Source organism: Zea mays, chromosome 6 (genome assembly GCF_902167145.1).
Source record: "Zea mays cultivar B73 chromosome 6, Zm-B73-REFERENCE-NAM-5.0, whole genome shotgun sequence".
NCBI classification, from domain to species: Eukaryota; Viridiplantae; Streptophyta; class Magnoliopsida; order Poales; family Poaceae; genus Zea; species Zea mays.
Window position 1 is genome coordinate 106,542,354 of NC_050101.1, and position 70,158 is coordinate 106,612,511.

General features: G+C 49.4%; 4 protein-coding genes across 5 annotated transcripts; 3 read left to right on the forward strand and 1 right to left on the reverse strand.

Annotated features, from left to right (window-relative positions):
• The first annotated feature begins 16,507 nt into the window (after positions 1-16,507).
• Positions 16,508-20,205, forward strand: LOC100193465 (S-adenosyl-L-methionine-dependent methyltransferase superfamily protein). The gene is made up of 7 exons (NM_001138581.1): positions 16,508-16,793; positions 17,528-17,628; positions 17,722-17,944; positions 18,155-18,348; positions 19,017-19,128; positions 19,626-19,739; positions 19,827-20,205. The coding sequence occupies exons 1-7, from the start codon at positions 16,608-16,610 to the stop codon at positions 19,965-19,967; spliced, it is 1,071 nt and encodes a 356-aa protein (NP_001132053.1). The 5' UTR covers positions 16,508-16,607; the 3' UTR covers positions 19,968-20,205.
• Positions 20,206-21,650: 1,445 nt separating this feature from the next.
• LOC103629704 (uncharacterized) lies at positions 21,651-24,860 on the forward strand. The gene is made up of 9 exons (XM_023300363.1): positions 21,651-22,156; positions 22,252-22,373; positions 22,516-22,706; positions 22,851-23,135; positions 23,245-23,303; positions 23,437-23,473; positions 23,558-23,629; positions 23,728-24,067; positions 24,187-24,860. Exons 1-9 carry the CDS (start codon positions 22,078-22,080, stop codon positions 24,607-24,609), a joined length of 1,608 nt encoding a protein of 535 aa, XP_023156131.1. The 5' UTR covers positions 21,651-22,077; the 3' UTR covers positions 24,610-24,860.
• A 1,161-nt stretch (positions 24,861-26,021) lies between these two features.
• On the forward strand, positions 26,022-27,139 carry LOC100273200 (Sterile alpha motif (SAM) domain-containing protein). Its single transcript, XM_008650816.4, has one exon. The coding sequence runs from the start codon at positions 26,277-26,279 to the stop codon at positions 26,880-26,882; it is 606 nt and encodes a 201-aa protein (XP_008649038.1). The 5' UTR covers positions 26,022-26,276; the 3' UTR covers positions 26,883-27,139.
• Positions 27,140-27,453: 314 nt separating this feature from the next.
• Positions 27,454-46,959, reverse strand: LOC100384866 (isoleucine--tRNA ligase, cytoplasmic). 2 transcript variants are annotated; one of them, XM_008649996.4, is made up of 27 exons: positions 46,238-46,959; positions 44,968-45,033; positions 44,744-44,887; positions 44,400-44,596; positions 43,660-43,822; positions 43,058-43,171; positions 42,750-42,847; positions 42,169-42,247; positions 36,781-36,939; positions 36,545-36,634; positions 35,449-35,582; positions 33,681-33,840; positions 33,488-33,571; positions 33,135-33,347; positions 32,922-33,047; positions 32,468-32,605; positions 32,267-32,370; positions 31,139-31,202; positions 30,883-30,971; positions 30,672-30,813; positions 30,261-30,324; positions 30,113-30,180; positions 29,838-29,960; positions 29,698-29,763; positions 28,096-28,201; positions 27,876-27,967; positions 27,454-27,788 (listed from the first exon to the last, which is right to left on the reverse strand). In XM_008649996.4, exons 1-27 carry the CDS (start codon positions 46,769-46,771, stop codon positions 27,687-27,689), a joined length of 3,519 nt encoding a protein of 1,172 aa, XP_008648218.1. In that variant the 5' UTR covers positions 46,772-46,959; the 3' UTR covers positions 27,454-27,686. The 2 variants fall into 2 exon arrangements, with proteins under 2 accessions (XP_008648218.1, XP_020394727.1); XM_020539138.3 differs by lacking the exons at positions 27,454-27,788; positions 27,876-27,967; positions 28,096-28,201; ... (2 more) ...; positions 30,113-30,180; positions 30,261-30,324 and adding an exon at positions 30,384-30,480.
• Positions 46,960-70,158: the final 23,199 nt, after the last annotated feature.

Consider the following 70,158-nt stretch of genomic DNA (forward strand, 5'->3'; position numbering starts at 1 on the left):
ATATAAATTTTTTTATGGTGACATTCATGTGAAAACAGTAGTACTAAATGATAAACAATAATATTATAGAATTATAGAAATTGGAATGGACTCATTTGAACTTAATATGAATTTTCTATGGATTATACAAGTTTTATAATTATTTATATACTCAAAATCAATCTCTAAATCCTTTTTTTCTCATTTTCTTTAATTCCTGGACTGGGCACACTATTACATAAAACAGCAGGGACCTCGGGGCAATAATCCTAAGACTCAGTGAACAACAACTGGATGGCGGGTTTATTTCCTAATACACGAAGGGCTCTTTTGCAAATCTTGCGGCCGAAGGGGTATGATGTGATCTGAGCCGTCAGATCACTGATCCACGACCCACAACAGAACGCGAACCGGTATTCTATTTCCGCCCTTGGATCTGCGATACACGACCAGGATTTTAAGTCGCGCGGATCGCACGGCATCTGCCCGATCACTGATCGACGGCCAGCGTGCAGCATCGGCCGAATCGTTACTGCAGAACTAATCCCAGGCGTAGAATCACGATCCAAGGACCCAGGGCCGTCTTCTCCACCTCACCAGGCCTGCGACCGAGCAGGGCCCCCCCGCACGGCGGCGCGCAGCGATTCCGGGTTCCAGTGCCCCACAACGAAATCCTATGGTGCTATTCGAATAGGAGTAGCCTGACGAACGTGGTCACGGGCTTCTTACCGGCAGACGGATCGAGCAGTGACGGTGTTCCGCGGCGCCGCGGCAGCGAAGCAACCACGGCGAGCGACGGTGTTGTGGCGGAGATCCCCCTCCCAATCTCGGTGGCGATTTCTTCTAGTGAATTTGATGCCGATGGAGGAGGGGGCATTGCATAGGTTTTATACCTCCAGCGAGCCGAGTCCGCACATGAGAGGAGCCCGATCGATCCCAACAACCCCAACGGAAACGGCGGCATCGCACGGTGTTTTCGGCTTCAGTAGAGAGGGAGAAGAATGCGCTGACAAGATGGGCCTCCCCCCAGGGCAGTGAGATCGGGCGCATAGTTTGGTTAGGATCCGCCCCCAGAGCAGGAGAACGACGCCGAGACCAGTCGGCCGCCCGGACGGATCGGTCACCAGTTGAAGATGAAGCTGACCCGTCGGGTCCCACCTGCCAGTAGCGTGGACTCGGGAGGGAGCACACGGTGAAGAAGGGAAAAAGAAAATGGGCCGGCCGCAAGGGGATAAGTGGAGATGGGCCGAAATCAATATCAGGGCCCAATCATGCTTCCTATTCGTTTTTCTTTTTATTTTTCTTTTATAATTTCACTTTCCTTTCTTTTGCTTTCAAATTTAAATTCCAATTTCGAATCCAAACTTTTTGGTACATTTATTTTTTTTTCATAAAATGTACATCTTATACATGGTATGAAGGAGTTTACTTATTTATTTATTTCGATATCTATTTTGTGGTACTAGTGCTCTTCTCCCTCTATTTTAGATTCCAAATTTCAATTTGGGGTCTAATTCAAATCTCAATCATTATTATATTTTTTTTTATTGGTACTAATGTTATTATTTAATGCACATTCCAATAAACTCCAACATGATGCATTAAGTATATGTTTATTCTAATTACCTTGTTCTATAAATGTTTGAAATATGAAGCTCTCTCATATGGTTTTCTTTCTATTTAGAGGATTAGTATTTTGAATGTGGAGTGAGAAGTAAAAATTACTTCAAAATTAGATATTCATGTAAATGATGGCTTATGATGCATCATTTGATATTATGCATAATCTTTTAGTTGAATAGAAAACTTTATATTACTTCTTTTCTAAAATATTTCTTGGTTTTCAAAATTAAATTCTCAATTGCTATCACTCAAGGATAATTAGAGATATTTGAATTCAATATTTTATTTCTTCATGTATTTATTTTATTATTAATAATAATTTTTTTTCTTATACAGATTTTGGGCCTTACACACGGCCGCCTCCGTGACCTCGGGAATGCGATTTCTCATGGTCTGGAACCTTTTGAGGTACGACCGGAGAGTCTCATCCCCCCGGCGCTTGATGGATTTGAGGTCCCACGGTTGTGCCGGCTTGTCGGAGAGGGACTGGAAGTTGGCGGTGAAGCGTCGACTGAAGTCCCCCCAGTCGTCGATGCAGTGTCGGGGTAGATGTCGCAGCCACTGCAGCGCGTCTTGCCCAAGGACGATGGGCAAATACGCGGTCATCACGTCTTCGGATGCCCCGACAGCTCGAGCGGCGGTGGTGTAGACGGCTAGCCAACCCCCTGGATCCTGCTTAGGTTCATATTTGTCGACATTGGATACCTTGAAGTTGGGAGGCCATTGGATGGCCCTAAGGCGCGGAGTAAGAGCGGACACTACGCACGTGTCCTCCTGTCGTCGGGGACGATGTCTGTCCCGGGGAGGGGAGTTGTGATTGTGGTTCCTCGACCGTCCCCGGGTGGTACCGCCAGTTGAGGCTGTTGCCGACTCAGTCCTGGTGGCCTGGCTCTGAGTCGGGATGCCATGATCCTTGTCGTACTCCTCCCGGCGGCGAATCTCGTTCTCATGCCGCCGTTCGCGCGAAGCATTGATGGAGCTTCGCGCGTCTCGGCGACTGTTGATGGCGTGTCGTAGATCGTTCGGCGGGTGAGCAAGCGGTAGAAGATGGTTGGCCGCCTGGGTGAACAGTCGTCGGTAGCCCTCAGCGTCAGGAGTCCGAGGGAGTCCATCAGCTATCCGAGCCAATACCCCTCCGACTTCGCTCGGCGTGTTCATAGCTCGGGCGAAGTCGGGATTCAGGTTGCGCCCGAAGAATGGATTCTCCCGGTGTTGCCTTGCATCTTGCTCGGCTTGTTCCTGAGCCCGTCGACGATCACGTCGTCGGGAGTTCCTTCGTTCTCTGAAGACGCGTTCTTCCGGAGTTTCTCCTATCTCCGAGACCTCGTCTCACGAGACAGGCTGCTCCGGATCCCGTTCTCCGGCCGCGTGATGTCGTCGAACGTTCCTGCGCCGATTCCTCCGTCGGCGGGATTCTCGTTGAGGCGGTTCTTCTCCGGGTGCGGTCGGCTCGTCGTCGGAGACGGTAGGCGACTCCACTCTCCCGATGAAGAGGACGTCGAGGTAGAATGGTGCTGCTGTCGTGGCGACCTTCTTTCCGTTCTCCTTTGAGGCCGGAGGAACGGAAAGAACAACTTGCTTCTCCCTGGTCTCCTTCTTCCTCGCGATCCGTGTCCATTCTTTTGTCGGGGAAGTAGACAGTGGAGTTCTCCGGGTCAGCGAGCCCTCGGCCCCCGACTTTCCGGAGACGATCTTTTTCCGGAGAACTGGAGGTTGCGCTTCTCCGGCATTTTCGGAGTTCGTTGGAGGAGACTTCTTTTCCGGCGGATCCGCGATACGGTGTAGAGTTCCCTCTTCATCCGCTACAGATGAGATTGTTCCGAAGCAGAATACGGATCCGGGGCGCAGGGTGATCTTGCTGTAGAAGGTGACGGCCATTGAGCTAGCTTGGATCGTCGACACACCCCCTACCTGGCGCGCCAGCTGTCGGTGTTTTGGGTCCGACCGCACACCCGGGGTTGCCCCTCAAGGTGCTTTTAGGAGTAGGACGGTGTCGACAACTGTAGCAAAATGGTTCGTGCCGATTGCACGAGGAACAGTAGACAAGTTTTACATGTTCGGGCCGCTTAGAGATGCGTAACACCCTACGTCCTGGTGAGTATGCTTGATGAATGTGGTTACAGGAGAGCTCTCTGGATTGAGAATACAGAGAGTTGACGTAGGTGGCTAAGTAATAGGGTCGATCATTCTGAAGGGGTGCCCTCTAGGCCTTATATACTCGACCGTGGGGCAATACACGTGGATATGATAACAACAAGTAGCTAAAAGATAGTGAACCTCTTGAGTTTATCCCTACGTAACCCTCGCCGACTTATCCTCGCATGGCTCCGTTGCATGGGGGCTCCAGCGCGGGAAAGTCGGATCTCTGTTGTGGTCACTCGCTCGACGTTGTGGGCCGTCCGGGTTTGCACCAATCCGGCCTTGTGTCGCTCTGCTTTGCTTGGTTGTTTCTCCCCAGGCCCACGAAAGAATGACCTTACGATTCATTGGGCCCTTGGGCCTTTCGTGAGGTCTTTTACTCTTTTAGTGGACCCGGGGGATATCTATCCCCCACACCCTCTCTCCACCGATCACTCAAGACCAGCGAGCTCTTCTTCTTCTCAAGGATCACTTAAGACCCGGCAAGGACCACCACACCTTTTGGTGTCTCTTGCTAGCTTTTACAAGCCTCCAAAACTTTGGAGGAAGTTCAATGGGAGTCAAAACTCCACGCGCAAATGAACACAAAGATGTAGCACACACTATCTCTCAATTAATCTCACAAGGCACTAGTGCTAAACTCAAATGAGTAGCTCTCTCTTGCTTGCTTTCTCTTTTGTGGCACTTGTGTTGGTTGTAGTGGTCTAAATCTTGTGTATAGGATGGACCAATGAATATATGTGGTTGGGAGGGCTAGAGTATGTCAACTAGATGACTTGGAATGTTGCTTAGGCTCCCACACCTTGAAGTGGCCGGTTAGGGTGGTATTTATAGCCACCAACCAAAAACTAGCCGTTGGTGAAGTCTGCTGGCGAAGGGCGCACCGGACAGTTCGGTGCGCCACCGGACACTGTCCAGTGCACCGCCATGTCATCCTGCCGTTAGGGCTTGGAGCTGGTCGACCGTTGGAGGCTCTGTCCTCTTGTGGCACCGGACAGTCCGGTGCCCCTCTGACTTCTGCTCTGACATTCTAAATTGCACTGTTCACTTTGCAGAGTCGACCGTTGCGCGCAGATAGCCGTTGCTCCGCTGGCACACCGGACAGTCCGGTGCGCCACCGGACACTGTCCGGTGTTACACCGGACAGTCCGGTGAATTATAGCGGAGGTGCGCCTGGGAAACCCGAAGGTGAAGAGTTTGAGCTGGTTCACCCTGGTGCACCGGACACTGTCCGGTGGCACACCGGACTGTCCGGTGCGCCAGACCAGGGCAGCCTTCGGTTTCCTTTTTGCTCCTTTCTTTTGAACCCCAACTTGTTCTTTTGATTGGTTTGTGTTGAACCTTTGGCACCTTTAGAATGTATGATCTATAACAAATTAGTTAGTCCAATTATTTGTGTTGGTCAATTCAACCACCAAAATCATTTAGGAAAAGGTTTGACCCTATTTCCCTTTCAATCTCCCCCTTTTTGGTGATTGATGCCAACACAAACCAAAGCAAATATATAAGTGTATAATTGAACTAGTTTGCATAATATATGTGCAAAGATTGCTTGGAATTAAACCAATCTATATTTCATAAGATATGCATGGATGCTTTCTTCATATTTAATGTTTTGGACCATGCTTGCACCATTTGTTTTGTTATTGCAAATTCTTTTGAAAATTCTTTTCAAAAGTCTTTTGCAAAAATAGTCAAAGGTATATGAATAAGATTTTGAGAAGCATTTTCAAGATTTGAAATTTTCTCACCTTGTTTCAAATGCTTTTCCTTTGACTAAACAAAACTCCCACTTAATCAAATCCTCCTCTTAGTGTTCAAGAGGGTTTTAGATATTATTTTTGAAGAGGTTGTACCAATTTGAAATTCTATCAAGAATAAGATGCCAATTGAAACATTCATCATTTCAAAAATCTTTTCTTAACTCAAATTTTGAAAATTGGTGGTGGTGCGGTCCTTTTGCTTTGGGTGAATACTTTCTCCCCCTTTGGCATGAATCGCCAAAAACGGATACTTGAGTGAAATATAGGCCCTTTTTACTTTCTCTCCCTTTGGCAAACAATATATGGGTGAAGATTATACCAAATTGGAGGGCTGGCGGAATACCGGTAAGGAAGGATGATACCGAAGATGTAGAGTAGAAGCGATGTCTTTGCCGAATACTCCATTTCCCTTTCAATCTAAGACTTAATACATGAGATGCTCATGAAAACATATTAGTCTTAGCCTTGGCACAATAGAAATAGGAAATACGCAATTGTACCAAAGGAAAGAGATATGATTAAAAGGATATGTAAATTAAGCTTAAACAATTCTATATAATATAGATTGTTCCCCCTAAATATGTGCTTTGAGAGGAATACAAATTTTTTGGTCTTAAATGCCAAGTGCACATACTTAGGTTAATGAGATCATGTCTATATCATAGAGAATGTGAAGTGCATTGTGTCATAGTATAAGTGTGATGCTCATGACAGTTTATGCACTTATGAAAGCATGGTATAAACATCTCAAGCATTTACCCTTAAGGATTTCAAAGAGGCTTAAGGACCATCCACCTTTGAAACAAAGGCAGCTTATCCTCGTTACAAGGTTAAGCTTTAAGCTCTTTGACAATAAAATTACCTCACCCAGTTTTAACAAAGATGCAAGAATGAATTTTTGAAAAGTTAAACTAGGTATGAAGCAGGGCTCATGCATGAACATGCTTTCTCTTCCTTTTATACAAGATATGCAAAGAAAGTATGAAAAAGGAAGATTTAGGTACAAGTTAAAAAGAGAGGAAGTTGTTTTACCCTTTTGTACCTTCACATAGAGATGCTCTCTTCATCGTGCTTTGTCCTTAGTCTTAGTCCCCTAAGACCTATACTCAAGACAATATATGGAAATATTTTGCACAAGAGAGAGTTCTACAACTAATGATCCTTTCATTGTTATTATATATCAAGTGGATCACAAGGTGCATAATTGTATCATGAATTCTCCTTTTAACTTAGTGCATATCAGGAGATATTGATTGATAGAATATGCGGCACTGAGAAACATAAGTGTTTATTCAATGATCAAACAAATAACAAATGTGATCAAAAGAACAACATATGCATTAGTTTATCGAATAAGCTTAACATAGGAGAATCCAGTAAATATGCTACTTTAGCAGTGAAAGCAACAATCCTTGATAAGAGCGATATTATTTTACCAAGTTGGATTGATGTGTAGTAGCATACATCATGAGAAACTTATTCTCATGCAAGAGATAGTCTCGATATGATCAAGATATAGAAATAGGCCCCCTAGACATATGCATCAAAGAATTTGGAATGAAAAGAATAGATGCATTCAACTTTAGAGATGAATAGGGAGAAGCATCATTTATCTTGATCAAGGCTTATAACATTTGCAATAAACAATTTATGCCTAGTATTCTCAATGAAAAATATTTAGAGTGCTTACAATTACACCATTAATTGTTTTGAAGATCTCATTATCCAAGTAGGTGTTGTTGCTCTTGATGTCTTTCTCTTTCATGTGAGTGTCCTCCCTTTGTAGTTGTTTCTTTTTCCTTCCAAACTTATTGAAAATACTCAAGAAAGATGTCAGTAGCACAAGGGAGTATATGATGAACGATGATTTCTTTAGATAGAAAATAAAGACAATTCATCATCCATAAGTCACATAGACATGAAGTAAACTTCTTAACATTAGTGCACATCATTAAGAAAAAGGAATATGCACTTTTTAAACATCTTGATCAATCATGTGAAATTTACTTCTTCATATTGAATTCATTAATCATTACTTAGAAGCAAGTCAATATGAGAACATATATAGCAAAGGTATGAAATAGATTCTAATGGACAAGTGCATTTTATGAGAACGAGATTGAATGCACACCTAGCAAAATTAAGTCCAATAAAGAATATATTCTTCATATAGGTAAAATAAGATAATTAAGAGTAAATATTCGTTGCTGGGAAAAAGAGTTCCCATACCTTCGCTTTTACCTTTCTTCCTTAGGGTGAAGAGTAACCCTTGTGGCTTGCGGCTTGCACTTACTCTCTTGTAGATTTTTATAAGAAAGCTCAAAGGATATGTCATTAGTTACACAAACACTAGTTTCCTTTTTGTAATCATTTTTGACAAGGAATGGAAAGTGGATTACCAAAGCATAGAAACTTTATAATGTGAACTAGACTATTCCATGATATATGCTTAGTTTTAACTTATGAAACAAGCATATTTAATTCTTTAAGATGACGGGAACAAATCTAATTCAATCATGGAGAGCGATAAATATAGAAGAATCATATCCAACTTAAGCAAGAGGCAAAACAACATAAATCATTGGATTGACTCTTCATTTGGTGTTAGATTACACATCTCCAAAGAGAGATTTATTCTCTGCATGAGAGACTACTTAGGTTATTTAGATAAAAACATTAGTCTCACGATTTCTAGATATAAAGAGAGATTCTCTTTATAAGTGTCCTAAGGAATTGAATTCCTTATGTGACACCTTATTCTTTTAAAAACATGGAATATCTCTCTATATCTAGAACATGGCATGTAATACTCAAAAATGTAGAATTAAAAATACAGTTGATTTACACACACGTTTTGCCTCTATGTAATATAACAGGTGAATCAACACTTCAAAAGTCATTAATTAGCTAGTGACACTTAAATTAATATGTGCATCATGCTGAATTTTATTTAATTGTGCATATGTGGATAGTAAAAATAAAGGTGTCATTAACAATATATTAATATATTAATGGACACATGGAATTTAAACTTCAAATTGGAAAGCAAAACTCTAAAGAAGTGTGGAGAAGAGGGAAAAGCATTAGCCATCACCAAATAAATTTCCTAAAAGTATATAAATTCATCTCAGGTCATATTCAAGTGGGTTATCTAATTTGGAGACAAGTTTGCCACAAAATTCGAATTTTAAATCCAAATTTGAGTTTGAATTGGGAAAGGGAGAAAAGAAAATAAAATGGAAAAGGATAAGCATGCCTAACTGAGCCAGGAGAGGGTATTCGGCCCACTCCCGAATCCCAACCGCGCGGCCCACTAAATCCACCGCCACGGAACACGCGTGCGGCCAACATCGCTCCTGCGCAGGAGGGGCACTGGCGATGGGGCCCTGCCCGTCGGACTCGGCATTGCGCTTGCGTCGCTGTGGGCTGGGTCTCGCTCGTCATCCCGGTCATCGCGGCACTAACGAACAGAGCGAGTCGTGCGGCGGATCTCGCCCACCTTCCGCGCTAGCTGAACTCCGACTCCGCGACTCGGGGTGATAAAGGCGGATCCACCTTCCACGACCCCGTCCCTCGTACTCACCACTGTCCGCACCCCTACCACCGTAGGTAATTTACGCCCCGCTAGAAATCTTGGTGAGGAGAGAGCGAACACCGCGGCTGTCTTCTTGCCATATCGCGCCTAGACATCACCTTGGGGGCTCGACCGCGGCCGGGGATCCTATACGGCGGTGCACCGGCGCAGCAGGTGCGGAGAAGCGTCCCAATTTCACGTCGGTGTCCAGCTGGGATCGTTGGTTCGCCGCTCACCGTGACCAGAGTTTCCTGCGGCGAATTGCGGGGTGAGTAATCGACCATCGTGTTTCTCGGGTATAGAGCACCGTGTAGGACTTCTCAGATTGGAGCTTCGCGCGTGATGTCGGGGATTAGGGCTAACCAGCCATGGCGTTGCCGCGGGGGAAACAATCTCCGGCGACGGAGTTGGGCGGGCGCGGCCGTTGTAGCGCGTGTCGTCGATCCTTCGCTCTACGTCCACGATTAGACCGTAGATACCGGTTCATATAAACGAATTTGGTGCGTCGATCGGCATCTGGACGCGTAGTATCGCGTCGGTGTATTTTAAATCAGGACCGTTGATCGACCAATGGGTGGCGCGGATCCGAGCCCGTCTAACCCCCTTCGCGTTAGGTAATCTGGACCGTCCGGATCTAATCCTGCGGCCCTTGACCCATGGTACCCCTTCGCGGGTGCATTATGTAAAAGAGACCCCGCGCAATGTAGGAGTCAACCCGCAGTCCAACTCGGGATTAAACTGAGTCTGGGGAAAACTTACAGGCCAGCCCCTGCGCTTTCTTGTAATTGACGCTCAGTCCAGAAGGTTAGAAAATCCATTAAAAGTAAATAGAAATTGATTTTAATGCATAAATAAATGCCAGAATTTGTTTAATTCATATAAAATTCATATGAACTCCAAATTGGTCCATTCTAGTTCCTAAATTTTTGTAATATTATTGTCTAGCCATTACTGCTTCTGTTTTGGCATGAAAGACACATTAACATTTATCTAGTACTTAATCTTGTATTAAATACATAAAACCTTTAGAAATTCATATCTTAAAATCTATAACTCTAAAATTAATAATTCCAGTTCCTATGATCTTATTTTAATGTCTAGATTATTACTGTGTATTATGTTTACATGCTTGGTGTGATGTTAATTTTTGCTATACTATGTATGTATTGTGTTGATGCGAGTAGACGAGCAAGCTACTGAGGATCCTGAGGTTCAGCTGGTAGAGACTGCTGAGCGGGAGCTTATTGAAGGCAAATTGTGCCCTTGATCACTTCCTTTTACCCAGTCATGTTCTTATTAATCATAATGATCTGCATAGGTTAATTTGATGGGACCCAATAGGTTACCCTAGATTTTGACTATCTTTATACCTTGTTTCACCACTGGTTTTACTACTAAATTTTTGGGTAGTACATGCTATTGGTTTATGTGGCTTTAGGTATAGAGATATTCACTACTCATGATTACACTTTTTATTATCTGTTTATTCTTTACTGTTCATGATAAGATCATTATGTTAATGGGAACATGGAGAACCACCCGGGAAAACAGTGCTACCACAAGGGTATAATGGGACGCCCTTGGCTGATTAACTAGGAAAGCTAGTGGATGACTACCTTACCCGAAAGGGACAAGGGCAGTAGGGGAGTGGTCAGTGTAGGGAGGTCCTTGGGTTGATTTTGCTGCGATGGCGGTCAGGCGAGGGATTCCTGCACTGAAGCTTCCTATAAACTATAGCGGGTTTTCTGAAGCTAGTGGAACTTTGTAAAGGCCTCGTAGTGGTACCCTGCCTCGCTTCCTTGGTAGAGGTGTATGGGGTCTGATCAACTCCGTGGCAAATGGGTAACACGACTTGTGGGTAAAGATGCGCAACCTCTGCAGAGTGTAAAACCAGTATACTAGCCGTGCTCACGGTCATGAGCGGCTCGGACACTCACATGATTAATTTATGGAACTTAAACTTAATCTGTCATTTCATTGCATTTGGGATTATTTTATTATTACTTTTACTTATTATTATAATGGTTTGGTATTTACTTGCACTTAGTAATTGCTAATAAAATTTTGATCAACTTACAAGCAATGCTCAACTTTAGCCTTATATCATTGATCAACCTTACACTTCATGAACTCCCACCTTTGGTGAGTTCATGCCACATTATTCCCCACAACTTGTTGAGCGATGAACATGTGTGAGCTCACTCTTGCTGTCTCACACCCCCACACAGGAGAAGAGCAGGTGGTCGAAGAGGAGCCGCCTAACACTGAGGCTTTCGACTTGATCTAGGTGGCGTCTCCCAGTCAGCTTTCTGGCGCCAAGGATAGATTTTAGTTCCTGGTATATTCATCTTTTATTTTGTAAGACTTCCGCTATGCAATAAGTACTTTGATTTTATTATGACAATTATCTCTGTACACTCTGTTATTATATATGTTGTCTTCTTTGGCGCATGTATGAGATGCACCCGGCTTTGTCCCTTAAAACCGGGTGTGACATGGCAATAATAGGATGATTAGAGTAGAGCATGCCATGAGATACTTCCAACAATTTAAAGCATGTAGATTGTCATAATATAGAAATGATGAATACACAATCTACCATGTGAGAGGAAATTCTTCAAAGAATGGTGACATAATTTAAACACATTTGAAGTGCTTTCTTTTTCTATGTGACTACACAAGGCACATAAGAAATGATATTCTAAGATACTTGCACTTAAAAGCATAAGTGTTACCATCCTTTGGCTTTCCTCCATTTTGTAGGTCTTGATTTTTCGACACATGATACTTCTTTGTTTCCTACAACATCAATATCTTCCCTCGAGATGATATGAGTTTAAGATATAGTAATTTAAAATAACTTGGGATCAATCATGGATATATATCATTGATGATTGATAGCTTGAGTTAATAGAAATTGAATTGATTCTCTCAAGCACCCCAAAGCTTCATATCATCTCCTTCTCCTGCAAAGCTTGTCAAGCATATTTTGGTACCCATCGCTTGATGGGTCCATCATGGTTAGTCAACAAAGATCTAGGAACCCAAGAGTCCTTTGTGTTAGCACTTGGTAAACTCATTAACTTTCTAGCACAAGTTGCAATTTTGGGTTGCCTAGTTACATGAGAATTAATTGACAAGCTAGAGGTGGGGTTTTTACCAACGGGACAATCCTTGCATTGATGTCCCTTCTTTCGGCATATGTAGCAAAGGCGATCTTCAAGTCTTGAACATTTCTTCTTTCCTTGTTTCTTTCTTGCTACATGGTTAGAGAATATTTTCTTTTCTAACACTATGCCCTTTTTGTTTAAATGGGGACAAGACCTAATCAAGTGTCCCTTCTTGGAGCATTTAAAACAAAGTTTATCATCCTTGTTAATAACCAAGCCATTTTTAATATAGGGACATGATCTAATCAAATGTCCTTTCTCAAAGCATTCACTACACTTCTTATCTTTCTTTGAATGAAGTGTGGCTTGATTATTACCTTGGATGTTACCTTTTATGGAGGCATGGTTGAGGCTTTTGGAAGAGGTGTTGATTTTCTTCTTTTGTTCCTTCCTCTTGGCATTCCTCAAGTCCTTGACATTTTCTTCAAGGGAGTTAGTGCATGCCTCGGTTGTTCCCGTCTCAAGCTTCTTCACCATGTGATCACGGTTATCTTGAGAAGGTTGAGCAGTGCATCTCCCTTTTAGTTGTGTCAAGCTCCTTTTTAGCCTCTCATTTTCTTCTTTGAGCTTCTGATATGAATCATTATTTGTTCCTGCAAATTCTAGCTCAAAGGAAGATTTGCTTGTCGACGCACAACAAGCATTAGCACATGATAATGTAGTTTTAATTTGAGTACATGTGCATGAGTGAGGTTGTTGGGATTTTAAGTTTTCTAACACAACCTCATGAGCAATATTTAATATGATATGATCATCCATAAGATTTTCATGAGAGCATAGGAGCATATCATATTTTTCTTGAAAAGCTAGATTTTCAACTTTTAGCTTTTCTACTTGGTCCTTAAGCAAGGTATTCCTATTTACTAATTGAGTGATACAATGTAAAGCGTTATCTTGCTCAATTGAAATAGTTTCATACCTTTGGACCAAATCAACATGAGAGCACTTTAGCTCCTCATGTTCATTAGTCAACTCGTCAAAGTGTAGCATTTTCATGGAGAGAACATCTTCTAACCTTTGACAAGCTTCGCTTTGCTCTCTTGCTCTTTCTAGCAGTTTGAGCATGACTGCCTTATCTTCTTGGCTTAGGCGAGCGTAGAGTTGCAAGAAGCTTCTTTCTTCCTCCTAATCCTCGTTTGTGCTTCCGCTATCATTTTCATTAGCCACACAACATATGTGGGAATTGAAATGGGAAGACAAAGCTTTTGGAGAGGTGGATTCATCGTTTGGTCTGCTTCGGTCATCTTCTTCTTCTTCCTTGCAAGGGTTAGTATCACAAAGACTAAAGGAAGTAGAAGCACATGATGAATTATTATGTTTGGACTCATCAAACTTGATTTTAATTTTAGTCCAAATATCATGCGCATCGGGAATATGTTCATAATGATTCTTTATGAGGGCATGATAATCTTCCTTGCTTAGAGAATTAACTAAGATGACAAAAGCTAGATAGTTTAAGCGTATACATCTTTGATCATTCTCGAAAATATTTTTCCTACCAAAATTAGGAGTAATAATACTCTTGTCTAAAATTTGTTCTAATTGTGGATCTACGGTCCTAAAAGCATTTATTACTCTAGTAGACCATGAATCATAATTAGAACAATCGGAAAGTAATATCTCAAGAGTTACCTCCTTGTTCTCCTTGGTCTTCTTGTTCTTTTGGGATCTTCTTCGAGCCATCACTTCGAGTTGTTAGACTCAAGATGAAGTGCCTAGCTCTGATACCAATTGAAAGTCGCCTAGAGGGGGGTGGATAGGCGAAACCTGAAAATTAAAACTTTATCCCCCAACTAGATCCCTTGATTAGTGGTTAGAACAAGATATACAAATACCGGAGTATAAAAACTAAGTCCTTGCTTGTAAAGAGTATTGCTTTCAAATAATGCGGAATTGATAAAACAATACTATTAATAAGTATATGAGAATAAATCACGAGGGCTTAGATAAGAAGAGCAATAGCACAAGTTCTTTCTTGCAAGGTGTTGCTTCACTAAATGAGAATTTAACTTAGAGCAACACCAAATAGTTTTAGCAAAGAATAGTGCAAGAGAACTTAGAAAGGGAAAGAACAAACAAATCACAAGCAATAAGCACACAAGACACAGGTGATTTATTTTACCGAGGTTCGGCCCTCGAAGGCCTAGTCCCCGTTGAGGAGTCCACTAAGGACGAGTCTCTTTCAACCATTTCCCTCTCTCCACCGATCACTCAAGACTGGCGAGCTCTTCTTCTTCTCAAGGATCACTTAAGACCCCGCAAGGACCACCACACCTTTTGGTGTCTCTTGCTAGCTTTTACAAGCCTCCAAAACTTTGGAGGAAGTTCAACGGGAGTCAAAACTCCACGCGCAAATGAACACAAAGATGTAGCACACACTATCTCTCAATTAATCTCACAAGGCACTAGTGCTAAACTCAAATGAGTAGCTCTCTCTTGCTTGCTTTCTCTTTTGTGGCACTTGTGTTGGTTGTAGTGGTCTAAATCTTGTGTATAGGATGGATCAATGAATATATGTGGTTAGGAGGGCTAGAGTATGTCAACTAGATGACTTGGAATGTTGCTTGGGCTCCCACACCTTGAAGTGGCCGGTTGGGGTGGTATTTATAGCCACCAACCAAAAACTAGCCGTTGGTGAAGTCTGCTGGCGAAGGGCGCACCGGACAGTCCGGTGCGCCGCCATGTCATCCTGCCGTTAGGGCTTGGAGCTGGTCGACTGTTGGAGGCTCTGTCCTCTTGTGGCACCGGACAGTCCGGTGTCGCACCGGACAGTCCGGTGCCCCTCTGACTTCTGCTCTGACATTCTAAATTGCACTGTTCACTTTGCAGAGTCGACCATTGCGCGCAGATAGCCGTTGCTCCGCTGGCACACCGGACAGTCCGGTGTAATAGTCTGGTGTTACACCGGACAGTCCGGTGAATTATAGCGGAGGTGCGCCTGGGAAACCCGAAGGTGAAGAGTTTGAGTTGGTTCACCCTGGTGTCCGGACACTGTCCGGTGGCACACCGGACTGTCCGGTGCGTCAAACCAGGGCAGCTTTCGGTTTCCTTTTTGCTCCTTTATTTTGAACCCCAACTTGTTCTTTTGATTGGTTTGTGTTGAACCTTTGGCACCTGTAGAATGTATGATCTAGAACAAACTAGTTAGTCCAATTATTTGTGTTGGTCAATTCAACCACCAAAATCATTTAGGAAAAGGTTTGACCCTATTTTCCTTTCAAGGATACTCTAAATTATACTCTAGATGGGCTAAAAAAGGTCCAATAACTGAACCTTAGACAGGGCGACCAGGTAACATAATTCGGACGACTAGTTGCCCTAATCGAGGATTAATCGGACGACTAAGTATTTTAGTCGAGTCGTCCAGCAAATCGTGCCCTAATTATCGACCAGCCCGACTAATCCTGATTAAGCCGCACGACTTGGAATCATTGATGTTTACAATCTGATGCCAATAAGCTTGGCTGGTCATGTGAGCCCGGTGGAGTTGAGAAAGAAACCAATCACGTCCTATTTAAGGGCCTGTTTGGAAGTCTGCCTAAAGAAGGACATATTTAGAAGTAGAATATTTTCTCAGTTTTTGAGAATACTATGTATTTAAGATACTGGTGTATTTTTTCCAATACTGTGTTTGATATACTTCAAAAACTATGTTTTCAAAACTACAGTTTTGACCATGCTACAATACTTTCTGGGTGGACCTAGCCCAAAATCCGAGTGAGGGCCCAACTACTGAGTGAGACCTAAATACAAACTTACTACCTAATGGTCTTATATATCTAGTAATTAAGATAAGAAGTTCATTGGAACCAGAAATTTTTGAGTGTGAGCCTATGCCCCCACTTGCCATAACGTCGGTCCGTCCTACTTTCACAGGTTTAGAAACTTAGCTTCAGACCAAAGTTATCAATACTATGTTAAAAATGTGAGTATGTCTTGGCATTTTAAAATTACAGTATTTCAAAATTGTAGTTTTTAAATACTTTATTTCCAAACAGATATCTAGTAGCTAGAATTTTTTGTTTCCGAGACAAGCTAAAACGTCTCCCTCCATCTCCTACACTAACGTTCTATTTTTTTTTGCAGGAGATATAATTTCTACGAGAAAAAGTGTATAATTTGGCTTGTGGCACGCTGATGCACGATGCAGTCGTGTATGTGCCGGTCCAGTAACAACGAACGAAAAATCTTCACGCGCGCGAGTGGTAACCACTGAAGAGCGGCTCGCCACGCGGGCACGCGGCCGACACAGGATCAGAGCCGTCTTGGCCGCGTCGCCTCCTTGGCGAACGGGCGCGTTTGGCGCCACGCCACGCCATACCGCTGCCACCCACCGCAATCCAAGCAAGCAGCCCCGCTATGTCGGTCGCTGTGCTGCGAGTGCGAGCCATGGAGCTACTGGCACGACCCGCAGCGGCAGCGTCGTCCTCCTGCGCGCGACCCTCGCTACAGCTCCCCGCCCCGGGCACATCCCGTCCCCGTCGGCCCGGGTTCCCTACTCTCCGCGCAGCTGCGGCGGCAGCGGCGGCGATCGCCGCGGAGCCGGTACGTGCTCCTTCTCGTCGGCTTTACAGGTTGATTCTGTTGTAGTCAACGGACTGGTTATGTTGCTTGCCACGTGTTTGCGGTTATGCTCGGCTCGGTTGGCACTTGGCAGCAACCGGTTGCCCGGTCGATTAGCACGGCTTCCTTCAGTGCTGCTGGTAATGGAGATCTTACCTGCAATGCCTTCTTGGTAGTGACCTTTAGGCTTTAGCTGAGCTAAATGATTTAGGTGCCATCGGTCCGTATTTCTGGTATAAGTTGCTGAGCCTGGTATCTGCGAACTAACTGGTGATGCCATCACCAGGGAGGCAGGGACCTGCCCATTGGCTAAACAACTGACAAGTTTATCTGTATACATGAACCGCATCTTCCACAATCACCTTGCTCTGCTCTTGAGTACATTGAAATCCTGGGCGACGTGGTGCCTTGGGAACCAGTTAAGTGGAAAGCAGAGACGATAGAGGTTCCTACGTCTGATTGTCGGAGTCCTTGACTGCCCATGTATGCCTACACATTATGGCTTTGTTAAATTCTGGTAGTTAGATGCTGCTTGCCTCTCTGGGGTTTTTGATTTTGTGGTGCAGGTCAAATGTTTTGTTACTAGTAAAATGTTTCCTACCAGACCCTGCTCTCCATTTCTCTAGGGCATTTGGCATTCCTCCCTAACAACATATATTTCTTGTGTTCCATGCAAACTTAAGATCTCATAGTTTTCGTGATGGATTCCCTTACAGCAATCGAACGAGCAGCAGAATATCATTATGGAAACTGAGGTGTTTGCCTGCCCTGTCTGCTACGAGCCATTGATGAGAAAAGGGCCACCAGGCATAAACTTGTATGTCCTAGTACATTTCTACTCATATATCCAAAAAATAGTATTGGCTTGATTGACATTTATGTTCTTTTGGATTATATATGCATGCCCCAGGCCAGCAATTTATAGGTCGGGATTCAAGTGTTCAAAGTGCAACAAGTCATTTACCAGCAAAGACATCTTCCTGGACCTCACTGTAACTGCAGGGACAAAAGAATATAGCGAACAGAAGCCCGCTAGAACTGAGCTGTTCAGGAGTCCACTTGTCTCATTTCTTTATGAGAGAGGGTGGCGACAAAACTTTAATCGGAGTGGTTTCCCTGGTCTTGACGAAGAGGTACTTTTCTGCTTGATAACTTCATCGATGAATTAGAAGATCCTTTCCTACGATTGAATAACTAAGTATTGTTGTGCATATTATTTTTCTGTTACAACAAAAGACTTCTTAAGTCACCTCACCTCAGTTCAAAAAGTGTTTATCTAGCAAAGATCTTCAACTCTTCACTCTCTTATGCATGTCCCTTTCTGGATCTGCTGGCATTGTCAGTTTCAAATGGCTCAAGACTATTTTCAACCCATTGCTGGTGGTATCCTTCTTGATGTCAGCTGTGGCAGTGGCTTGTTTACTAGGAAGTTTGCAAAGTCTGGGACATACTCAGCTGTGATCGCTTTGGACTTCTCTGAGAATATGCTCCGCCAATGCTATGAATTCATTAAGCAAGATGATTCTCTCCTCAATGTGTAAGCTCTCTGTCCTGTTTCTGAATCTTTTTTTTTTCATCTGTGGTGAGCTTCCTCTGTAGTTCTGAAAGAAAAGTTTCTATTGGATCATGGATTAAGATAAGCAGGGGTTTAAGGTTGAATTGGAACCCATAATTCTCCAATCCAGTACTCACTTCATGCTTACTAGCTATCGACAAGTTGGGGAAGGTCAAAGCATTTTCTTGATGCAACAAACCAAGCATATTATCAATGAAAGATTAGGGTTGGGGATCACTATGATGTTTGGTGGAAGCTAATGTTTTTCTAGTTTAATACTCCATCTGTCCATCCATTCCAAATTATAAGATGTTTTGGATGTTCTAAATGGACTTTTTATTATGTATCTGTACATAATGTATATCTAAATGTATAGCAAAAGTTATGAATATAGAAAAAACAAAAAATGTCTTATACTTTGGAATGGAGGGAGTACCAATGATACTAATATCTATTGTCTAAACACTGTAGTGGATTGTAATCAACAGTGCATCCATCATTTTGTTACTGTATTTCTCCCAAAAAAAAACCTTCCCAATGGAGCTTTCAACAATATACATAAGTTGAACAGTAATTGATAACTTTTCTTATCTTTATTCCAAGATCAAGCCACGCAAACCGTTCACTCGTTTCTGCTTTTGGTTCTGCAGGAATCTCGCACTCGTGAGAGCAGATATTTCGAGGCTCCCTTTTGCTTCTTGTTCAGTAGATGCCATTCATGCTGGAGCGGCTATCCATTGTTGGCCCTCACCCTCTAATGCGGTACAATTTCTCATTTGCACTTTTGACTAGTGCAGTTGTGTTCATATTCCAAAAAAAAGATTAAGACTTATGTCGTTATACAACATGTAACTGCACAATATCTGCTTATAGTACGTCTGTACATAAAATCTTTTCCTAGTCAACCATAACTTTTCATCTCATAAATATATGTCTTGTATTAAACAAAACAACAGATGAAACTGGGATGATTATAAATCATACTCTTACCTTCTCCGTTTGGACCGTGCTGAAATTTTAGCAGAAGTATTTAGAACCACAAATGGCCCTTATTTGATATTAACTAGCGATAACATTTTCCCCTATGTGTTTCCAGTATAGCTTCCCTGATTCTATTCATGTTGCCATCATCTCAATACGACATTGACCAACTCAATAAAGAACTTAAATTGTATCATTAGGGCACTGCCAACCGACAATGATAATCCTGCCCTTCCATTTGTTTTATCATGGAATACTTACTGATGTATAATTATCAGGTAGCTGAAATAAGCCGCGTCCTGAGGCCTGGTGGAGTGTTTGTGGGAACCACCTTCTTATCCTCTCCCAGGAACAACCCATTCTCTGTTGAAGCACTAAGGCCACTTAGACAGGTAATTGGCCATCTTTGCTAGTTACTTTTTCTCTTTTTTCGCCGAGCTTATCTAATTTGTTCTGCCTTTTACCACTTCATGGTGCAGATTGTTGGACCAGTTAACACCAGCTACAACTATTTTACTGAAGGAGAGCTAGAAGACTTGTGCAAATCCTGTGGCCTTGTCAACTACAGCAGCAATGTTCAGAGGTCATTTATCATGTTCTCCGGGCAAAAGCCATACTGAAGAATCCTGTCAAATCCAAACTCTGTTGTTTCTTCAGGATTCCTTGCAAAAACACGTTTAGAAGTATTTGCGTATATTTGTGCCATACTGTGCATAGGTTCCTTAATTTCTGTACTATTCCTTAATGTATTCAGTACCAAAAAAAAATGCATGCTGCAGACTCTTAGAAAAGCCCTACGTTTCTGTGAATCAACAAACCTGAAAGCCTAGAATAATGCTTGAATTCTATTGCTCTCCTAAAATTGCACGTAACCGTGCTTGCTCTCAAGTGCTTCTAGTTAGATGCCCTATATAAAACACAAAAATATGTGTGTTCTATTGGTTAGTTGGGTTTGAAACAACCATAGTTCAAATCCTCATTTGTGTATAATTTTAACCTTTTTACCATTTAAATACGAGCGAGTAGGGAGTAATAAACGGGAGGGAAGCGGGTGACAGCATGACAACAAGAGATTGCCTAGTGTTCAATGCTGTAAAGGCACCGTTTGGTCGCCGCAAGATTCAGGCACGATGTAGCACAGATACAACTGAACACACACATATACAACGACACTTGCTGACGAGCTCATGGAGGTCTGTGATCATCTGCTTGACGAAAGCGCCGGGGCCGGTCTGCTCACCGATGCGGACGGACGATGCTATCGAATTGCAATACAATAATTAGATATAGAGCATTTGGATGGATCTTGCTATATCCTAACATAGATGATGTATTTGCTGATCTGTTAGAGGGGGGGGGGGGGGGGGGGGGGGGGGGGGGGGGAGTTGTACATTCTTGGGTCCTAGTAGTAGTTTGTGTTGGAAACCCAAATCCAGCTAACTTTAATTAATACTGTTGGTATTGGGTTGGGAGCTGGTGGAAGTACAAAAGGTCTAGGTTAGTCACTCAAGAGCCCGCTGTAAGCCTGTAACCAATGGTCCCATGTTATAAAAATGTAGAATGTTCTGTCCATATATATGTGGCTTATATATAATAATGGACTTCAAATTTTACACTATAAAATTTAAGGATCGATTTAATTTTGAACTGAGATTAATTAAGGGTTTAAATAAATTATGAAGAAATATTTAGAACGTGATCGATTATCATCTCTATTTATATCGGGCTAGTAAATCTGATTCTTTTCCAGTATTTTTTTATATCGATATGAATGGCGACGTGGCGCTCAACTGCAGCATGAATTGAACCAGCTGAAACGCAAATAAAGCTAGCTGATGGACAAATTTCAGCCATGCATGCCGAAATGGCCAAGGTGAGCTCTCTAGGCCTCTAGCCGACTAACCCGATGTGATATGAATATAATAAACGCATCTCTTGGCATCTGACGTGGCATGCCAGCGGCGTCTCTAATCTAACGACGACTGACATGGATGCCTATGCCCAGAGTGATCGAACACTAGTAACAAAACAATCTATGCCGGACAAGTCATTTTGCGTAACCTGTGAGGCGTTCGCTGATGTGTGCACTGACCTTGACTGGGTATTCATGGCGATGTCATTGGATTGAATGTTAACCTAACCGGGCAAAAGAGGATGAGTTGTAAACTTAGAAAAGGCTTAGACACAAAAACCAAGAAGCTAATTTATGAGATAAATAAGTAGGGTCCTACGTTAATGATGAAGAGTTAATTACTACTGTAAGCTAAATGGTTGGATACAATTAAAGATAGTCAGCGGTCGGTTAGGATGATACACACGCTATTAGAGTAGACAACCCAGGTGCTATCAAGTATCAGTCAGTAACTCCTAAAGGTTCGATTTGAGATGCTCTACACGCAAACAAGAAGAGCTTATCGGCCGGCTTATCGCGGCGCCTCTCTGCACAACTTGGCAACAGATGAAGACCCGGCCAGAGCAGCGTTCGCGTGCGTCTCCGGACACGGTCACACCTAACACCTTGCGCCCATGCACCCCCTCTCACTTACTCTGACGACAAAGAAAACATTACAAAATTTCCTTTACGACCAGTTCCAGTCGCTCGGTTCGCACTGTGATCCGCTGCTGAGTACTACCGCCATATACTCGGTCACGCAAGTACACGTTTCGCAGTCCATTTGATCGATCAGGGTCGCTTCCAATTGCACAGGCAGGCAGCACAGCAGGGCAGCCATGGGACCGTCCGGGTCCGGCAGAAGCTGGCTCGTCGTCCTCGTCGTCGTCTCTGCAACCCTCTGCGCCCATGCGTCAGGTACCCTTTTTTTTTCTTCGTCCACATGAAGAGCTTCTTGTGCGAACGACCGGTATCGGTGAGCTGACACACGTACGTGGATGAATTGCATGCAGCTGCGGCGTCCGACACGACGACGACCGTGCTGGCGGCGGAGCGCACGCGGCGGAAGGACCCCCTGGACGGGCTCAGGTACTACACCGGCGGCTGGAACATCAGCAACAGGCACTACCTGGCGGTGAGTTCCTGGTTTCTTACCTTGTCGTGGGCTGACGGCTGGCGCCTGCCGCTTTGCCAGCTCAAAGCATGATGCCTGACTAATACTGATTCATGGCGGCGGCGGCCTGCGTGGCTGCGTGACCCCGTGGTGTCGCATGCAGTCGGCAGGTTTCAGCGCGGCGCCCGTGTTCGCGTTCGCCGCGCTCTGGTTCATCGCGGCGGCGGCGGCGCTCGTCTGCTGCTGCTGCTGCTTCTGCTGCCGCGGCGGCGGCAACGGCAACAGCTACTCCTACTCGCGCCGGGTGTTCGCGCTCTCGCTCCTGCTGCTGCTCGCCTTCACAGCCGCAGCCGTGTAAGCAAAAAAACAACGGATCCCTGGTCCACGAACCAATCCTCGATCTCACTTCACCTGTGTGCGGTGCGCCGGTGCGGGGCGGGTACGCGCGCGGCGCGCCGGCGGCATCATGAAGAACTGATCGCGTCGCGTGTGTTGCAGCGTCGCGTGCGCGGTCCTGTACGACGGGCAGCGCAAGCTGAGCGGCAGCACGACGGCGACGCTGGACTACGTGGTGGGCCAGGCGGACGGCGCCGCGGCCACCATGCGCAACTTCACGGCCCTCCTGGAGGCGGCGAAGACGGCGGGCGGCGGCGTGGCCTCGCTGCCCCCCGACGTCGCGCGGGGCGTCGACGACGTCGCGCGCCGGGTGGACGCGGCCGCCGACGCCACCGCCGCGCGCGCGGCCAGCAACTCCCGCAGGATCCGGACGTCGCTGGACGCCGTGTACGTACGCGTACCAAAAAGCGTGGCCGCTGGCTCTGATTCGTCGCCTCGCCTGCGACCTGCATGGTTCTTGATCTTGATCGGTTTTTTGCTTTGCGTGTGGTTGCAGAAGGAAGGTCCTGATCGGCGTCGCGGCCGTGATGCTGGCCCTCGTCCTCGTTGGCTTCGGTGAGCATAAACTATTGCTCTGACCAAGTCTTCAAATCAGAAGAAAGAAACATATACATATACTAGTACTTGAAATTACGAGACCATTTATTTTTCTGGTTCTTACGCAATTTCTATCCACAACCTGTTGCAGCGTTCTCGTTGACGGGGAAGAAGTCGCTTGTGTCCACGTAAGCACACTAGCACATACACAGAGCATACGCGCGTCCAATCCTGATCGTGGCTAAAGTTCTACAGTTTCTGAATTTTGGCAGAGCGGTGTTTCTTGCATGGATCATAATTACGGCGACCCTAATACTGTCCGGCACTTTCCTTCTCCTGCACAAGTAATCCGGATGTTTTTTTTTGTTGTTCGAGCTCGTCAAAAAAAAAATTAAAACTTATTTGAAATTCTTGTTGATACTGAATTTGGTCATGCGTTCAGCGTGATAGGAGACACCTGCGTGGCGATGGACGAGTGGGTGGCCCAGCCGCAGGGGCAGGGGCAGAGCCACACCGCGCTGGACGACATCCTGCCCTGCGCCGACGCGGCGGTGACGGCGGAGGCGCTGCGGCGGAGCAAGGAGGTGAACTACCAGCTGGTCTCCAAGCTCAACCAGCTGCTCTCCAACGTGTCGAACGGCAACGTGCCTCCGCAGGCCGGGCCCCCGCTCTACTACAACCAGTCGGGGCCTCCCGTGCCGCTCCTCTGCAGCCCCTACAGCGCCGACCTCTCCGACCGGCCCTGCGCCGTCGGCGAGGTCACCGCCGCCGACGCGCAGCAGGTACGTACGGTACGGTACGGCACGAACAAAGAACCTGTGCGTGCGTTGTTGTTGGCGAGATGTCTGACGTCGCGTGTGTTCGGTTCGGTGACTTCGGTCGCATCGCATCGCATCTGCAGGTCTGGCAGCGCTACGTGTGCCGCGCGGCGGCGGGGTCGGGCCGGGAAGAGGTGTGCTCGACGGCGGGGCGCCTGACGCCGGCGATGTACTCGCAGATGGTCGCCGTGGCCGGCCTCAGCGACGGGCTGAGGCGGCAGTCCCCGGCCCTGGCCGACGTCGCGAGCTGCGTGACCGTGCGGCGCGCGTTCCGGACGGTGGGCCAGCGCGGCTGCCCCCCGCTGCGGCGGGACAGCCGCCGGGTGTACCAGGCGCTGCTCGCGGCGTCGGCGGCCGGGATGCTCGCCGCGGCCGCGTGGCTCGTGCACTCCCGGGAGCGGCGGCGGCGGCGGGACAGCGAGCGGTTCAAGGTGTCGCCGTACAGGCTCCCCATCGAGGACAAGGTGCTGCTCAACAGCCCCAGACGGCCGTACAGGCGAGTGTAGCTGTAGTGTAAACACAAGCTTGGTCATCGACCAGACGCTGACGGATCGGATCGGACCTCTCGAGCACAGTGACGACGACGGTCCAGTGCAGGTCCGGTAGGGGAGAAAATGGATTCCGAGCAGTTTTGGCAGTACAATTCTGTAAAGTATATAAATGTGTCCTTGTACTGTGGTAACTGTACATGAGTGGCTACGCGAATAAGGTACCTTCTTGGATTGGATCAAACCACACCAGTGTGCCTGTTTGATAAGATCTGGTTTGATTGTTTGTCAAAACAAAACCATGCATGGCTACAACTAAACCAACCCTTCTTGGCGTGAAAGTTGGCATGGCTAAACAAACTCAAAAGGCAGAGTTTTTTTACGGCTCGTTCATTTGTCTCGGATTGGTGGGTCAGAACGATTCATAACCGGATTGTTTATCTAATTTATATAAATTTTGATTAGCTGGAACGATTCCGGGTGCAATCCGACACAAACGAATAAGGCCTTATACAGAACGATGCAAACAATGCCAAGAAGATAGAGTCATTTATAGCCGTCGCATTTGTTTGAGGCATGCAGCTCCAGCCAGTCTAGCTATAGATTCCAACTGCGACTCAGTCCAAATTTCGCCCATGCCTAATCTTTTACGTATCGATCTCGTGACTTTCTCTGCTACTACTACTAGTACAATCCTAGGTCGCTCCCGAATTTTCTACCAAAACGAAGCAGTAACACGCACTGTAACAGACATGTAGGGCCCGTGGGCCACCACCCACGTCGTCGCCCGTCCGTCCCTTCCGTGTCCGTCGTCCTTCTCCTTCCCGGCTCGTGCCACCCTCCCTCAGACATCTCAAATGAAGTCTCAAGTGGATAGAGAATTACATATCACACATGCGCCTTCCGCACAATGCAGCAGAGTGTGCCGGCCACAAAGTGCCCGCCCGGCAACTTTTAACAGCCCTCACACGCTAGTAAATTTTTTAGCCCTTATTTAAATGCACTAGAGCTAATAATTATCTCTAACTTTTTAGCCGATTCAAACCGGGCCGCCTTAGTTTATTCATGCTGTAAAGGAGAGCCAGCATCCATTAGCTGCAGCAGCTCCACGCACTTTGCAGGGGCATGCATGTGACCAATCGAGAGGCCGTGCCCGTGCCCGTGCCCACAAGATTTGGTGGTGCATGGTGGCAGGATGGAGATGGTGGACCGCGAACTGCGTCATCAGATCGATCAGCCTGCTGACAGCCTTTGGAGCTTCGTCATCTGTTGGTTACTTGTACCCGTGCACCGAAGCCAAGCTTGCTTGTATGTAATGTACATACCGCGTTGGCGCCACAGCGCTACGTCCACGAATTTAACTCGCTGAATCCGCGTGAGGTGGCAGGCAGCCTTGTCATGTGCCAAGGCAAGGCAAAGCATGTGAGCTTGGCCGTGCAACGCCTCTGCAGCCGCGAGCTTCTAGCCCTGTGCTGTGCTGTGCATGCCTTCCTATAAATCCTAGCGCGCGAGTAGTTGCGGCGAGCCGGGCAGTGAGGGGGCCTGCAGTGAGTGCGGGCGCTGGGTCCTGTACTCCTGTCCTGTCCTGTCCTGTCCTGTGTGCTCACTGGCCGCTCAGCCGCGCGGGAAGTGTAGGTTGGTGGACAGGGAAGCTGAGGGCAGGCTGCCTGCAACGCCAATACGCCATGGACGACGACTGGTGCGCGTGGCTGGCGCGGACGGGGCTGGCGCCGGCGCTGGCGCACGAGTACGGGCGCCTCTTCAGCCGGAACGAGCTGGAGCCCGGGGACGCGGCGCACTTCGACCACGACCTGCTCAAGAGCATGGGCATCGCCGTCGCCAAGCACCGCCTCGAGATCCTCAAGCTGGCCAAGGAGCAGGCCGCCGCGTCGTCGGGCTCGCGGCTCGCGCGCAGGGCCACCAGGTGCCTGTCGCGGTGCGTGCGCCGGCTGGCCGGAGGCGGCGCAAGGCGGGGCGCGCCGTCGTCGGTCGCCGCCGTCGTCCCGAGGATCTGCAGCGGCGACGACGCCGTCCAAGTCGGCGCCGTGCAGCGGAAGAGCACCGGTAGCGCCGCCAAGAAGATGGTGCTCATGATCACCGACGGCGCCGCTGCCGTCGCCGGAGCGGGCGGCCTCAGCGGCGGCGGCGGCGCGAGGCTGTCGTCGGCGAAGGCGAGCCTGATGTTCCACGACGAGGAGTGCGGAACGGAGGAGGAGGAGGAGGGCGGCGCGGGCACCGGCAATGACGACATCAAGTGGGACTCCATGTTTCAGGACCTCAAACCCACGTGAAGATAAAGTTGCTTTGCTTGTCTCCTCTCCGATCTCCGGCAGCTCGGGTTCGGTGCTGCTGCGTCAGTCGTTGTCATAGCTTTGCTTTTGTGGAATTGTGGTGGAGAGGATTTTAGTAAACTCTCAACCGTGGTGTTCGTCGTTTTCAGTTCCCTGAGAAGAGAAGGAAGAATGCGTGTTTCGTAATGTTGAGCAAATAATGTCGAAAATGTGTAATTTCCCCCGTCGGTTTTGCAGTATCTAAGCTTCAGCACGAATCAGAGACCAGCCGGGTTTTCCTAGTGGGGTGATTTGGTTTGGTGGAAAAATGGTGAGGACGGTGAGGATGCTCGTGGGTCGCAGACTGCAGGTTGAGTCTGTTTAGAACCCTGTAACCTGTATGCCTGACCATTGCCATCGCAAGACCATTTTTTACTCTCCAGACCAGATTATACAAATCGTAATTACAACGTTATCTTTCTATATGGTAGTATATAGCGATTATTTTCGTCATCATCACACGAAAAAAGCTCGTAACGTAGCAATAGTGTTGTAGTCGTTTTTATGCCGCAGTTTCAGCAAAAAAAAAACGTCGAAAACCAAGAGATTGCAAACAAACATGCTATCACCTATGGGAACCCATAGCCAGGTATTTGAAAATCTTAGCTTACATGTCATGCTATAGCATATTAGCATACATTGAGACTTTCACCTTTACTGAATACATGACTTTGGTGAGATGCATAAATGGAACCAAGCTGTTTTAAGCTGATTGCGGCAAAACAATGGGTGAAGCAGCTCAAAATTGGGATGCAGCAAACGAAACTAGGATCGACTAGCCAGATAAAAATCCCCTGCACTTAGGAAAACGTGCTTTCCTAGCAGTAAACTGACCGGTGGATAACCTTCGATGCAGTCAACTGTAATCTGGAAAGGATGTAGGCAAGCTATGAGCACAAAGGAGTAGTTTTTTTTTTCTGAAAAGGAAGAAAGCATACGGCGTTGACTGCTTACCATGCCCTTTCCAGCTTGGAACTGGTTCTTCAATCTGGAAAGAGACCTTGACAGAAGATATACTCTCAACGCCTCCACATGATTGCTTTTGCCTGTTTCATCAGAGTACGTGCATGCATTACTCGGACTGTCCACAGGACCACACAGTATCAAAAGTGAAATAGCTAGTGCCTGCATGGGTAGAGTTCACAATTTGTAATCTGAATTCAGCAAGACTTACCTGAGGCATGAGAAAGAAGATCTGGTGCAAGAATAGGGGTGGACCTTGCAATGCATATGACAAATGACATGTCATGTACATTGTGAGACTCCTCGCCAAGTATTACCTGCAAACAACAGTTTGATAAACTCTAAATATTGCCCATATTGCCTCTGTGATCCTACAGGAAAGGCTCAAAATGTAGATCAGACATGTGCAGCCTGTTGATTTGTCCATCAAATAGCTTGTCAAACTTGCAAGCTAGGCCAAGCAAAAGAAAGATTTGTTTCTACTTCGGCATATTATGACAAAAAACTTAAATAAAAAAAAACCCGTTGCCATGGAAATAAAGGACATATCAGAATACGGGTATCCAAACGCAGTATACTATTTTCCTGAATAGAGTTGTGTATCATGCATTAAGGACTAGTTTAGAAACTTAAATCCCCTCCGGGATTCCCGGGGATTGGAGGGAAAATTAGCTTTTAATTTCCCCTCCAATCCCCGTGAATCCCGGAGAGGATTATATTTCCAAACTAACCTTAAGGGCACACCACTTCCTAAAGAAATGGAGTATTATACTAAGGCCCTGTTTGTTTCCCTCTAGGATCAGGGCCGTCCCTGTGGGGGTGCCGAAGGTGCGGCCGCATCGGACCCCCAAAATCAGAGGGCCCCCTAGCCATTAGACGCTAGCATTTTTTCCTGTTAAATTTATCTATTCTAGACACAAATACGCAAAGAGTGATGCACTTCAACCAGTCTCGTTTAAATTATTAAACTAATGTCTCAATTGCTTATCGAATACTCTATCCGTTTCAAAATAATATTTGTTTTAGCTCTTGATTTTTATGTTTATATTCAACTAGATGATGATGAATCCACTAAAGAAACAAAACGAATTTTATTTTAATATAGATAGAGTATTATTTACTATACACATGATGGTTGCACCGGCAGAGAGAAGCTTTTTAAAATTGAAATGTTTTTTGAACTATTTATGGTCAACAATAGCTTAAGAGAGGTTAAATGACTTGGCGATTCTATATATCGAAAAAAAGTTGTTGAATGAAATTGATCTCAATAATATAAGCGATGACTTTGTATCACAAAATGTTAGAAGATATTTTTAATGATATCAGAAGAGAAGTAAGTGTTTTTGGCTATATTTTACATTTGTTATCTTATAAACATCAAAACAATGTATAATAATTTTTATACGTTAAATATTCGATATTGTATGTATAATTATATATATTTGTGTGTGGATCTCTATATCAGATTTCGCACTGGGCCCCTGAAAAGTCAGGAACGGCCCTGTCTAGGATTATATAATCTAGCTTATGGATTATATAAGCAACTATTGATGTGCTTATGGATTATTATAATCTAGGTATCTAGATTACATAATCCACCTAATAATCTGTGTTGTTTGTTTAACTCTCAACTTATTTAAGCTGGATTATATATTCTAGAGGGTAAACAAACAGGGCCTAAGCTACAACCAAAAGCAAATACTGGTGAAGAACTGAAGATACCAAGGGGGCATATGATTGAGTAGGCATTCGAGTTGAATTTGAAAAGCCCCGATACAACAAAAAGAATTGAGGATCGATCGAAACTTACATCATCTGTTGGTGCCATTTCTTTTGGCATAATTGGTGAACCAAGTGCGTCCCTAATATACTGATCCTGTACAGAATAAACTATTCATGAAAAAGATATTCCAAAATAAGTATCGTGTTGATCAACCGGTTATAACTTACCTGTGACTTCAAAATCTCTTCCAGTGTGTTTTTGTCACTGCCCACAGATTCGTAATACACATCAACTGGATCAGCAGGTTCAAGCTGAGCAGTCTTCCGTAATTTTTGGATCCTGTTCACAACCTGCACGTGCAGAGATACTTATAGTAAGCATATTAAAATATAAATTTAGCAAATAAGCAATCAAGGTTCTGGGCAACCATAGATGTTTTTTTGTGCTGAAGTTTCAGAAACAATATGCTAAAACTTAGACAAATAGAAAACTTGTAAACTACCTCTCGAGCCACTCCAGCTTCAAACAATGACTGGTCAGCTCGTAGATCTAAAATGACTAAAACGTCGCCTATAACAAAAGCAATATAGGGATGTTAGCAGAAAGAGATTAGCCAAACTATAGACAAAGTAGCATATTAATGGCAAAACCATCTCCTGCAGCATCAATCTCCTTCTCCGACACGTTTTCAGGACGCTTGAATTGTCGGACAACCTAAAAATAAGAAGTCTACAAGTAAAATTTGTAGAAATGGTGAAGATGCAGAAAACTGAAATAAGCACCTTGTGACATCTAATAGAAACATGTTGCACTGAAGTATTCCATGCCCAGTTACCAGTATATGAGGATGAAAGCGCAAACACACAAAACCTGTAAGGCTATAACTATAAAGTCTTCTAATCATACTAATTGAAAACTATTTGCTAGATGAAGATATTTTTTCCAGCATCCAAGCACTGGGAACTTGCAAGTCGTAAGCTTATACTTATACGATCACCCAACGAGTTGTAGATAACTTTTATTGGCATCAAACCAAGGACTGCATGTATATGGAACATTACCTTAATATCATCTAGCTTCAAGCAATGACCGAAGAATGAAATCTCTCCACTTTTTTCGAAGTCTAAGATCTGTTCCTGAGTCATCTTCTTCACCACATTTGATACTTTGCCCATGTCCTTTCCAAGTCTTTTTCCCAGCACACTAAGAAATACCACAAGCATTGAGCAGTGGGTGCAAATGTGCAGTATTTGTGCATTGAACTAATCATACCTGAAATTAGGTTCAGCTCGCAGAGAAGCATACATCAAGGGGTCATTGCATGGAGTGACAGTCTTAACATTGATTTCCTCCATGACATACTACATGGAATGAAGTAGATGTAGTCAGCATCCACTAATAAAGAACCAAAACTTAATAAAAACTAAAAAAAGCTTGAAATGAATGTGTCTGATTGATGACAGCAAAACAGTTCCGTAACTTCAGAATGGAGACAAACTCAACGCATATAGGTTTCAGTCTAACAAACCTCTTTTAGTTTACCAGTTATGTCTTCAAGAAAGTCATTGTCTGGATGCACAACCACCATCTCCCTGAAACTCAAAGCAGTCACCACAGGACACAACTGAATGCTACTAAATGCAATGTACATTTTTCCAACTTTTATTTTAAAATGTTATGAAAAAATTTAATATAAAACTCAAATACTGTACTTCCATGTGACTTCCATCAGATTCAACCGTCTTGATGTTTAAACTTTGTATACCAAGGTTCAAGAAAGCGCTACGCGCTGAGCGCGCGCTAGGGTGGTGAAAAAGCTTAAGCGCGATTAATCGTGATTAAGCGTTTTTGTTGAAAAGAGAAAAAGAAAAGACATGGTATTGGGTCACCATGTAGGCCTGCAGCAGCCCTTAACCCCCTCCTCTCCTCATGAGTCTGCAGCCCACTAAGCCCACCTGCCAGGAGGCTCAACCCAAAACCCCTCTCCCGCGATGACCTAGTACATCTGCTGCCCCCTTACACGCCCCACGCCGCCGCCATGTGCTCTCCGCCTCCCTCTCCCGAAGCCTATCCTCCCCCGTGCCGTGCGCTCTCCGCCTACCTCTCCCGAAGCCTCTCCTCCCTCGTGCGACCTTCGCCTCTCTTTCTACCGCGAAGCCGCTCCGCCTCTCTCTCTCACCAATCTGTTGCCTGCATCCATCGCCGCTCCGTCCGCGCTCTCTCTCTACCTCTCTCTCAAAGTCTCTCCTCTTCTCTCTCATCGATCCGTCGATTTGCTGCCTGCTGGATTGACGCCGGAGGTGTTCCTCCTCTTCCTCTCCCTCCTCTTCGCCCTTAAACATGCCGGATGGGCACGATTAGGCAGGGCCAGCACTTAATTGCCCGCTTAGTAGGTAAGCAATGTGCTGACCCTCTGCTCAGGGCATAATCGCGCTTTCTTGAACCTTGTTGTATACACAAATTCTTCAAGTTACATGTACAGGATGAGTGCAAAAACACAACTCAAATTATAAACCTTATTATGAGAACCACTACTACAGCCAAAATTTATCATATTTCATGCTTTAAGAACATATTATAAGAACAATCTGCCAAAGTGATTCACATCATCACAGAAAACATACACATGCAAAAATTGAAGGAAGCCTAGACATACTTGAGTGGTGTTTTGAGAGCTTTGTTATGCCGCTCACGAATATTACGTGCAAGATCAATGATGGTCACCATCCTATTTACACTTTGCTCAACACGCTCATCTCTCTGGCAATGTAACAAAATCAATCGAACATTTAACTATTTAAGTCAGAAGCCATTCTGCTAAAATAACACAAAATGGAATGTTTAGATGAACAATTACCTCACCAGTTGTGGAAGGGAACTTGCAGAAGTGAATGCTCTCCTCAGATTTACTTGATACCTTCCGCAAATTTTGATAAAGAACTTCAGTAAAGAATGGTGTAAATGGAGCCATCACCACGCAAGTTGTTACGAGAACCTGCATTTTCATAATTCAAGTATCTTATAAGCAACTGGAGAAGAAACAAAAAAAAGTGTGCATGATTGGGATCTTTAAATATTTAAAGGTATAGAAATAATGAAATGGATGATATTTGGTGTCCAGGATTGTTTCAGATGTTCGTATTAACATATCGCAGTGAAGCAAAACAACAGAATCATTGCAATACTGAATATATATACTAACTATACAAATATGTATGAGCTTGCTTTAAAATACCATTTTCAGTAACACATAGACACTTTGCAGCAGCATTGACCAGATGAAGTGTATGCTACTGGATATATATACTTACATGGTAGAGTGTTGAGAGAGAAATTCTGCAGTCTTCTTCTCCAGTACGTCCTTTGAACCGTTTGCGGTTCAAGCGCACATATATGTTAGTAAGATAGTCAATGTATTTTACCAAATATGGCACAACCTGCAAAGGCGATTACATCAAATGATCATAACACAGAAAGATCTTACAAGGGAACTGATATCCAGAAAAACTGTGAAAACATTCAACCGTGTAAAGACGATATGCATCCATCTCCTGGTGAACAAAGCTAACTAGACTTTCAGTTGCTGAGTTTATCCAGTGATCCAACACATTGGATGACTTCAGAAGTACCGCTTGTTCCATCGGAGAAAATGAGGCAAGACCCTCGACTTCCAGTCTCTTTGCATTTTGGACAAAGAATCTGTACGCATTATACCATGGGAGGAAGACATCTTTCACCTGATAAATCAAAGCACATCAAATCGGGGGTCATGTTCTTTTCATGATAGCAATTATTGATAGCTCTGGGTAAATGATATCAAGTGAACTATGCCTGGCCAAAAGATAATAAGAGCAGAGTTTTCAACAGATCAACTTACAACAGCAAAGACACCAGTACGTTTGAATCGTAGAGACTCTGCACGTACAACTGGAGAGTTTACCAAATATAGACGCAGAGAATCCTGAAACAGAACAAACTTCATTCTAATCACTAATTCCAACAGTATTTGTATGTATCTTCCAGTAACAGCCATTGACTTATTCAAAAGCAAGCAGCCAGACACCACATACCGCTCCAAACTCGTCAATGAGATCTTTTGGTGAAGGATAGTTCTTTTTACTCTTACTCATTTTCTTACCATCCTCAGCCAAGACAAGGCCATTGCATATAAGATTCTTAAATGCAGGCTTCCCAAACAGTGCCGTCGAGAGAACCATCAGAGTATAAAACCTGCAGTATGGAGGCACGTCATAAAGGTGAATACCCACTATTAGTAGGCATGGCATAAATCAAAGTGTATTAGGGGGTGTTTGGTTCCTTTAGTCACCCTTCTAAACTTTAGTGGCTAAACTTTAGTCCCTAGAAATTCTATTTGAAAGACCTATTTTAGTCACGCCGTTTGGTATTTTAGAGACTAAAAGTAACTAAAGTTTAGGAGGTGGGAACCAAAGACCCCCTTAGTCATGAATCATGATTACAGGTTTTCAGCACCATATACATTCTAGGCCCAAAAAATGAGATTATATTCTTAACAGCCTTGGGAGGAACTAATATTGGATTAAACAAAACGGAAGTATTGAGAACTAGATCAGATTCAAAAGTGTAGATCAATGCAGATTAAACATTTTCTAATAACAACATGAACTACAAAGGACATAAGTAAATAGTGGAAGAAACTAAGAGCCTTTTAGTGAGCAAAACTTTATGTGCATGAGCATGACAAAGAAATGGAGTGAGGTCAAGCACACAGTAAAATATTCATGTTTTCTACACAAAAAACATAGTTTGGCCAGCAATATGTGTGTCATGTAGATGTCCAGGTTCTTTCTAGTGTCTATATTCATAGTCATTAGAAAGTGGGTTTCTAGCTAATAGTTAAAGAGAATAATAGGCAATCATCACAAGTGTAATGCACTAATGCTTGTACTAACTGAGGCTATTACAGCCATGTTTGCTGCCATAACTATGCTATATAGAGAGACCAAAACCAGAAAAGCTTCAAGTCATTAGGTAGAGCCATTAAGCAAGTCCTAGGATGTGAATGACTCCAAAACAAATAGACCTCCAGCTCTTGATTCATCATTGATCCCTCACGATATGTACAAGTATGGCATAAGATTCGGAGAATATCCAACACCTCCTTTGCACTTGCATTTTTGCGCGGCAATTTTGGTTCTACATTCTCTCTTCCTTGGGGCTGGCTAATCTTTCTCCTGCCTCTAATGAGTCCACTTTTGCTGACTGGTGGGAGAAGGTGTGTAAGCAAGTGCACAAATCCAAAAGAAGAGGCTTTAACAGTATCATCATCTTGGGGGCTTGGTGTTTATGGCTGCATCGTAATAAGGCGGTTTTTGATGGCGTCAGGCCTTCCTTTCAGGGAATAAAATCAGTTTTTCTGGATGAGTTTGAGTGTTGGAGGCTTGCCGGTGCTAGACATCTTGAGGCTTTGGGTCCTGGTGCTGCAATTTTCAGATCAAGGGTTCTATTGGGGGCTTAGTGAAGAGAAGTTGTGTGGGTGTGCGGCCTGCTGGCTCTTGTGCTGCTGTTTCCATGTGCAGAAGGCAGCTGCATTCCTGTGCGTAGCATGTATTAGTGGTCTTGTGTTTGGTCAGGTTTTGGTGGTCTTGTGTTTGGCCTTTTGTGCCATTGTACTTTGGTCCATTTTGGACTGTTTCTTCTCTTAATTTAATGATGCGCAGCTCTCCTGCGCGTTCACGAAAAAAAAGTATGGCATAAGAAACAACATGCATAGCATATCATGAAATATCACCACAGGCCATAGATTGAACAAACTGAAGGAAGAAAATGAACCCTCCAGACTGAAAGAGAGTAACGAACCATCCACGGGTTTGATCCAAACCCTCTGCCACAAAATTCCCAGGAAAATTCTTTTCAAATAGCTCTCGATTCTCAAATGGATAGTGAATGTAGGCATATGGCATTGATCCACTCTCAAACCAGCAGTCAAAAACCTGGGTAACAACCATAATTGCTTAGTGGACCATTTCAAAACTGAAGACATTGATATGCTCCAACATTCACGGCAGTGGTATTGACAGTTTTCACACGTAAAAAAAAGGTGTACACAGTGCTGAAAGCTCCCACAAAAGGTGGAACGATGAAAGGAAATTTCTTAAAAAGAAGAGATCTGATTAAGAAAAGGTAAAAATAGATGTAACCTAATGACCCAGCAGAGATTAGGTACATTGTTTCAGCCATATTATTGCATATCACTGCTTTCGATCAAAATTCAAACATCAAAAGGGAACTTGCATGCCTGCTACCAACAACTTCAGCAGAATATCTGATGCTACAGCAATCTAAGCACATAAGAGAAGGATTGCTCACCTAGACAACTAAAAAACTTGATTGATATGTATTTGGTTAATACTCCATCCAGACACTAAAAAGGACAGACCCGGTGTCGGAGGCTCCCACATAAGTGGGGTCTGGGGAAGGGATAAACCGAGGCAAGCCTTCCCCGCAAATGCGGAGAGGCTTCTTTGAACACATGACTCGGTGAGACAGCTCTCAGCCTCTCACCACTGCTCCCTTCAGGCACTAGCATCAACTAATATTGTTAGGGGATGCAAATTAGTATTATGCGCTAATTTGCATCTCCTAACTACATGCATTAGGGACTGGAGGGAAGTTCAAAACACCATAAGTTTTATTTCTTAATACCAAATTGCTGCAGCTGATCATATTACATATTACTAGAATAATATGTTTTGCACTTGAATCATCTCAACTCTATTACATGAAAATTTCATTTCAACCTATCCTCCATCTAAATATCTTAATGCCTAATGGAAGCTGGAAAGTTAAAAACAATAATCAACAAGTACGAAAAATGTATCAAACCATCAGTGTAATGTAAGATGTAAAGCGCATACAGATAAGAACCAGTACTTAAGGATCCAATGAAACTTACATCATCAACACGTTTGAGCGTCCCAAACTTGGGTCCCCTCTTAGAGGGAATTGTAATATCATCAACATAGTGTCGGTGAAGATCAGTGACCTGATGGTATATTTAGAAAGAAAAATCAAAGGTTAACATATTAACCATTGTTTCAAATCTTCAATGAAGATACTGTGGAATGGAATCGCAAGAATATTTATCCAAATAATTGAATTCATCTTGCAAGTACCAAGAGAGATGTTAACCTTGACTCCAGATAATTTTTCAAGCTTTTCGATAGAATCCATAACAACAATTTCTTTACGATCTTGACTCATCCACAGTGGAAGTGGAGTACCCCAGAATCTACTTCTGCTAATGGCCCAATCACGTGCACCTTCAAGCCAGTTGTGAAATCTTTTTTCCTACAGGAAACCATTGTTAAAGATTAAAGCAAGTTAAAACAGAAACCTTTCCCAACATCCTTTGTAAATATGTTGTTAAACACATGAACTCTCCAAACAATTTTAGTGACTAGAAAAACACTCCATCAGCAGCAATCTAGTCGTTCTTGAAATTCCAGACACATATTTGGGTGTTATGTTACCATGGAAACTTTTTTAGTACTAGTTAAGGTACTTCCAAGCGCTCCTACAAAATAGCAACAACAAGCTATACCTTCACAGGATTTAGCTCAGCTAGATCATCTCAAAGAGTGCCTAATTGCCTATATTCAACATGCCTATATTTTGTTCTCGAACGCGCAGGAGAGGTGCACATCATTATATTAAGAAGATAAAAAGGGTCCAAAATGGACCAGTCCAAGAAAGAGGAGCCACCTTACGGTGGCCAGTAACAAAAATAGAGAAATGTGTCCATTACAGCACCAAAAAGACTACCATCCTACAACCCAGGAATTGGGGCTGTTAGGAGAGAGAGGTTCTTGGCTCCTGCCATCTCCCACAGCACCCTCTCTTCCTCAGCCCTTATGGCTGCATCTACATTTGGGGTGATTTTGTCGAAGACGCAGCTGTGCCTATGGTTCCAGATGGTCCAGAAACCCAGGATTATTAAGGAGTCAAGCCCTTTTCAGCTATGCCTTGCACCTGCTCGCTCGCCCTTCTCCACCATTCCATAGCCTTCCCTTCCCCTGGCTAAGGAGCAGTTCCTTGAAGGTTGACCTGCCCAAGCAATCTGCACCAAAATTCCCTTGCAAAGACACAACTAACCAATAAGTGGTCTATTGATTCCTCATCTTGGTCACAAAATAGGCATCTTTCAGGATGTGGCAGCCCTCTTTTTTCAGCCGATCTGCTGTCCACTGTCCAGCACCTTTGAAGGGCAGCTAGCCAAAGGAAGAACTTGCATTTTCGGGGGAGCCCATGGCCATGATTGCCATATCTTTCCACAATGTTCAAACTGAATTGAACAAACGAAGAGGCTCTCATAAGCAGCCTTGGCTGAGTATTTGCCATCTTGAGCAAATCTGAAAATGTGTTTGTCCTCCCTTTCCGGGTGCAGCTGAACGGTGCTTAAAGTATCTCAATTCAGCTAGAGCATCTCAAGCTATACCTTTGAACCATGGAAGAGGTTATGGAAATCTTGGGCTCCACCCAAATGCAAATTTTTTTTTCTATAGTTGGCAATAAGGAATAAATGTTGTACAGCTGATAGACTGCAAAAGAGAGGGTTGGATCATCCAAAGGTCTGTCCTTTATGTGACCAGGAGCCGGAGAATATCCAACATCTCCTTTGCAGTTGCATTTTTGCTAAACAGTTTTGGCATTGCATTCTATCACCGTTGGGGCTTGCTAATCTTTCTCCTGCTTCTAATGAGATTTCTTTTGCTGAGTGGTGGAGGAAGGTGTGTAAGCAAGTGCACAAATTCAAAAGAAGAGGCATTAACAGTGGTATCATCATGGGGGCTTGGTGTTTATGGCTTCATCGTAATAAGGCGGTTTTCGATGGTGTCAGTCCTTCCATAAGCAGAACTAAAAGAGTTTTCTTGGAAGAGTTAGATTGTTGGGGTTTAGCCAGTGGCAAGCATCTTGAGGGCTTAGGTCTAGGTGCTGCCATTATTAGGTCCAGGGAGTTTCTGGGTGAGTAGTGGAGATGTGCATGTGGAGATTGCTGGCACTTTTGCTGTTTGCCTCCTCTTGTTTCGTGCTGTTTTTCATGCGCAAGAGAAGGCTGGGGCACTGTGCTCAACAGGAAGTTGATGGGTCTGTTTGTTCTGCCTTTTCGGCTTTGTACTTCGGTCTATTTTGGACTCTTTTCTTCTCTTAATTTAATGATGCGCAGCTCTCATGTGCGTTCAAGAAAAAAACCATACTATTGTAAAAAATAAGATTTATCCGTTTATGCAATCTCCAACAGTACTTGTGTCCAACAACCTAAATTTAGTGGCACCCTAAATCATCCTCCTACCTCAAAGACACTACCCATCCACCCTATCTTAAGAAAAATAGGAGGTTGATTTTAGGGGAACTGCTATGGGAAAAAAGAATTTAAGGTGGATTTATGTTTAGGATGGACGCTATATGAGAAAATAGGATATCTAATATTATGCAGACTTTTGGAAATGCTCTTATGCAGATCAGCAGATCTTGATCTAGACTATAAAATTTCAGGTACTGGCCACTTATTCCTAATGGTTCATTATGTTGAACACAACAGTCGAGCAGAAGTCGCCAAACACCCTGCGATAGCCTCGATTGTTCCATTCCCCCCTCCCATCCACCACGAGAATGAACTGTGACTTTGATTCTTTGTACCACGCTCACCCACTGCACGCTGTGGTCACTCACTTCGAAACCAAACAGGGCCATTCTTCATTAATAAAACTGATACATCTAGATTATTACATATACAGCTAGCCCTAGCACTCAAATGACTCATGTAAATACTCAAATCTACTACATCCGCTTAATTTTTTTCTTGAACATGCGGAGAGGCAGAGAGCTGCATATCATTATAAAGAAGAATAAGTGTAGGCGACTCATACAGCCCCTTAAAAGGGTATGGCCAGTACAGCAGAAAATCACTGAGAAGTGAGAACAAACTAAGTATCCATCTGCTTAAATTAGTAGGTGTATTTAGTTTCGTTAGGATAAAACTTTGAACAACAATTACTCTATTAGCATGCCATTAATGTGATAAACCAAAATCATAATCACAAGTATTTTTTTCAATACAAAACTAGCTGCATCAATTTATACTGCAAAGTCATGTATTAATAAAGAAATTGTTGGACAAATGCTCACCTTAACGAAATAAAATACACCTGCTAAAAGGAGGGAGTAATCTGATGCTCTTAGTTAATCTTATCTTCAGAAAAAAAACTAATTCAGGAGTTACTATATTTGGTTGCTACACGCCTACTTGGCCTGTTGAGCTTTGACCCATGCCATACGATACATCAACAGGTCCTTCAACAAGCCTTAACACAAGTTGTAGGCTTGTAGCAATGTAGAATACATCCAAGGATTCAACCAATCTCAAGTTTGACTAGGTTTATAAAAAATAGTATCAACAATTGTATTTCTAAATTGGTTTACTATGAAAATATATGGAGTAATTAATCTAATGACACTTATTTGGTATCATAAACATTAGTGCTTATTGTACATATTGTGGTCAAATTTGAGACTGGATGATCCCTCAAAGTGCAAGGTGTGTGTTTAGTTGGGACAGGAGTACATGCCTCCCTGCAATATACCTCCATAGTCACAAAATACAGAACCTATATAGGGCCTCTTTGGCAGAGCTCTAGCACTAGAAAAGTGAATCTGAATACCAATTCACCATGGGGCAGCTCTACCATAGATCTGAGATCCACCGTGGATCTACCAGGGAACTGTTTGGCTACACAGCAGTGCCATATCCACAAAACCGAGCTTTTAGATGGATTGGCCTGTTTTGCCCATCACGGCCATCCCGGTCGAGCCTCTGCCCTACAGCACCACCTCCGGTGCGCCCCAGCCCAACTATATCTAGCATATCCGCCACCGGCCAATTGCTCTTGTCTTGCTCCCATCCGTTTTACCGCCCCGCGCAACTCTGGTTGAAGCAAGCCACCGCCACTGGGTGAAGCACCCTGGGTGGGCCGCTCAAGCCCATCCCTAATTCCCTATGGCCCTTGTGTGAACGCGTAGCACCACCTATTAGTGTTTGGTGCCGGCAGGGCAGTACACCACTGATATACCATGCGGTACTTTTGATGGTTGGCGAGATCAACTATAGCTCGATGGTTCGCGTGGAACGTGACAGGACACAAGAATTATACAATTTCAAGCAGCCAGAAGGCGTAAAACCCTAAGTCCTATGTGAGGTGGAGATTGTATTGCTCTGAGCTAGAGTTACAATAAAAAACTCGACCGGGGAGGGAAAGACCGCCCTTCCAATATTATATTAAGAAGAGACCGAAACAATGCTCCCGGCCAAGAAAATCCCCGAACCTTGGCCCCCCATCACTAACGGGCCAGCGTCAATTGTCCACTCTGCAACGGCCCAACCGGAGGGTGGCACACAGGACATCGTAACCCAAGAGCGGATGGGGCACAGCGAGGGGATTTTTTTTAACCAAGCCTGAAAATTCGCTCCCGAGAGGAATCGAACCCAGGACTTGGAGGTGCTACTCGGAAGTCCTTAACCACTAGGCTAGAGGCCGCACTGCTAGCCTAGAGTTTCAGAGTGAGTGGGCTACGAGGTGAGGGTATCCGATCTAGATCGTAGGGGTCCCTAACCCGCCTTATACAAGCCGACAGGTTTAGGGTTACAAGTTAGTTCCCTTCCTTAACACTAACCCTACGCTCTCGGGGGTCTGTTTTCGAGTTGCACGTGAGTCTCTGCGCTTCCTTATCCTGGAATAGTCGAGTCGCTGCTTCGCCTTGGTCCCCAAGTCTTCATGCTATTTCCGGGCCTGAGTCGACTGGTCGGCCCATGAAATCAATCGCGCGGCCTGCGTATGCCCTTCAATGGTTCATGCGGACCATGAGGACCCAGGAGATATCCATCTCCCAGACCATCGGCCACCCATCTTGGCCGCCCAAGGCACCCCGGCGAACCTCCCTCCCATTCCCCTACAACAAAGGAGTCGACCAATGAAGAAGGGGGTGGGGGAGGTAGAGGGCGACCGGATCCACCAGATCCGATCATCGCTGGCTTGATGGAGCTGTGGGGCTCACCAGTGCAGGGGGCAAGAAACGGTAGCCACAGGGTCTTTTTTCGTTGGTGGTTTGGTCGACAGGGTAGAATCAAATAGAACAAAACTGTATGAGATGGGAGTGTGTAACCCGTGGCATTGGTAGGTAATTTCCACCCAACTCCACAAGGAGGTAAGAAACAAGCTTTCATGGAGCATCCCTTGAGGAGCTCCACCAAAATGGTGAATATGTCTCCTAGCTCCACCATTTTGGTGAATCCATATTTCGAGGAGCTATAGAGTTTGGGTAAAAATTCATGGAGTGAAGTTGTTCCCGGTGAACCAGGAGCTGGTACAAGCCTATAGCCCATGTGAGATACCCTCATAGCCATCTAAATTCTAAATGTGGGTCTCAAAATACGGTCCAGGGCTATGAGTGTTCACATATGACATTTTTCCATACAAGGTATGGACCTCATGGCCCTGCCAGGAGCAAAAAGCCATAAAATACCTTAACATAGTCAGGCACCCAGTAAGTCTCCTTGTTACATTCCAGCAATTGGTCTTTAATCTTCTCAACCTTGACAAACCTACAGCAAATCTCTTCAGGCTACATCCGTCAAATAGAAAAAAGTAATGCAAAGGAAGAGCATAATGAAAGCAAAGGCGGATGACTGGGTAACATAGTAACAAATACAACAAAAATTACAAAGTCATTTAGTCCCAACTAAGTTGGGTTGGCTAGACATGAAACCAAACATGAGCCACAAACAAAAAGGAAGAACTCACATAAAGCACTGTGTATAAAGCATTGATAACGGTAAATTCCTAGGGGATAAAGAAAATGAAAATGGTTCAAAACAATGGTTTATTGTGCATATAGTTCACTGTGACATGGTAAAGAAATCATAAAGTGATCAATACATGTGGTAAGAGAAGTTCGTAATGGGGAGGCTTGTCAGGTTATCAGAACAAGATGCATTGGTACTAACTTGAAATGAAGCTGAACAGCAAAATCATAAATTATCAGCCTATGGACAAAATACACAAAACATATATATGATTATATGCACAGTAGTAGTAGAAGGTTACCAGCTTGGAACAGCCCGATAAATAAGAGGAGTACCCGATCGCCAACAAAATGGATAAGAGTGTTCAATGCTCCCTTTACTAACAAGTCTTCCTTTATCCTGTTCATGTTGTTTATCACTTTTCAGAGTACAGTCCTCAGGAAAATAAAAAAATAGTGGGTCATATTAGCATTGAAACTTGGCGTATTTTAGCATTTATCTTATCAGCGATCTGTAGATAAAGGAATTCTGATTGGCCAACTAGAAACAAAGGTTATTTAAAGACTGAGATGAGATGGCAGTCCATGAAAAACTGAAACATCAACTTGCCTTAACAGCACTGATGATATCCTTGTCAGCTTCTTTGACATATCGCCCTTTAAAATCAGATATTTTTTCAATAAAGCACCCATCATCATCAACAGCGACAACAAGTCCAGCAGTCTGCACGTGAAACATCAGAAAGGATAAAAATAAAGAGAGAACTAAATCAAGGTCATGCTTGCATAAACAGAAACAACTTGCAAGAGATACATACTAACATACATCGTAGATCGTACAAAAAGATGGATAAAGTAAGTCATACTAGAAAATGGCTGTTCTTCCAAATTGGGAAATAAGAACAAGAAATCAGATAGAACCATTTCCCAAATTTGTACTAATGTCACACCATCATGGTTAGATAGCGCCAATAGTGGTAAAGGGTGGAGGCAGGAAACTATCATGCCCCTTCCCAAATTTGTACTAATGTCACACCATCATGGTTAGATAGCGTCATTTTAATTAAATAGATAGGGTTATTCCCCCAAGTTTATCTGAAAAGGGGATTGCTGGTTTACTGATCTTCCCAATTCTCTCAACCCTGAATACCTTGTCCTTAGCGGCACATCAGTTAGTGAGGATATGCATGAATTAAAAAAAATAGATCCAACCTCAAATATCCCAGCAGCAAGGCAAACACGATGGTCGTCTTCACCAAATGCAGGAGCACAATGGACAACGCCAGTTCCACTATCATCGGTGACATAGTTATCCGCAATCACTCTAAAGGCAGTCTCTTGTAGTTCAATGAAAAAATCAAATAGGGGAGTATATCTGTAACCAGAAAAAAGTAACAGCCATAAGAACGAAAAAGCCTACAGATACATAATCCAGTAATTCTTTGCTATCACATGAATTTGGTATTCTCAAACGATCTTTCTTCAACAATTAAGACTGAAGCGTGGTAGTGCTTGGTAAATGAATAATGTCCACAACCTACAATACTTCAGTAGACTGTGGAGTGAAACTGTTGTTGGAGTAAGTAAGCTCTATCAATTCAAGATTAAATGCAGAATATTTTCCCTAAAATTGCAGATGAATGTCCAAGTCCAAAGCTATATAGAGTTATGAACTTAGCTCAGAGCAGCAACACCTAAAAAAACAAACCAGTGGCTAACACAAGGAAAACAGGAAACTAGCCTAAGGAAGACTTTCGTATTCCAGTCACAACTTAAGTAAATGAATTGGAAAATCTAGTTCAAAAGTCCTTCTTTAAAACTGAAGTGCAGGTAAGTGACGATACAGGTAACTAAATTGCATTAACATAATGCTGTGGATATTGTATCCTATAAAAAAAGGTCCAACACTCCCAACTACAAGATTGATCAAAATTCAAAACAGGGACACTCACTTTAAGCCAACCAAATATGGCCCAGGAATCTTTACCAGCAGCTCATATGATTCCTTATCCAAACCATCCTGAGCAGCTTCAGCATTGCTTCCCTTTGAAGGTGCCTGCTTCTTTCCTGAAGCTTTGGCCTTAACTGGTAACTGCCCAAGCCTAGATTCTGCAATAACATATACTTTTCCATTTGACTTGTCTCTAACCTGTTTGTAGTTGTACACAGTAAGTGTCCTCAATGGAATATAATAAACAACTGTTTACAAGTAGAGAAGTGTGTGAACAATAAAGATCCAACTAACTGGGGTAGCCTGTTGACATGCAGCGGAATAGGAAGACAGTGTGTTACCAACCTTTGCATACATGAGATTGGCATTGATACACAGCGCTAGGTTACTTGGAAGTGTCCAGGGTGTTGTAGTCCATGCAACAAAAGCTGCATTGTCCATATCACCAACAATAGGGAAGGATACCATCACCGCTGGGTCAGGAACAGTCTAGGATACAACTTAAAAATCAGTTACTATAAACAACAACAATGAAGTTATCTAGGTCAGCTAGGAAGCCAAGAACCAACCCTATAGTCCAGTGCTGCCTCAAAGTTTGACAGTGCAGTTTTGCATCCTGTGCTGTAAGGCATGACCTATACCAAGAACAAAGGGGTCAAGAGATTTTAATGAATTCCCTGCAATACAATGGACAAAATACAACTGCAATCCATTTCCTCGTTTTAGAGAGGATAGTTTGTACTGCCAGGTAGTCTATTTGTTTTTTGCTTTTCCCTTCTTTCAAGGACTGAAAAACAACTTGTACAAAATAATATTCCCTCCGTTCTTTTTTATTTGTCGCATTTTAGTTTAAAAATAAACTATCGGACGACAAATATTCGAGAACGGAGATAGTACTTGTTGCACATTAACAGCAACTACAGTGCATGGATTACCCTACAAGCCACACATGATTCCCAAAATTACAACCACACCACACCACACCACTAAAACACATATGTGCTGTCACAAAGCCCAGATCAACAAATTAAAAATGGCATTCTCTTACCTTACAGAAGCAATATTTAAACCAAACTAGAAGTTCATATGTAAAAAATTATAGATCTAAATGTCAAAGCAGAATGCCAGCCTAACAGTGAAATACGTAAGGAGATGTACTTCTGACTATTGAGTTGTATGCACCAACCAATTCAACCCAAAAGATTAAGCTGATAGAAAAAGGTGGGCAATTCACTTATATTATATTCTAACACTACTCACGTCGAGCCTCTTTTTTTATCTCTGACGTGAAATGTAGGAGCGAGCAGCAATTATTCTATTTAATTGTGTTAGCCAAAACTCATGATCTCTGGCTGTGATACCATATTAGAGTGGACGTACTAATCAGTTTAACCCAAAAGCTTAATCTGATAGAAGAAGATAGTGAATGCACTTATACACTTAAACACCCACATTCACGTGCAGCCAAAGAAAAAGGCGCAAACGTGAAAAAAATGGTTGGAGGCACAAATAAAGCCTCTGTCAGGATTCGAAGTCGATACCTCTAGTTCTGATACCATATTGAGTTGCATGCACCAACCAATTAAACCCAAAAGTTTAAGCTAATAGGAAGGGATGAGCAATTCACTTATATTATATTCTAACACTGGCATTGAGACATATCAGAATTTGCAATGTAGTCACTGTGCAGTCAAAGACACTGTTAAGTTCCCAATTAACTGAACGCTATGCTTGTCAAACTACCAATGACAAGCTTGTTAAGCTTTGTACAACTCACTAACTCAGAATTATGAGAATGAACTGACTCCAAAATTATCTGAGTGAGGTTAAAGACGCAACCTTGAAGCCCTTATAGACGAGGTCCTTCTCCCAGAGCTGCGCAAACACCCACCAGACGCTCTCCATGAAGTTGAGGTCCATGGTCTTGTAGTCGTTCTTGAAGTCAATCCACCTCCCCGTACGTGTGACCATGGCCTCCCACTCAGAGACGTACTTGGTGACGATGCTGCGGCACGTCTCGTTGTACTTGCCGATGCCGAGGTCGAACACCTGCTGCCGGTTGGTGATGCCGAGCAGCTTGTCGATCTCAAACTCGACGGGGAGGCCGTGACAGTCCCACCCGAACCGTCGCGAGACATGGCGGCCCCGCATCGACTGGTGCCGGGTGACCACGTCCTTGATGGTGCCGGCGAGTATGTGGCCGTAGTGGGGCAGACCAGTGGCGAAGGGGGGGCCGTCATAGAAGACGAACTCCTCACCGCCCTCCGTGCGCCGGAGCTGCTCGTGGAAGGCGTCGAGCTTCGCCCACAGCTCGAGTACCCGCTCCTCCTGCTCCGGGAAGGAGAAGTCCTTCCCCTCGCACACGTCGTCCATGACCTCCTGTCCGGCGGTCGCGGCGGCGCCGAATGGGGCTTGGATTCCGAGCGAGGCGGTGAATGGGGCTAGGATTTCGGGCGATGGTACGGCGGCGGCGAGAGGTACAACACGGATTCACTTGGGGGAGGGAGACAAGGGTTTAGAGGTCAGCTGGGCGCTACGGACGGTCCGAATGCAACCTTGGTCCTAGAAATGGTCTCATGCGGTAGTATTACTATTTTTCAGTTTTCGCACATGCAGTAGTCCCCAAGTTACCTTTTCTTTTTCGTGCACGTAACCATTAGGATATGTACAATTATGTCTTCTACCGGTTTAGGGACTGAATTAAAAAAAACCTAATACACTTTTTTTTGGCAAAGACAGTCTGTTGACTCTACGCTCAAGGTAGAGGACAAAGCTGATTGATGTATTGATGATGTGTTTGGTTTGGCTTTAGCTTTTGTCCTCTAAAAAGACAAAAGTCAAACGGTCCAAACCAAAAAGTAGCTTTTTTCAAAAGTCGGTTTTCTCGTGCAAAATTGAAAAGCACCTCTAGACTAAGGTTGTGGTATGACAACAGTTAATAGATGAAAAATTCTAGTAGCGAATGTCACAGCACACCTATGTAATAGCTTGACGCCATGACATATACCAAAGAATCATATAAACTAGATAGCATCACAAACCATGGCATCGACACTTAGTCTAAGACTGGTTTCGACTGTGAGCCATCGATTGCTGAGTAAGGGTCAGTACCACCGGTCCCACCCGCAGTCGGTTGAGCCGATCGATCGGTGGCGTTATCGACCGATCCAACTGGTCGGTGTCGATCACGTTAGTGCATAATCAGTCTATATCGACCACTACACTGCACGAACCGGTCGATAATGTCTGCCTATTCTGATTGGTCCATATTAAGCTTGTTAGCAACTTGGTGTCCAATTGTGTGGGAGGGGGAAGGGGAGTGAGAACCAGGGAGTAGATAGACAGAGTTAAGTTCTCGTTTACAATCATCCTGACCTCGCCTTACTGCTCACCGCTTACATACGCAACGATGTTCGTGGGCCGCCACCACTCTACAACTACTTTGGGGCCCCGTAACGAACACTTGGCTTCCTCAGACGTCGTCCCAGCAACGGCTTGTCGGCACCAGGGGTAGACACGTTCGACGTTGGAGTTTCAGGGGTCCTCGCAATCCCCCTCCTTGGGATGGTGCTTGCCCCAAGCGGTCGTATGAGGGAACACTTCCTTGAGCGTGTCTTCATCCTCCCATGACGTCAGCGCTGCATCCAACCCAGACCAGTGGATCAAGACTTGGTCGACGAACACCATGAGAGATCAACCGACATTACAGCACCTATGTGGGATACTAAAGGGACAAGTCAGTAGTAGGAATTCCATGACTCACCTACAATGGATGCACTGAGGGCTTCAACTATGAAACATGGTGAAAGGATCACGATGCCCAAGAGGGGGGTGAATTGGGCTTTTCTAAAAATCAACACTAGTTAAAATCTAAGCAAGAGCTAAGCAAGAGCCCAACTTCACCCCAACAACTAGCACTAAGAATATAATACTAGAAATGCAACAATGCTAAGATCTTCAAATACTTGCTAAACAAATACACAATGTAAAGTGCTTGAATTAAGTGCGGAATGTAAAGAAAGGTTTAGAAGACTCCTCCAATTTTTCCCGAGGTATCGAAGAGTCGGCACTCTCCACTAGTCCTCGTTGGAGCACCCGCGCAAGGGTATCGCTCCCCCTTGGTCCTCGCAAGAACCAAGTGCTCACTACGAGATGATCCTTTGCCACTCCGGCGCGGTGGATCCCTCGAGACCGCTTACAAACTTGAGTCGGGTCACCAATAAGATCTTCACGGTGATCACCGAGCTCCCAACGCCACCAAGCCGTCTAGGTGATGCCGATCACCAAGAGTAACAAGTCGTAGACTTTCGCTTGACCAAGAGAAGCCTAATGCAAGTGGTGTGTGCTCTAGGTGGCTCTCGCTAGCGCTAATGAGGAACAAACGCGGATTAAGATTCTCTAATCTCCTCACTAGGCCTTTGGTGCTTGCAATGCTCTAGCAATGTGCTGGAATAAATGTGGAGTGCAAGACATTGAATATGGTGGGTGGAAGGGGTATAAATAGCCCTCACCCACCAACTAGCCGTTACAGGCAACTTTCTGCGCACTGGCGCACCGGACAGTCCGGTGCGCCACCGGTGCGCCAACGGTGCGCCAACGGTCGTTTCCAACGGCTAGTTCTGACAGCTAGCCGTTGGACTCATGGCACACTGGACAGTGAACAGTCACTGTTCGGTGCACACCAGACAGTCCGGTGCGATGTCCGGTGCACCACTAAAATTCAACTCTGAAACAGGCGCTCTCGGGTTTTCTGTGGAGGAAGCTTCTTCCTCGGACCAGCCTGGTCCTACCTGTCAGGGGGTGCACCGGACAGTCCGGTGCACACCGGACAGTCCGGTGCCCCCAGGGACAGAAACCCTACTTCTTGTTTTTCAGCTGATTTTCAAATCGGTTTTCGTTCTAACTTATGAGTGAGTTCTAGAGTGACACCTAGCATCGTATGTGAGTGTAATTGTGCACCAACACTACACTAGAACTCTCTTGGTCAAACTACTCATCGACAACCCCTCTTTATAGTACGACTAAAAAGAGAATAAAAGACCTAACTAAATCGCGAGTGTCCACATCTCATTGACACTCGGACTCCGTAGACCTTTGCCTTTTGTTTCGTCGTTTTAGCCGTCGCTTCGAGTTCTTATCTCCGGGATTGTTTTCACCGTTGTAGTACTTCTACCTGTCATGCGACCTAACTTACCATTTGTCTCTGCAAAACACACGTTAGTCACATAATATTACGTTGTCATTAATCACTAAAACCAACCAGGGGCCTAGATGCTTTCAATCTCCCCCTTTTTGGTGATTGATGACAACCCTGCAAGTTTTGTGAGAGTAGTTTGTTTTGAAGTTTCTGTCAATTAGAAAGAATGGTTAGTTATACTCAGTAATCTTTGACAGAAAGAACGTGTACCATAATAATAAGAGTGAGTGCATACACATCATAAGATTCTTGTTCATATAAAAGTGAAGTTAAAACAATGAAACAAGAACTAGAAGACTGGTGATAAAATATAAGGTGAAAACATAATACACACAGTCAATCATAAGCAATGAGAGTATATATCGAGTTTGTGAGTGTCGGGGACCATAATTAGGGGTACCCTCAAGGCTCCTAATTCTCAGCTGGTAACCCCCATCAGCATAAAGCTGCAAAGGCCTGATGGGTGCGATTAAGTCAGGGATCAGTCCATTCGAGCGACTCGATCACGCCTCGCCCGAGCCTAGCCTCGGACAAGGGCAGCCGACCCCGGAGGATTTCCGTCTCGCCCGAGGCCCCCCTCCGACGGCGAACATATTTCCGGCTCGCCCGAGGCCCTGCCTTCGCTAAGAAGCAACCCTGACTAAATCGCCGCACCGACCGACCAAATCGCAGGAGCATTTAACGCAAAGGTGGCCTGACACCTTTATCCTGACGCGTGCCCCCCGGCAGGGCCGAAGTGACCGCCGTCACTTCGCCGCTCCACTGACCGGCCTGACAGAAGGACAGCGCCGCCTGCGCCACTCCGACTGCAGTGCCACTTGACAGAGTGAGACTGACAGGCAGTCAGGCCCTGCCAAAGGCACCATAGGAAGCTCCGCTTCGCCTGACCCAGGGCTCGAACTCGGGCTAAGTCCTGGAAGACGGCGAACTCCGCTCCGCCCGACCCAGGGCTCAGACTTGGGCTAAGTCCCGGAAGACGGCGAACTCCGCTCCGCCCGACCCAGGGCTCGGACTCGGGCTAAGTCCCGGAAGACGGCGAACTCCGCTCCGCCCGACCCAGGGCTCGGACTCGGGCTAAGTCCTGGAAGACGGCGAACTCCGCTCCGCCCGACCCAGGGCTCGGACTCGGGCTAAGTCCTGGAAGACGGCGAACTCCGCTCCGCCCGACCCAGGGCTCGGACTCGGGCTAAGTCCTGGAAGACGGCGAACTCCGCTCCGCCCGACCCAGGGCTCGGACTCGGGCTAAGTCCCGGAAGACGGCGAACTCCGCTCCGCCCGACCCAGGGCTCGGACTCGGGCTCAACCCCGGAAGACGGCGAACTCCGCTCCGCCCGACCCAGGGCTCGGACTCGGGCTCAACCCCAGAAGACGACGAACTCCGCTTCGCCCGACCCCAGGGCTCGGACTCCGCCCTGGCCTCAGCCGACGACCTCCGCCTCACCCGACCCAGGGGCTCGGACTCGGCCTCGGCCATGGAAGACAGACTCGACCTCGGCTTCGGAGGAGCTTCCACATCGCCCAACCTAGGGCGCAGACCAGCCACGTCAACAGGAGGCGCCATCATCGCCCTACCCCGAGCTGACTCGGGCCGCACGAAACAAGACCGGTGTCCCATCTGGCTCGCTCCGCCAGATAGGCAATGATGGCGCCCCGCATACTCTGTGACGACGGCGGCTCTCAGCCCCCTTACGGAAGCAAGAGGACGTCAGCAAGGGCCCAACCGCTCCGACAGCTGTCCCTCCGCCAGGCTCCATCGCTCCTCCGACGGCCACGACATCACACCAGCTGGGTGCCAAAATCTCTCCGGCTGCCACATCGGCATGTACTTAGGGCGCTAGCTCTCCCCCGCTAGACTCGTAGCACTCTGCTACACCCCCCATTGTACACCTGGATCCTCTCCTTATGCCTATAAAAGGAAGGACCAGGGCCCTCTTAGAGGAGGTTGGCCGCGCGGGGACGAGGACGAGACAGGCGCTCGCTTGGAGCCGCTCGCTTCCCTCTCCCGCGTGGACGCTTGTAACCCCCTACTGCAAGCGCACCCGACCTGGGCGCAGGACGAACACGAAGGCCGCGGGATTCCCACCTCTCTCACGCCGGTCTCCGGCCGCCTCGCTCTCCCCCCTTCGCGCTCGCCCTCGCGCTCGACCCATCTGAGCTGGGGCACGCGGCGACACTCACTCGTCGGCCCAAGGGACCCCCCGGTCTCGAAACGCCGATAGTTGGCGCACCAGGTAGGGGCCTGCTGCGTGTTGACGAACAGCTTCCCGTCAAGCTCCAGATGGGCAGTCTCCAGCAACCTCTCCAACCCGGGACGGTGCTCCGTTTCGGGAGTCTTGAGTTCATGTCCCTCGACGGCAGCTACGACATGATACTCCTTGCACCGCCGCGCAACAACGACAATGGCGGCCGACAGTCCGCCCGCCGGCAGCGGAATCGACGACGTTTTCCCCGCGTGGTGGAAGAACAACCTTCGAGCTCATCCTGCCCTTTCCTCCGCCGACGGAGGGGAAGGCAGGGCGACCAAGGCCAAGCAGAAGGCAGCGCCTCGTTGGCTGTCGAGCGAGCCGACAGCACCGGCACCCCAACGAGGGGCGCACCGGGTATCGACTTCGCGCCTGAGACGAAGACGAGCGTCGTCTCCCCGCGACACGCCAATCCCGAGCAAGCGGACGACGCCAGCGCGCTCGCGGAGAGCTTGCTGGACGTCACCCTCGTACCTGAGACGACGGTGCAGTCAGTCCCCGACGTGACTTCATCGCCGCTCGTCGACCAAAAGGTACCGACCGATTCCCATCCTACGTCATTTGGATTCAGCCTCAACCCGCCTAGCGACCTCGCTTTGGCGGACGCTCTCGTAGAGGCGAGTCCAAACCCTCTGGGGTTTCGCATGCGGTCGCCTTGGGACCGGTTGACGGACGTCTCGACCTACGGGCCCTCTGGGTCCGAGGAAGACGACGACCCCAGCATCTGTTGGGATTTCTCTGGACTTGGCAACCCCAGTGCCATGCGGGACTTCATGACCGCATGTGACTACTGCCTCTCCGACTGTTCTGACGGTAGCCGCAGCCTCGACGACGAGGACTGCGGCCCAAGCCGCGAATGTTTCCACGTCGATCTAGGGGGTCTCTCCGAAGGCAATCATCTCGGCATGCCGTAGGACGGTGATCTCCCTAGGCCGGTGCCCCGCGTTGACATCCCACGGGAGCTAGCTGTGGTCCCCGTTCAGGCGGGGGGCCATGACCCACAGCTCGAGCAAATCCGCGGGGTGCAGGCCAGGCTCGACGAGGGAGCAGGAGCGCTTGAGCCGATCCGCCGGGACGTCGGGCAGGCATGGGCGGGCCAACCCCCGGCCGGAGAAATACGTCATCTGCCCCAGGGTTTCCAGCACCGCGTCGTCGACGACATCAGGGTCAGGCCACCACCCGCATCTAGTGGGGTCGGCCAGAACCTGGCTGCAGCGGCGATGCTTCTCCGCGCGATGCCGGAGCCATCAACCACCGAGGGTCGGCGAATCCAGGGGGAGCTCAAGAATCTCCTGGAAGGCGCTGCGGTCCGACGGGCCGAGAGCTCTGCCTCCCGAAGGCAGGGATACCCCTCGGAACCTCATGCCGCGACTTCCCGATTCATGCGGGAAGCCTCGGTCTACACCGGGCGCACGCGCAACACCGCGCCTGCAGCCCCGGGCCGCCTCGGCAATGAGCACCATCATCGCGACCGTCGGGCCCGCCTCGACGAGAGGGTGCGCCGAGGCTACCACCCCAGGCATGGGGGACGCTACGACAGCGGGGAGGATCGGAGTCCCTCGCCCGAGCCACCCGGTCCGCAGGCCTTCAGCCGGGCCATCCGCCGGGCACCGTTCCCGACCCGGTTCCGACCCCCGACTACTATCACAAAGTACTCGGGGGAGACAAGACCGGAACTGTGGCTCGCGGACTACCGTCTGGCCTGCCAACTGGGTGGAACGGACGACGACAACCTCATCATCCGCAACCTCCCCCTGTTCCTCTCCGACACCGCTCGCGCCTGGTTGGAGCACCTGCCTCCGGGGCAGATCTCCAACTGGGACGACCTAGTCCAAGCTTTCGCCGGCAATTTCCAGGGCACGTACGTGCGCCCCGGGAATTCCTGGGACCTCCGAAGCTGCCGGCAGCAGCCGGGAGAGTCTCTCCGGGACTACATCCGGCGATTTTCGAAGCAGCGCACCGAGCTGCCCAACATCACCGACTCGGATGTCATCGGCGCGTTCCTCGCCGGCACCACCTGCCGCGACCTGGTGAGCAAGTTGGGTCGCAAGACCCCCACCAGGGCGAGCGAGCTGATGGACATCGCCACAAAGTTCGCCTCCGGCCAGGAGGCGGTCGAGGCTATCTTCCGAAAGGACAAGCAGCCCCAGGGCCGCCCATCGAAAGATGCTCCCGAGGCGTCTACTCAGCGTGGCGCCAAGAAGAAAGGCAAGAAGAAGTCGCAAGCGAAACGCAACACCGCCGACGCGGACCTTGTCGCCGCCGCCGAGTACAAGAACCCTCGGAAACCCCCCGGAGGTGCCAACCTCTTCGACAAGATGCTCAAGGAGCCGTGCCCTTATCACCAGGGGCCCGTCAAGCACACCCTTGTCCTCTAAAAAGACAAAAGTCAAACGGTCCAAACCAAAAAAGTAGCTTTTTTCAAAAGTCGGTTTTCTCGTGCAAAATTGAAAAGCACCTCTAGACTAAGGTTGTGGTATGACAACAGTTAATAGATGAAAAATTCCAGTAGCGAATGTCACAGCACACCTATGTAATAGCTTGACGCCATGACATATACCAAAGAATCATATAAACTAGATAGCATCACAAACCATGGCATCGACACTTAGTCTAAGACTGGTTTTGACTGTGAGCCATCGACTGCTGAGTAAGGGTCAGTACCACCGGTCCCACCCGCAGTCGGTTGAGCCGATCGATCGGTGGCGTTATCGACCGATCCAACTGGTCGGTGTCGATCACGTTAGTGCATAATCAGTCTATATCGACCACTACACTGCACGAACCGGTCGATAATGTCTGCCTATTCTGATTGGTCCATATTAAGCTTGTTAGCAACTTGGTGTCCAATTGTGTGGGAGGGAGAAGGGGAGTGAGAACCAGGGAGTAGATAGACAGAGTTAAGTTCTCGTTTACAATCATCCTGACCTCGCCTTACTGCTCACCGCTTACATACGCAACGATGTTCGTGGGCCGCCACCACTCTACAACTACTTTGGGGCCCCGTAACGAACACTTGGCTTCCTCAGACGTCGGCCCAGCAACGGCTTGTCGGCACCAGGGGTAGACACGTTCGACGTTGGAGTTTCAGGGGTCCTGGCAATCCCCCTCCTTGGGATGGTGCTTGCCCCAAGCGGTCGTATGAGGGAACACTTCCTTGAGCGTGTCTTCATCCTCCCATGATGTCAGCGCTGCATCCAACCCAGACCAGTGGATCAAGACTTGGTCGACGAACACCATGAGAGATCAACCGACATTACAACACCTATGTGGGATACTAAAGGGACAAGTCAGTAGTAGGAATTCCATGACTCACCTACAATGGATGCACTGAGGGCTTCAACTATGAAACATGGTGAAAGGATCACGATGCCCAAGAGGGGGGGTGAATTGGGCTTTTCTAAAAATCAACACTAGTTAAAATCTAAGCAAGAGCTAAGCAAGAGCCCAACTTCACCCCAACAACTAGCACTAAGAATATAATACTAGAAATGCAACAATGCTAAGATAATACTTCAAATACTTGCTAAACAAATACACAATGTAAAGTGCTTGAATTAAGTGCGGAATGTAAAGAAAGGTTTAGAAGACTCCTCCAATTTTTCCCGAGGTATCGAAGAGTCGGCACTCTCCACTAGTCCTCGTTGGAGCACCCGCGCAAGGGTATCGCTCCCCCTTGGTCCTCGCAAGAACCAAGTGCTCACTACGAGATGATCCTTTGCCACTCCGGCGCGGTGGATCCCTCGAGACCGCTTACAAACTTGAGTCGGGTCACCAATAAGATCTTCACGGTGATCACCGAGCTCCCAACGCCACCAAGCCGTCTAGGTGATGCCGATCACCAAGAGTAACAAGCCATAGACTTTCGCTTGACCAAGAGAAGCCTAATGCAAGTGGTGTGTGCTCTAGGTGGCTCTCGCTAGCGCTAATGAGGAACAAACACGGATTAAGATTCTCTAATCTCCTCACTAGGCCTTTGGTGCTTGCAATGCTCTAGCAATGTGCTGGAATAAATGTGGAGTGCAAGACATTGAATATGGTGGGTGGAAGGGGTATAAATAGCCCTCACCCACCAACTAGCCGTTACAGGCAACTTTCTGCGCACTGGCGCACCGGACAGTCCGGTGCGCCACCGGTGCGCCAACGGTGCGCCAACGGTCGTTTCCAACGGCTAGTTCTGACAGCTAGCCGTTGGACTCATGGCACACCGGACAGTGAACAGTCACTGTCCGGTGCACACCGGACAGTCCGGTGCGATGTCCGGTGCACCACTAAAATTCAACTCTGAAACAGGCGCTCTCGGGTTTTCTGTGGAGGAAGCTTCTTCCTCGGACCAGCCTGGTCCTACCTGGCAGAGGGTGCACCGGACAGTCCGGTGCACACCGGACAGTCCGGTGCCCCCAGGGACAGAAACCCTACTTCTTGTTTTTCAGCTGATTTTCAAATCGGTTTTCGTTCTAACTTATGAGTGAGTTCTAGAGTGACACCTAGCATCGTATGTGAGTGTAATTGTGCACCAACACTACACTAGAACTCTCTTGGTCAAACTACTCATCGACAACCCCTCTTTATAGTACGGCTAAAAAGAGAATAAAAGACCTAACTAAATCGCGAGTGTCCACATCTCCTTGACACTCGGACTCCGTAGACCTTTGCCTTTTGTTTCGTCGTTTTAGCCGTCGCTTCGAGTTCTTATCTCCGGGATTGTTTTCACCGTTGTAGTACTTCTACCTGTCATGCGACCTAACTTACCATTTGTCTCTGCAAAACACACGTTAGTCACATAATATTACGTTGTCATTAATCACTAAAACCAACCAGGGGCCTAGATGCTTTCAATCTCCCCCTTTTTGGTGATTGATGACAACCCTGCAAGTTTTGTGAGAGTAGTTTGTTTTGAAGTTTCTGTCAATTAGAAAGAATGGTTAGTTATACTCAGTAATCTTTGACAGAAAGAACGTGTACCATAATAATAAGAGTGAGTGCATACACATCATAAGATTCTTGTTCATATAAAAGTGAAGTTAAAACAATGAAACAAGAACTAGAAGACTGGTGATAAAATATAAGGTGAAAACATAATACACACAGTCAATCATAAGCAATGAGAGTATATATCGAGTTTGTGAGTGTCGGGGACCATAATTAGGGGTACCCTCAAGGCTCCTAATTCTCAGCTGGTAACCCCCATCAGCATAAAGCTGCAAAGGCCTGATGGGTGCGATTAAGTCAGGGATCAGTCCATTCGAGCGACTCGATCACGCCTCGCCCGAGCCTAGCCTCGGACAAGGGCAGCCGACCCCGGAGGATTTCCGTCTCGCCAGAGGCCCCCCTCCGACGGCGAACATATTTCCGGCTCGCCCGAGGCCCTGCCTTCGCTAAGAAGCAACCCTGACTAAATCGCCGCACCGACCGACCAAATCGCAGGAGCATTTAACGCAAAGGTGGCCTAACACCTTTATCCTGACGCGTGCCCCCCGGCAGGGCCGAAGTGACCGCCGTCACTTCGCCGCTCCACTGACCGGCCTGACAGAAGGACAGCGCCGCCTGCGCCACTCCGACTGCAGTGCCACTTGACAGAGTGAGACTGACAGGCAGTCAGGCCCTGCCAAAGGCACCATAGGAAGCTCCGCTTTGCCTGACCCAGGGCTCGGACTCGGGCTAAGTCCCAGAAGACGGCGAACTCCGCTCCGCCCGACCCAGGGCTCGGACTCGGGCTAAGTCCCGGAAGACGGCGAACTCCGCTCCGCCTGACCCAGGGCTCGGACTCGGGCTAAGTCCCGGAAGACGGCGAACTCCGCTCCGCCCGACCCAGGGCTCGGACTCAGGCTAAGTCCCGGAAGACGGCGAACTCCGCTCCGCCCGACCCAGGGCTCGGACTCGGGCTAAGTCCCGGAAGACGGCGAACTCCGCTCCGCCCGACCCAGGGCTCGGACTCGGGCTAAGTCCCGGAAGACGGCGAACTCCGCTCCGCCCGACCCAGGGCTCGGACTCGGGCTAAGTCCTGGAAGACGGCAAACTCCGCTCCGCCCGACCCAGGGCTCGGACTCGGGCTAAGTCCCGGAAGACGGCGAACTCCGCTCCGCCCGACCCAGGGCTCGGACTCGGGCTCAACCCCAGAAGACGACGAACTCCGCTTCGCCCGACCCCAGGGCTCGGACTCCGCCCTGGCCTCAGCCGACGACCTCCGCCTCACCCGACCCAGGGGCTCGGACTCGGCCTCGGCCACGGAAGACAGACTCGACCTCGGCTTCGGAGGAGCTTCCACATCGCCCAACCTAGGGCGCAGACCAGCCACGTCAACAGGAGGCGCCATCATCGCCCTACCCCGAGCTGACTCGGGCCGCACGAAACAAGACCGGTGTCCCATCTGGCTCGCTCCGCCAGATAGGCAATGATGGCGCCCCGCATACTCTGTGACGACGGCGGCTCTCAGCCCCCTTACGGAAGCAAGAGGACATCAACAAGGGCCCAACCGCTCCGACAGCTGTCCCTCCGCCAGGCTCCATCGCTCCTCCGACGGCCACGACATCACACTAGCTGGGTGCCAAAATCTCTCCGGCTGCCACATCGGCATGTACTTAGGGCGCTAGCTCTCCCCCGCTAGACACGTAGCACTCTGCTACACCCCCCATTGTACACCTGGATCCTCTCCTTACGCCTATAAAAGGAAGGACCAGGGCCCTCTTAGAGGAGGTTGGCCGTGCGGGGACGAGGACAAGACAGGCGCTCGCTTGGAGCCGCTCGCTTCCCTCTCCCGCGTGGACGCTTGTAACCCCCTACTGCAAGCGCACCCGACCTGGGCGCAGGACGAACACGAAGGCCGCGGGATTCCCACCTCTCTCACGCTGGTCTCCAGCCGCCTCGCTCTCCCCCCTTCGCGCTCGCCCTCGCGCTCGACCCATCTGGGCTGGGGCACGCGGCGACACTCACTCGTCAGCCCAAGGGACCCCCCGGTCTCGAAACGCCAACAGTTGGCGCACCAGGTAGGGGCCTGCTGCGTGTTGACGAACAGCTTCCCGTCAAGCTCCAGATGGGCAGTCTCCAGCAACCTCTCCAACCCGGGACGATGCTCCGTTTCGGGAGTCTTGAGTTCATGTCCCTCGACGACAGCTACGACATGATACTCCTTCCACCGCCGCGCGACAACGACAATGGCGGCCGACAGTCCGCCTGCCGGCAGCGGAATCGACGACGTCTTCCCCGCGTGGTGGAAGAACAACCTTCGAGCTCATCCTGCCCTTTCCTCCGCCGACGGAGGGGAAGGCAGGGCAACCAAGGCCAAGCAGGAGGCAGCGCCTCGTTGGCTGTCGAGCGAGCCGACAGCACCGGCACCCCAACGAGGGGCGCACCGGGTATCGACTTCGCGCCTGAGACGAAGACGAGCGCCGTCTCCCCGCGACACACCAATCCCGAGCAAGGGGACGACGCCAGCGCGCTCGCGGAGAGCTTGCTGGACGTCACCCTCGTACCTGAGACGACGGTGCAGTCAGTCCCCGACGAGACTTCATCGCCGCTCGTCGACCAAAATGTACCGACCGATTCCCATCCTACGTCATTTGGATTCAGCCTCAACCTGCCTAGCGACCTCGCTTTGGCGGACGCTCTCGTAGAGGCGAGTCCAAACCCTCTGGGGTTTCGCATGCGGTCGCCTTGGGACCGGTTGACAGACGTCTCGACCTACAGGCCCTCTAGGTCCGAGGAAGACGACGACCCCAGCATCTGTTGGGATTTCTCTGGACTTGGCAACCCCAGTGCCATGCGGGACTTCATGACCGCATGTGACTACTGCCTCTCCGACTGTTCTGACGGTAGCCGCAGCCTCGACGACGAGGACTGCGGCCCAAGCCGCGAATGTTTCCACGTCGATCTAGGGGGTCCCTCCGAAAGCAATCATCTCGGCATGCCGGAGGACGGTGATCTCCCTAGGCCGGTGCCCCGCGTTGACATCCCACGGGAGCTAGCTGTGGTCCCCGTTCAGGCGGGGGGCCATGACCCACAGCTCGAGCAAATCCGCGGGGTGCAGGCCAGGCTCGACGAGGGAGCAGGAGCGCTTGAGCCGATCCGCCGGGACATCGGGCAGGCATGGGCGGGCCAACCCCAGGCCGGAGAAATACGTCATCTGCCCCAGGGTTTCCAGCACCGCGTCGCCGACGACGTCAGGGTCAGGCCACCACCCGCATCTAGTGGGGTCGGCCAGAACCTGGCTGCAGCGGCGATGCTTCTCCGCACGATGCCGGAGCCATCAACCACCGAGGGTCGGCGAATCCAGGGGGAGCTCAAGAATCTCCTTGAAGGCGCTGCGGTCCGACGGGCCGAGAGCTCTGCCTCCTGAAGGCAGGGATACCCCTCGGAACCTCATGTCGCGACTTCCCGATTCATGCGGGAAGCCTCGGTCTACACCGGGCGCACGCGCAACACCGCGCCTGCAGCCCCGGGCCGCCTCGGCAATGAGCACCATCATCGCGACCGTCGGGCCCGCCTCGACGAGAGGGTGCGCCGAGGCTACCACCCCAGGCGTGGGGGACGCTACGACAGCGGGGAGGATCGGAGTCCCTCGCCCGAGCCACCCGGTCCGCAGGCCTTCAGCCGGGCCATTCGCCGGGCACCGTTCCCGACCCGGTTCCGACCCCCGACTACTATCACAAAGTACTCGGGGGGAGACGAGACCGGAACTGTGGCTCGCGGACTACCGTCTGGCCTTCCAACTGGGTGGAACGGACGACGACAACCTCATCATCCGCAACCTCCCCCTGTTCCTCTCCGACACCGCTCGCGCCTGGTTGGAGCACCTGCCTCCGGGGCAGATCTCCAACTGGGACGACCTAGTCCAAGCTTTCGCCGGCAATTTCCAGGGCACGTACGTGCGCCCCGGGAATTCCTGGGACCTCCGAAGCTGCCGGCAGCAGCCGGGAGAGTCTCTCCGGGACTACATCCGACGATTTTCGAAGCAGCGCACCGAGCTGCCCAACATCACCGACTCGGATGTCATCGGCGCGTTCCTCGCCGGCACCACCTGCCGCGACCTGGTGAGCAAGTTGGGTCGCAAGACCCCCACCAGGGCGAGCGAGCTGATGGACATCGCCACCAAGTTCGCCTTCGGCCAGGAGGCGGTCGAGGCTATCTTCCGAAAGGACAAGCAGCCCCAGGGCCGCCCATCGAAAGATGCTCCCGAGGCGTCTACTCAGCGCGGCGCCAAGAAGAAAGGCAAGAAGAAGTCGCAAGCGAAACGCGACGCCGCCGACACGGACCTTGTCGCCGCCGCCGAGTACAAGAACCCTCGGAAACCCCCCGGAGGTGCCAACCTCTTCGACAAGATGCTCAAGGAGCCGTGCCCTTATCACCAGGGGCCCGTCAAGCACATCCTTGAGGAGTGCGTCATGCTTCAGCGCCACTTCCACAGGGCCGGGCCACCCGCGGAGGGTGGCAGGGCACGCGACGATGACAAGAAGGAAGATCACCAAGCAGGAGAGTTCCCCGAGGTCCGCGACTGCTTCATGATCTACGGTGGACAAGCGGCGAATGCCTCGGCTCGGCACCGCAAGCAAGAGCGTCGGGAGGTCTGCTCGGTGAAGGTGGCGGCGCCAGTCTACCTAGACTGGTCCGACAAGCCCATCACCTTCGACCAAGCTGACCACCCAGACCACGTGCCGAGCCCGGGGAAATACCCGCTTGTCGTCGACCCCGTCATCGGCGACGTCAGGCTCACCAAGGTCCTTATGGACGGAGGCAGCAACCTCAACATCATCTACGCCGAGACCCTCGGGCTCCTGCGCGTCGATCTGTCCTCCACCCGAGCAGGCGCTGCGCCCTTCCACGGGATCATTCCCGGGAAGCGCGTCCAGCCCCTCGGACGACTCGACCTTCCCGTCTGCTTCGGAACACCCTCCAACTTCCGGAGGGAGACTCTGACGTTCGAGGTGGTCGGGTTCCGAGGAACCTACCACGCGGTACTGGGAAGGCCATGCTACGCAAAGTTCATGGCCGTCCCCAACTACACCTACCTGAAGCTCAAGATGCCGGGCCCCAACGGGGTCATCACCGTCGGCCCCACGTACAAGCACGCGTTCGAATGCGACGTGGAGTGCGTGGAGTACGCCGAGGCCCTCGCCGAGTCCGAGGCCCTCATCGCCGACTTGGAAAGCCTCTCTAAGGAGGCGCCAGACGTGAAACATCATGCCGGCAACTTTGAGCCAGTGGAGACGGTTAAGGCCGCCCCCCTCGACCCCAGCGGCGACGCCTCCAAGCAAATCCGGATCGGCTCCGGGCTCGATCCCAAATAGGAAGCAGTGCTCGTCGACTTCCTCCGCGCGAACGCCGATGTCTTCGCGTGGAGTCCCTCGGACATGCCCGTCATACCGAGGGATGTCGCCGAGCACTCGCTGGATATTCGGGCCGGAGCCCGACCCGTCAAGCAGCCTCTACGCCGATTCGACGAGGAGAAGCGCAAAGCGATAGGCGAGGAGATCCACAAGCTAATGGCGGCGAAGTCCATCAAAGAGGCGAAAAGCGTCAAGCTCAACCCCGAAAGGTGGGTCCTCGGGGTGCCCCAGGGCATGGTCTTGGGGTTCATCGTCTCCAAGCGGGGCATCGAAGCCAACCCGGAGAAGATCGCGACCATCGCACAACATCCCGAGCCCTTGCTGGGGGCACCCGGGGGCTACACGCACCCCCGGGAAAGGCCGCTTGTCATCGCCAAAGTTCTGGAGCCCGGAACGTACAAGCTGGCCAGCAGTGAGGGCGAGGTCTACGACAACGCTTGGAACATCCGACAGCTACGTCGCTTCTACCCTTAAGATGTTTTCAAGTTGTTCGTATACCTCGCTCCCACACAAGTCTCAGTCGTCAAGGAAGGGTCGGCCTCGCCTCGGCAGAGCCCGACCCTCCCTCGGGGGCTAAAAAGGGGGGAACCCCTCTGCGTCAAGATTGGGAACCTCTCCGCATCCAAAATTTTCGATCAAAAAGGCTTTTGCGTTCCCCCGGCTATGTCAGGAGCAGGGCCCCAAGGAGCGAACGTGGGTGCATGTAAGTGGCAAGGCTGACTGAGCCGAGGGACTCCTATGCCTCCGGGTTAGGGACACCTCACTCATCACCCGCCACGAAAAGTGACCCCTACTCGGGAAGCCACCCTGTTACTAACAGGCAAAGCCGGACACGCAAAATAAAAGGAAGAGGAGTACGACTTCATGCAACGGAAACAAAGTGTTCAGGCCTCAGCGGCCGCAGAAAGACACATGCGCATCCAACAGAAACTGTTCCAACAGAGTTAGGCGTCGCCTTGGGAAGGAGCCGCGGCTTCAGCTTCGTCCCCGCCTTCGGCAAAGTCCATCTCGGCTTCCGGCGACGGCGCAGGTGGGAGGATCTCCGCCTCAAAGGTGGTCGCCAGCACTGCGCTCGGACCCGCGGTGACCGCATCGAGCCGCTGGACTTCTGCCAGGGCAGCTTCATCTTCGTCGGGAAGACAATACCCCTCACTAACCCGCTCCAGGTCCACAACATAGTGGGAAGCGAGCACGGCGAAGGCCCGCCTGACGCCGTGGTGTAGCGCCTCGCGGAGTCTACCGCGCACATGATCACCCAAGGCTTGGAGGCGACTTTGAGGGGAGCTTCCTGAGGGGACGTCGATGGAGCCAAGGACCCGGTAAACGTCCGAGACGGCCTCGGACATGGCCGCGTGGTCGGCCTCCCTCTGCTCGGCCGCCCCAGCAAGCGCCTCGGCAAGCGCCTTGGCGGACTCATCAAGGGCAGACTCGAGCTCTGCGAACAGCCAGAAGAAAGATCTCAAACACGAGCAGAGGAAACAAGCAGGAACGAAAACCAAGGATGGCCAAGGCGCACCTCCGACTCGGGCACGCTGCTCCGAGGCTGCAACCCGGGCTGCGGCCAAGTCAGCCGCAAGGGTTTCGGCCCGGCCTTCGGCCTCGGCAGCCCGACCTTCAGCCTCGGCAGCCCGGCCCCAAGATTGGTCCCGCTCCTTGATGACCTGGTCGAACTCCGACTGCTGTCGTTGCGCTTCAGCGCGCGCCGTGGCCACCTCCACGCGCGCCGCTGCCGCCTCGGCTCTTAGATTGGTGCAGAGCAACTGAAGGTCCGCGACCTCGGCACCCTGCTGAGAGAGGCGCGCAGTAGCCCCGGCGAGCGAGGTCCTCAGAGATCGCAGCGAGCCCCAGACGTCGACCTTGCGGCGGATGAACGACGACTTAGCGGCGCTCCGATCCGTCAGATCCTGAGGGAAGGAGGCGGGGCGTCACGAAAGACGCCTTGGTCACAAAAGAAAAAAAGGTATGCTCGAAACCGTTACCTGAAGGATTTTGGGGACGTCCCTGCAGAAAACCTCCAGCGACGACCGGAGTGACCCCACTGTTGCTTCGGCACACTCGCGGAGCTCATCCCAGGACTGGTCCTCCCGTTCATCGTCGAGAACGAAGACGGGATTCGAAGCCTCACGGGTCCGGAACCGGAGCAGCTGGCGCCGGCCCTCGGAGCTCCGCCGCACAGCGACGAGGCTGCCGCCCGGCGGGACGGATCGCGTCTCCACGCCCCCCTCTTCCGAGGCACCGAGCGCCGACGCCTCAGCCGTCTCAACGTCGGCGGCGACCGGTCGCCCCCCGACTGGGACGACGGCGACTTCAGTAGCGGCAGGCGCCGGCATGGCCGACACGTCCGGTGGGCGCAGGGCCACGTCCGCGTCAGCCGCCTCTCCGATCACAATGGCCGCCTCAGCAGAAGAGCCAGCCTCGGGAACCCGCTCCACAGTGACTGGTGCCGCCTGGGCCCCCCGCTGCGGAGCACCTTGCGAGAAGGTCGGCTGAACGGCAAGGCCCGGAGCGGCGCTGGCCGCACAGGCCGGCGTCGTCTTAAGGGCCTTCTGGGGTGCCAGGTCGGTCAGGCCATGGCTTCGCTTGCTGAGGGAAAAAGAAAAATCACGGTCGGGACATATGAATGAAAAGCCAGGACGAAGACATTCCGAGATACTTACCCGCTCCGGGCCATGATCCACCGTGCCTGGGGGGAAGTCTCTTGGGTCTCGGCCCCTGGAACCGCCGCCGAGGTCCGCTTCGACGGCAACTTCGGCACCACCTTTGCTTTGAACGCCCTGGACGCCCGGGGGGTGGATTGCCCAGGCACTGCCACGGCGACCTGAGGGTCGCCCCCCTGCGCTGCCGGCGCGAGCGGCGGCTCTCGGGGAGCAGACGCCCTGGCCTGGCCCCCCGGGGTCGCCTCAGCTCCTCCAGCCGGGGGGTCAGGTACCCTCTCGGGTTGCCCCCGGCCCTCGGGCCGGGACCCCGACGTCCCGACTCCGGGGACTGGCTTGACGGCTCCTGGCCAAACCCCAAGTCGGGGCTGAGGCCAAGGCGGGCGGCCATGTCGTCCTCCTCGTCATCATCTTCATCATCGTCGTCGTCGTCGGGCGTTTCCGGCGACGGCTCCCTCGGGAGCCCCTCCCTCTCCTGCCGGCGACGGAGCTTTTCCAAGGCGTCTCGAGCCCGCCTCCGCTCGCGGGCCCGGGCCTTCTCCGTGTCCTTCTTCTTCTTCTCCTCCGCGGCGACCCGCCGCGCTGCTCGGTCCACCGCATCCTGCGGGACCCGTGGCAGGGAAGGCTTGTGCCACCCCACCTCCTGAAGAAGGGGGAAAACCCCAATCGTAAGAACCAGGAGCAACCCGATGTAAGAAGAGGGAAGGAGCGGACACCCACCAGAGTCACGCACCCTCGGTCGGGGCGCATCAAAAGCTGGGAGAAGGCGTGGGGGTCCGGCTTCCCCAACGCGACGGACACCCGTCCTTGGAGGACGTCGAAGGGAAGAGGATCAGAGGACATCCGCGAGCCCTCCAAGTCAGCCTCCGGGGTCATCTCCCAAAGCGACAGCCGTCGCTCCGCCAAGGGAAGCACCCTCCGACGGTGGATGGCGGCAATCACTCCCGCAGCGGTGAGTCCCCCCTTCCGCAACGCCTCCAAGGCCTGGAGAAGGGGTTCGAGGTTCTTTTGTCTTTCGTGCGAGGTCCCGTGGCGCCAAGCGTCGGTGGCGGTGGTGACTACTCGCTGGGAGAACGGCGGGAGCAACTCGCCGTCATTCCGGAGGTAGAACCACCGGCGCTGCCACCCCTTGTTCGAGGACGCAAGGATGGCGGGAATATACTGCGACGCCCGCGACTGCCTCAACAAGAGGGTGCAGCCGCCGGCCCGCACCACTGCACGGACCTTCCTCTCCCCCGTCGGCGAGGCAAAAAGCTCCGCGAAAAAGAGATGGGTCCACAAATCCCAATGGGGGCGATCCCCAAGTACCCCTCGCACACCGCTACGAAGATGGCGGCCTGCGAGATGGAGTTGGGGCTGAGGTTGTGCAACTCCACCCCGTAGTAGTACAGGATCGCCCGCATGAAGCGGCTCGCCGGCACACCAAATCCCCGCTCGTGGAAGGAGACGAAGCTCACGATGTACCCCGGCGGAGGGGACGGAGCGACTCCGCCCACAGGAGGGATCCACTCCGGTCGCTGCTCATCGGTGAGAGGGCGAAGTAAACCCTCGCCAACAAGGTCCTCCAGATCACTCGCCGTCACCATGGAAAAAGGCCATGGGTCGCGCGGCGAGATGATGGTCACCCGGTCAGCCATCACCGAGCGGAAGAGGTGGCGGCGCAAGGGGCAGGGAGGGCGGTTTCCTCTTCTATGGCTAAGTCTCTCGGGTTGCGAAAACCTAAGAGGGAGGCAGGAGGCGGAGCAAAGAGCCGTCACCAGACCCTCTCCCGGGTATATAAAGACCAAGGCGAGACCGGTTCAAACGTTCCGCCCGGACCGGACGCGGGATTCAAAAACGCGAAGCAAAACAGCCGTTCCTCGAACGGTTCGTGCACGCGCAACGGCCGCCCCGCCAACCACTCGCCCCGCCGCATTAACTCCGCGACGGGACAGGCGGCGCCTCTGGCAGGAGAAGCGGGCGACGCTTCGCCTTCGTCGTAATAACCGCGCCAAAAAAGGTATGCTGTGTCGTTCGATTTTGTACCCTTTTCCTTTTTTCCTCTTTCTCTCTCTTGCAACAGGGACCGGGAAAGGGGGATACCCCGAAAAGGATCCTTCCCCGTGAAGGAACCAGGCTCCGAGCCTCCCTACTGATCAGAGGTTCGAAGGCTAGCCCCCCGAAGGGTTCGACAGCCGCCTCAGATCGCGTGGGCCCTACACCCACTACTGGTCAGAGGTTCGAAGGCCGGCCCCCCGAAGGGTTCCACGGCCGCCTCAGGCTACTCGGGCTCCGCGCCCATTACTGATCAGGGGTTCGAAGGCTGGCCCCCGAAGGGTTCACAGCCGCCTCAGACGCCGAGCGAGGGATGACCATGGGTACCTTCGATACATAACCAAGGCTCGGGCTGCGCTCCCGAGGTACCCTAGGACATTTCCGAGACCAGCGGGAGCGATCTTGTAACAGAATCCCATCAGAGGGAGGCATCGAGCCCTCGGACCCCGTCGCCAGGGGACCGGGTCCGGCAGATCACCCGCAGGTACTTTTGGACGTGCCTCTGGGCCCCTAGCCGACCCCTAACGAACGGGGCACGGACGTCCACTCGGATTACCCGCTTGCAGCTCACCGGAGACACCATGTTCGGCGCCCATCGAGGGCAACATGGCGCTTTCCCCCTCTCCTCCTTGCGGAAAGGCGACGCAGGGGCGTATGTAAAAAAGCAGAGTCTGTCCCTGATCGCCCTCTCGCCCTGTGCAGAGGCTCGGGGGCTGCTCTCGCAAACCCGGCTCCGGCCGAACCGTTGACAGCGTCAACATACCAGCCCGAGAACTTGGGACCCGACCGTACACCCGGGCTACGGCCAACTCGCATGAGGGAACAACCAGACCAGCCGAAGCATTACGCAAGACATTAAGACCTCGAAGGAGTAAAATCACTCCTCCGAGGCCTCGGGAGCTACACCCGGCGGGTGCGCTCGCGCGCACCCACCGGAACAAAATGCAACCGAGAAAGGCTGGTCCCCTTGCAAAAAAGTGCGACGAAAGCCTCCAAGCGAGTGCTAACACTCCCTTTGAGGCTCGGGGGCTACTGTCGGGGACCATAATTAGGGGTACCCTCAAGGCTCCTAATTCTCAGCTGGTAACCCCCATCAGCATAAAGCTGCAAAGGCCTGATGGGTGCGATTAAGTCAGGGATCAGTCCATTCGAGCGACTCGATCACGCCTCGCCCGAGCCTAGCCTCGGACAAGGGCAGCCGACCCTGGAGGATTTCCGTCTCGCCCGAGGCCCCCCTCCGACGGCGAACATATTTCCGGCTCGCCCGAGGCCCTGCCTTTGCTAAGAAGCAACCCTGACTAAATCGCCGCATCGACCGACCAAATCGCAGGAGCATTTAACGCAAAGGTGGCCTGACACCTTTATCCTGACGCGCGCCCCCCGGCAGGGCCGAAGTGACCGCCGTCACTTCGCCGCTCCACTGACCGGCCTGACAGAAGGACAGCGCCGCCTGCGCCACTCCGACTGCAGTGCCACTTGACAGAGTGAGACTGACAGGCAGTCAGGCCCTGCCAAAGGCACCATAGGAAGCTCCGCTTCGCCCGACCCAGGGCTCGGACTCGGGCTAAGTCCCGGAAGACGGCGAACTCCGCTCCGCCCGACCCAGGGCTCGGACTCGGGCTAAGTCCCGGAAGACGGCGAACTCCGCTCCGCCCGACCCAGGGCTCGGACTCGGGCTAAGTCCCGGAAGACGGCGAACTCCGCTCCGCCCGACCCAGGGCTCGGACTCGGGCTAAGTCCCGGAAGACGGCGAACTCCGCTCCGCCTGACCCAGGGCTCGGACTCGGGCTAAGTCCCGGAAGACGGCGAACTCCGCTCCGCCCGACCCAGGGCTCGGACTCGGGCTAAGTCCTAGAAGACGGCGAACTCCGCTCCGCCCGACCCAGGGCTCGGACTCGGGCTAAGTCCCGGAAGACGGCGAACTCCGCTCCGCCCGACCCAGGGCTCGGACTCGGACTCAACCCCAGAAGACGACGAACTCCGCTTTGCCCGACCCCTGGGCTCGGACTCCGCCCTGGCCTCAGCCGACGACCTCCGCCTCACCCGACCCAGGGGCTCGGACTCGGCCTCGGCCACGGAAGACAGACTCGACCTCGGCTTCGGAGGAGCTTCCACATCGCCCAACCTAGGGCGCAGACCAGCCACGTCAACAGGAGGCGCCATCATCGCCCTACCCCGAGCTGACTCGGGCCGCAGGAAACAAGACCGGTGTCCCATCTGGCTCGCTCCGCCAGATAGGCAATGATGGCGCCCCGCATACTCTGTGACGACGGCGGCTCTCAGCCCCCTTACGGAAGCAAGAGGACGTCAGCAAGGGCCCAACCGCTCCGACAGCTGTCCCTCCGCCAGGCTCCATCGCTCCTCCGACGGCCACGACATCACACCAGCTGGGTGCCAAAATCTCTCCGGCTGCCACATCGGCATGTACTTAGGGCGCTACCTCTCCCCCGCTAGACACGTAGCACTCTGCTACACCCCCCATTGTACACCTGGATCCTCTCCTTATGCCTATAAAAGGAAGGACCAGGGCCCTCTTAGAGGAGGTTGGCCGCGCGGGGACGAGGACGAGACAGGCGCTCGCTTGGAGCCGCTTGCTTCCCTCTCCCGCGTGGACGCTTGTAACCCCCTACTGCAAGCGCACCCGACCTGGCCGCTGGACGAACACGAAGGCCGCGGGATTCCCACCTCTCTCACGCCGGTCTCCGGCCGCCTCGCTCTCCCCCCTTCGCTCTCGCCTTCGCGCTCGACCCACCTGGGCTGGGGCACGCGGCGACACTCACTCGTCGGCCCAAGGGACCCCCCGGTCTCGAAACACCGACAGTGAGCCAAAAACATCAAGCTAGTATAGAGAGTAGCAAGCACAAATATTACATCAAAATGACTCTCTACTAACTCTCTAACTCCCCCTAGCTCTCACAACTCATATCTCTCCCCCTTTGGCGTCAAACACCAAAAGGGCACCCGAACCTAAACATCCAAAGCAGGAGGAGGCGGGGGGGGGGGGGGGGGGGCGCATCCGGTCGCGGTCGAGGCAGCAGAGCGAACGCCAGCGGAGGGTTAGAGTCAGTCTCGGATCCAGGATCTGCGGTAGAAGCTGGAGCTGGTACTGACTCGGACTGAGGCCGCGCTGCAGGAGCTACCAGAACAGAAGTGGTCACAGATACTGCCACAACAGTAGTGGTAACAGCAGATGCTGGTGGCACTGGCGGCTGCGGGCAGACAGAGCTGAGAACCGGAGAGGTGAACGCCAAAGTGACCGGCCGGAGCGGAGAGGTACCAACAGGGGGTCCTGACAAAATCGATGGCACAA

Bases quoted from the DNA above. Each gene is read 5' to 3' on its own strand.
- LOC103629704 (XM_023300363.1), top strand. From the start codon at position 22,078: ATGGGACCGTCCGGGTCCGGCAGAAGCTGGCTCGTCGTCCTCGTCGTC. The intron at 22,157-22,251 runs GTACCCTTTTTT...AATTGCATGCAG, and splicing joins CCTCTGCGCCCATGCGTCAG to CTGCGGCGTCCGACACGACG. The intron at 23,474-23,557 runs GTAAGCACACTA...GAATTTTGGCAG, and splicing joins AAGAAGTCGCTTGTGTCCAC to AGCGGTGTTTCTTGCATGGA.
- LOC100193465 (NM_001138581.1), top strand. From the start codon at position 16,608: ATGTCGGTCGCTGTGCTGCGAGTGCGAGCCATGGAGCTACTGGCACGA. The intron at 17,629-17,721 runs GTATGTCCTAGT...TGCATGCCCCAG, and splicing joins GGGCCACCAGGCATAAACTT to GCCAGCAATTTATAGGTCGG. The intron at 19,740-19,826 runs GTAATTGGCCAT...TTCATGGTGCAG, and splicing joins CACTAAGGCCACTTAGACAG to ATTGTTGGACCAGTTAACAC.
- LOC100384866 (XM_008649996.4), bottom strand. From the start codon at position 46,771: ATGGACGACGTGTGCGAGGGGAAGGACTTCTCCTTCCCGGAGCAGGAG. The intron at 30,972-31,138 runs GTTTGTTAGACT...CATTCCATGTAG, and splicing joins TAACTGGTAAACTAAAAGAG to TATGTCATGGAGGAAATCAA. The intron at 28,202-29,697 runs GTAAGTTTCGAT...TGTTGTTTGCAG, and splicing joins AAATGGCACCAACAGATGAT to GTAATACTTGGCGAGGAGTC.
- LOC100273200 (XM_008650816.4), top strand. From the start codon at position 26,277: ATGGACGACGACTGGTGCGCGTGGCTGGCGCGGACGGGGCTGGCGCCG.